Source organism: Clupea harengus, chromosome 23 (assembly GCF_900700415.2).
Source record: "Clupea harengus chromosome 23, Ch_v2.0.2, whole genome shotgun sequence".
Classification (NCBI taxonomy): Eukaryota; Metazoa; Chordata; class Actinopteri; order Clupeiformes; family Clupeidae; genus Clupea; species Clupea harengus.
Window position 1 is genome coordinate 12194056 of NC_045174.1, and position 70942 is coordinate 12264997.

Here is a 70942-nt window from a genome sequence, read left to right on the forward strand (position 1 = left end):
TATGGTAAATAAAATCGCCAGTGGCCAGCGTAGGGTCCTCTTTTTACAGCTGTAGGCAGACACCAGCTTGTCTATGTTGTCCACCCCTCCTTTTGTGGCATTATAATCCATGATGATCTCTGGTTTTTGATGCTCCAGGCCAGATATTCTCCCATCCCAGTGCACTCATGAGTATCACATTCTTGAGTTTCTTTGGCACATAGGATACCAGGGACGTGTCAGCCGTGTACACAAACTTGGAAGAGTTGACAGGCCTGTTCTTTGTAGGCAGCAGTTGGGGTGGGAGCTCAGACCTGACCATGGTCAGCTCCTGTCCCAGCTTGTACGATGTAAAAGAAATTGTAGCATGTGATGTTGTGTCCACTGAGTCCCTGAGCCATGTCCAGGACAACTCTCATTCCTTGATTTTTCTCAGGGCGTCCTCATCAGGTTACCCTATGTAGCCTTGTAAGTTCCAAGCATATGAGGAAGTCACATCACAGGCAGCCCAGATCTTTATACCATATTTTGCAAGTTTAGATGGTATATAATGTCTAAAGGGGCAGCAGCCCCTAAATGGCATCAGCGGCAGGGGCAGAAACACAAAACTCTTACTCACACACTCACTCAAACACACACACACACTTAGCCTACATACACACAAGGCCCACATACACACAAACACACATAAGCGTGCGCGCACACACACAAACACACACACACACACACACACACACACACACACAGCAGGCCCACTCACATACACGGGCGCGCAAACACACACGGGCGCGCAAACACACACGCGCACACAACACACACACACACACACTTACAGCAGACCCAGACAGGAGGAGAACAGACTTTAGGTACACAGGACCTACAATTTCCACACTTTTATTTGCCCCGGGTCCAGTGGACCCGAACACCCTGTATGTAATATAAATGTGTAGGGGGGGGGGGTTACGGTGTGCGGTCAATGAAAATTTGGTCTGATATATGTTCTTTGCAGAAAATGAGCCAAAGCCAATGAGTCTGAGTTTGAAAAAATAATTAATCATTGTATTTTTGTTAGGATAAAAAATGAAAACGGGTCCCACAGACCCGAATACCATACAAGGGTTAAATTACACCTGCTAATAAAAATTTAGGATGAGCCATCTCGGTCTTCAAAGGCAAGACTTTACAAAGTTGGGGGTAATTCCATTTCGCCTGCAAATCCTGTCCATCTCCGTCTTGAAAGAAAAATGAGTACAGACGGGTTAGCTTACAGATTTCCTGTTGTTGGTCTGTTGCTCTTCTTATTCAGTAAAGCTGGTGTCATGCTAGGATATCACCTAGACATCAACAGTATATTTGTGTTATGTGCAAGATGAGTAAAACCCTATCACTGTCAGGTATTTTTTTTACCCATCTTGAAGTCACTATTCACAATACAACGCAGTGCAAGAGTGGCGGTTTCTTAACCGTTCTGATTAGCAAAGACAACCTCACACTGGAAAACAAGCTGTGTTATGCCTATAAAACCACACTAACCCTGTTACCTGTCAAAGAGACAAATATAAAAAGTGTCAAAGTCCCCTTCATCCCACAGGTTCACTCTCTCCAGTCTCAGATAGAGGACAACAGCACCAGCCTGTGAACTTCCTCTGTGTGCATCTCACAAAGATCAAGAGGTGGAGGCTGAAGGCATCATTCTTTCTGCTAGAATGACAGTCCTGCTCACTCCACTGACGGATAACGAACAGCGGCCATTATACCCGGACCCGGTCTCTGCCAATGCCCTCCGTTTGCGCCCCAAGGGCAGAAGATCCACAGGCTTCATGCTGCTGCTAACTTCTTTAGAAACAAATAAAATGAAAATAAAGACGACGACGACTAGACTTAAAAAGAATAATTACATTTCCTTATCGTAATTTTTCTTTTAATCCTTTATTTGTTTTCTGGATTTGGGTGCATTTCAAATCGTTACTGCACTTGAAACACCCGACATAATTAATAAGAGGCACCCGCGTTTAGGTTATTACTTGTGCCAGTGTATCAGAAGGCAGCAGCGAGGATTAATAGCATTTCATCAGCCTTGACTGAGTTCAACAGTAATAAAGCAACATGGGTCATTTGTGATTCTTAGGCTTTGAATTCATTTATTTTTCTTGTTTAGCTTTCCCCACACACATCGTTGTTGATGAACAAGACCTGGGGGGTATTCGTCGTACGTGGTTTAGTGACAAACCTGGATACGTTAACTCCGAGTAAGTGGTAAACCTCCTAATAAAAGAACCCCCATTGGTTCATTCTCCTAGCAAAACAACGTCAGCGTGTGAATGACAGAGCAAGCATCCTTATTATATCATGCTTATTATTGTAGTTTATCAACAAGCTTACCTGGCTTTTCACAAAGTCAAGGTTGGGTGGAACTTTGTATGAACTTGCAGAATTATGTGAAGAGCATCTAGTCTTTAAATTCATTAAATAAGAAACATTTTCTAAAGAGATTTGCTCATTCACGACGCACACATGGGCACGAGTGTACAGAGGGTACGAGTCCCCTTCTGACCTTACCAATATTGAAGTACATTAAAATTCTACTGAAACCACTACAAATATGTTCTGAAAAACTCAAGTGTCAAATACATAAACTGCCCCAATATTAAAGAAATTAATTACACTGAGCGAGCGCAGTAGTTGTGAAGCTGTACATTTGTGGCTTTCATCAAGTTAATATTCTTCCCAGGAAGTGGCAATAATCAAATGTTACTTTGATAATATTTGCATAAAACTATTGTATTCCTAATGCCTACAGTGGTAATCAATAATCTATGTCACAAAAGACTTCAAAATCATGGTTTGGAATAAACTCTAGAGGGAAACCAATCTCACACACAAAGTAATAAAATAATGAGAATGAGTTTTTGTTTTGTTTCTTGAAAACAATTGGTAAAAACGTTTAATTTGGGGTATTTTTTTACATAAACACAAAGGTCTGTACTGTACACCGCTAAAAGCCTGAAATCTGAAGCCTGAAATCCGTCTCAGACCTTCGCCGTTCTGCTCCTGAGTTTCCGCTTAATAATCAAGTGATCGCTCTCTTTGTCGTCTTGGTCAGGGACCTGTGCGAAGAGGGAAACAAACCAAGTCAAATTGACGATTGAAGCCCCTTCCCGTCTCATTAGACAACTTTGTAATCTTTCCCGAAAAAGATGGAGAGAAAAATAAATAAAAATAAAAAACACAGCAAATGAATGAAAGCTGTGCAACTGCAATAGTATACATACATGCATGACACACACACACACACACACACACACACACACACACACACGACAATACATTTGTCAAACACACTTCCAGCAGTCATGATTTGAAATGAATGTATGGATGCGGAACCTTTATGTATTATTCATGCAGCGTCTTGGAAGGCACAGTGGCTCAACTTCATGAATATCCAGCTCTCGCTCCTGGCTCGGCGCCAGGGAAGAGCCACTTACCGGGGGACTGGGACTGCCGATGTCCACGGGAGCGAAGAGGTCAGCCTTGTACAGCTTGCGCTTGGTCCTGCGGGGCCTAGCAATCTGGGAGCTCGGTGGCTCCGGTGACTTGCTGGGCAGGTTTTTTCCGATTGTGGTAGCTGCTGCCACGGCAACAAAGAGGAGTTGGTGTGTGTGCGCGTGTGTGCAGGGGGGGGGGGGGGGGGGGGAAGAATCACTATTAGGTTAGCGCAACAGAATAGCACAAAGATACATCATGAGATGTGTTTTTTTTTTTTTTTTTAAGCCTAAGTCTCTTAAGCTGAAGCCGAGACACTTTCTTCACTCTCTGACCAACACAAACACACCCCTAAATCCCCCAACCCCCACCCACACCTGCGGCCATTCGATCAAAGGACAAGAAAACAGCGGCTGCCAACCTTTGCTCCGTAAGATGACTGGAGAGGGCTGAGTGAAGTGGCCGCCGGTCTGAAAGCCTCCGCCCTGAGAGGTTTTGTTCTTCAGGCTGGCTGGAGATCCCTGTTGCGTTATTTGACTGGCCGCCTTGCCCAGCACAGTGGGAGACTATTGACAAGCGAGGGAACAAAACCACGCCACAGGTGTCAGGGCACAGAGAAGCGGTTTTACATCGACTGCCACAAATATGATGGTTTTATGTAATTGGTACGCCATCATGATTCCTTTTAAGAGCAGCAGCATAACGTGCAAAATAGTCCAGTGTACAGCACAGGCTAAAGTGTATACTGTGTTTATGTAATACAGATTGCTGAGTGCTTTCAACACAGAGAGTTCACAAAACGTCAAACGGAATCACTGACTACGTCTCGACAAAGGAGGAAAAACAGATCAGAAACAAGATTGATGATGATTTTTCATATTGGCAAGATAAGCAGTCCTTGTCTTTTTTTTCTTTTTTTTTGTAAAGCTACAGTCTGAAACTTTTCAGGTACCAAAGTACAAGTAGTAGAAGTAAGGCACTGCAGTGTGACACCGTCAGACAACATCATTATAAGTCGCTGCCCCCCCCTATATGGGAATGCCAGACTAAGTGGGCTGATGGGAGGTTTTTAAGGCGAGACACAAACATGAGTGTTGTGACGGCTTCATGAAGAGAGTTTAACTATGTAAAATGAAAAGTAGATCATTTCTTTTTCATTCCTGACAGTGGTAGTTCCACCTGAAGGAGTTTGTTGCTATGCGACAGTAGTCACCGAAAGAAATACATGCTGCTAGCAAGAAAGTCAAGCTGGTAGTGGACTGTGGACATTATCTACATGGTATGGTCTGCTTGGTAACAAAGGTCTGCTTGGTAACAGCGGGGTTGTCAAGTAAACTTTTCAAACACTCAAAAAGTCTTTCCAGAAGGTACGGGGGAGCACTTCATCCTTACCTCCTGATGATTCATCTGGGACAGTCTCTTCAGGGGAGTTGCCTTTTTGGTTTTGTCTTCACTTCTATTCTCAGACTGCACTTGCCCCTGCGCATCACACACACACACACACACACACACACACACACACACACACACACACACACACACACACACACACACACACACACACACACACACACACACACACACACACACACACACACACACACGTGTTATTTACATTAAATGACGGGGTAATCCATTACTCTCCAGTGAATATCACTCATATGCATCCCTTCAGCAGGCACCGGCACCATCACATCGCTGTGTTTTACAATTTAAAATTGTAACATGAACGTTCTAGAAGAATATGTGGATACATCGTATATAAGGTGGAATGTCATATTGTTGATGAATCCATTCTTTTATTATAATTTTGAAAACTCCCTGCTGAAGGGGTTAATGATTTAAAGTTTGTTAATGATTCTTAAATGAACTAACACAAATTTTCATAGTGCATTTTCTGAGCCATGCATTGGTTCTGCACTGAATCCACCAAAGGATGTCCAGGATACACCTCAACTGGTATTTTGTGTATTTTGCAAATGATGTTCAACAAAAGGCCTTTCAGTGTACGGGGATTGGGGCAGTATAGGTTTTAAATTAATAAACAAAACAAAAAAACGTGATGACATCCAGGCGCCTCTGGTGGTCAGTAGAAATTAAATAGAACAAGAACTTTCATGATATGAACCCACTACGGTTCTAATTCTTGTACACTTTGGCCACTAGCTTGGCAGTGGAAAACAGGGTAACATATTTTAAAACTGAAAATGTGCCTTTACTATTTGCACCCTGCTTTTTTTTCTCTTGCTGTCAAACTATAGTGTGCACCTGAAAAATAAATAAATAAATAAAATCCCAGAAGAAAACACACAAACACACACAAAAACACAGGGTTTGAGTGTGCGGCTCACTGCTGAGCTCCTCGCCTACCTCTGTTTTCTTCCTCTTGCGGGACGTGCGTCGCAGGCGGGTCTGTTTGGGTGAAGGCCGGGGCCGCTCCTCGCTGTCCCACTGGACCCATTTGTTGATGCGGTCCGACGGCGGGGTGAAACTGATGTCCAGGTCCGACTGGTTGGGGAATCGCAGGAGCAGGGCACTACACCAAGTCCCCTCGGGCGAGTCTAGAGTCGAGACCTGGAGATGGTTGAAATACTGGTCAGAGATGTCATGCAACGAGAATACCAGACTCTGCTACTACAGAGGGTATGCAGGGGCACCAAACTACTGTTACTACGGAGGGTATGCAGGCATACCAGACTACTACTACAGAGGGTATGCAGGGGCACCAAACTGAGAGTGAAATGGTATTCTCTCCAAGCTGAGCAGCAAGAGACTGACATCACAGAGAAAATGATAGTCCCCACTCATTTTTACCAACTAAATTATTTTAAATCGACTAAAACCTATCAATTACTTTTTTCCCTTTTACTCTTAAATTAAGCTTCTTGTAAAACAGCACAATGTAATTGGTCTGTTAGAAGACAAATAAAACGGATACTTTGTTATTCGTACTTAAGGAGATTCAATTTCCCTTAGCTTGTCCAGGTACCCAATTGGCAAACCTAACAAATTTAAACTAAATTAACTCTACTAACACAGCACCATCCCTGAATTAATCAAAGCTAACAAGATGCATAATGCATGACCAGCAATTCATTACAGAATCCCCACTCGACTGTGGTGCTGATGAAAGGGTGATTCTCCTACGGTTTCCACTGACCAAAATTCGATTATGGCTGCCCACCTATTGACACTGAATAGGCAAAACCATAAACACTGTCTGGTCTGCAATCAGGGTCTCTGTGAGCACAGACAGGGTTCAGTGCTGGTTCAGCTGTCCTCAACAATGAGGCAGTGTGGCTCTGCTTTGAAGGCAGAGTTAGAGAGAGTTAGAGGTAGAGGCTAGTCTTGCGGAGAGGGCAGAGATTCCCATGCCTTCTGCATCGTCACACACCTTAGGATTTCCCCATTATTTCTGGAACATTCTTTTTGTTCAAATACACGGCTTACTTTAACTGATAACCCACCAGACTCAGGTGTACTATGTAGCACTATTGGGAACATTCTTTTTGTTCAAACTGAATGGAACCATCATATAAGAGCATATAAGTTTTTTTTTTTTTTCATTTTGACAAAAATGCCCAAATTTATCTTTAAATTAATATCATGTTGGCTCCCTGGTTCCTCAGGCGGTCATATCCTGAGGGTAGAAGTGGGGATAAACGCTCCTAATGGCGTGCGTCTCAAATAGCCTCTCACAATCAAAGTCCAACGCCTGGCCTTCACGTGGCAGGACCTCTTTACACTGACAGGAGAAAGGGCAACGGCAGGCCACTGGGGACCTAAAACCAGCTGCTTCAGGCAGGGGAAAGCAGTTGCTAGGGGAAGGCAGCCCGCCTTGGAAAAGCTCTGAACTGTAAACCACCGCTGCCTTGCATGGAAAAGGCTTCAGGAGTAAACCCTGAGGAAACATCCGGAGTTGGAATCCCCAAGGCGGCCCGCTGCCGTCTCCAGCATCGCTCCGGCTCCTCCTGCGACCTGTTAAGTGGACTCGAGCTCGTCTTCCACACTTCCCTGCTCAGGCTTGTGCAGTGGAGGGGAAACTCCAGCTCCGCTTCACTGAATCCCCAGTCCACCACGCGGTACAACACAGACGTGCAGCAGGCTACCGGCGCTAAGCCATGCTCCATCGATGGAGAGCGAGGGGCCGGGGGCTGCTCCCGACAGTAGGGAGAGACCATTGTGTCTCAGTGGACCGTTCCCTAGCCAGACTGTTTCTTTAAGAGTGGTGGTGGAGGTTTGCTGGTGGCTAGATGCGTGAGAAGCAGGTAGGCAGTTTGATTGAGCAAGGATGCTGTAGAGACCTTCTGTCCCAAAGACATCCAACGTACTTCTATGCTGATACATTCTATGTTGAACATTTGATGAGCAGTTTCAATGAAATTACAGTTCCTATCAGGTCCCTAATCCTGCTAAGGTCTTAGTCATTCTAGTTTCCAGCAATGTTTAAGAAGAGTGCAAACACCGTAAATAAAGGGGAAAGTTTATGGACAATCTTTGCTCCACACTGACCTCTTGTGTCAGGGAAGTAGTATCTCCCTGAGGCCCGGCGAGTCTGCTGTGTAGCTCTGTGCTACCCTGCTCCGCGCCCTCTGGTTTGAAAGGGGTTTCTGCTGTGACCTCCTCCTCCTCCTCAGACCTCTGTTGCACGTCGTTGCTCAGGGAAACGGGGGTTGCAGGGGCGCACTGTGAAAACACACAGCGTCAAGTCAATTTCCACAGACACTTCAGAGGGAAGCTAGAGAGAGAGACACACACACACACAGAGACAAGTCAATTTCCACAGACACTTCAGAGGGAAGCTAGAGAGAGAGAGAGACACACACACCACACACACACAGAGACACATACACATACACAGACAGACAACACACACACACAGAAAAAGTAAAGCCATCTTTAGTGTGACTGGACATGTCTGAGGGGAATGCTTGTTTTCCATCTAGTGGAGACAGGATGCAAATTTCTCCAATCACTTTCCATACCCCCACACCCCTTCGGCTGATCCAAGCAAAGCAATAGGCAAACAAGCTGGAACATTGCATTTACATTTACATTTAGCAGACGCTTTTATCCAAAGCGACTTACATATGTGCGACTTACAATGTATACACATTTACATTTACACTGATGGCACACTGCACATCAGGAGCAATTAGAGGTTCAGTGTCTTGCTCAAGGACGCTTCGACAGGGAATCGAACTAGCAACGTTTTGATTGCTAAACGATTTCTCTACCTACTGTACCACTGTCGCCCCACTATTGCTGCCACATTGCTGCCGAAGTGGTTTGACGAGGCAATTTGTAGAGGCTGGATGTGTTTAGATTTGGTCGGCTCTGGTGGCCAAAACTCTGCGTGCCTGCTTTTTAATTTCTTCTTGTTCTTGCAAGAAGCACCCAAAACTAATGTGCCTTATGAGTGGGGAGCCCCCAGTTATCTACAAGTGAAACAACTAGGAATCAAAACAGAGAATAACAAACAGAACATACATGGTCACTCTCAAAAAGGACCTATTGTGCTTTTCCGGTTCCGGTTTTCTTGGCGTGGGCACAAATATACATCACTTCTTTTGGTGATAAATTGCTGGGACATTCGCCTCATTCCAATTAATAAAAGACAAATAGTCCCTGAATAGAAGTAGATTTCAGGATCTTGGAGAGAAGCTTGACGAGGACATTTGGGAGAAAACCTTGAGTACATTCCTACTCTTTCTGTGCCAAACACAGTTTCAAATTCTCCACCGTACTCACCGGAATAAGGAAAAGCCTTCTAACATTCACCTCCACACAAGCCCCCTCTGTGACCAATGCCAGAAAGCCCCAGCCTCTTTCATTCATATGTGCTTGTCTCGATCTCTCTCGCCACAACTTTTGGGCTGAACTTGTCAATATTGTATCTGCTTTATTATCCTATTCCCGTCACCATTTTCTTTGGCGTTCTGCCTCCCAACCTTCTGATGCCAAAACACAAGGCTGACTTCACAGCCGCTGCCACTCTACTAGCGGGGAGATGGAATATCTTATTGAGATGGAAATTATCCGACCCTACCAACAGCGTCTCATTGGTCTAGAGCAGTCGTTCTCAAAGTGTGGTCCGCGGACCACTGGTGGTCCGCCAGTGCCCCGTAATGGTCCGCGACGGCCAAAAGTAAATTATTGCGACATTTCTAACATACAACTCAGAACGAAGAGAACACAGTCAGTAGTAGCCAAATCTATTAAAGAGTTGCCTAATCTATTAACAAGGTCATGGATTGGTGGCTTAAGACAGGGACAATGAAAAGAAAATTAAATGAGAAAGCCCCTGACACAGACAGTAGGAGAAGGTGCAACGGCGAGATGGTTCAGCCGCAGTTGGCATCATCACGCCGCGGAGCTGCATTCAAACAGCGTTTTTTTCTCCCGCTGCGGAGACAGCAAGATGATAACTATATTCTGTGTTGTGTGACGTTAGATCATTTACAAATCTTAATTATGAAAAGTTGACTACTAGGATGGCTATATTAATGCCAGTCGGCTAGCCTTCTGTTGGTAGTGAATTAATGCGGTGGTGTGGTCGGTATGCGCATCGTTGTGTTTATTGGTTGTGTTGTGTGATACATTGGCGTGTCTGAGTGTGTGATGGGAGCATGAGGCTGTGAGCGAACTATAGTTTGTAACATAACCAAGTCACGCATGGAGCAGGGTTCCAGATGCTTTGCCTAGAGCTTGTCATATCTATATAACTAGCCTATCAGTATGTAAAAAAGGAGAGCCCACCCGCGAAAACCATGTGCCGCTAACAATTGTCTGGCGCTAGGTCTGGGTAGGAGGCCTGTTGTTCCGGAGATATACTATTTAGTTAGGTGGTCCGCAAGTTTTTTTTTATTAGCTAAGTGGTCCTTGGTCTGAAAAAGTTTGAGAAACACTGGTCTAGTGATAATGTAATGCCACACTGTATGGCTCTACGTTCCAAGATACGGAATGCCACTCTTAAATCCCTGAGCTCAATCAGGCTCCCCTATGCCACTTCATAACCTACTTTGTGCATCTTTACGTTAGTTAGTTTGCGTCACCTGCACAGCATGCAAGTATTGTCAATGAATTGAGATAGCAATGTATAGATCCACTCTTCATTATGAGCAAAGCATTTTGTAAGAAGTTCCCCTTTTTTCTTTTCAGTTTAGTTACTTTAATTTGTAAGTTGTGAACTAAGTCTGTGTGACTACTGACTAGCCAAGTTTACATAACTCTCTTACATAACGCTCATCCAATACTCTTTGAAACCGGCCCGAGTTTGCCAAAGTTCATGTTCATTTGTCAGCCAACTTGGGCCTGGCATCACCTATAGCCTTGTTTGCTCATATTTGCACAATTCTAGAGTCTATTTCTAAACCAATAAACACAGCTAGTTGGTAAAAATAAGTAAATAAATGAATATGCCTGGCCCCATAGGACTAGTTATGTCAGATTGATGTTCTTGCTAAGGGATTCCACAGGAAGGGAGAAAAACACAGGGGTGCAAACTCATCAGGGATGAAAAAGGTGACAACGATGCGAACCCCCTAGGAGGGTCCGGGGCATGCTCCCCGGGGGAATATATTATGAGGCTAGATCTATGAATAACTTTGTTGTAAACAATGCTGTGCTCTGGGAACAATTTCATCATAAACATTCCTGTGTTGAATGTTGCACGGGCACAGGCCAACCCAACCACCCACCCCAATACCCTCCCGACCACCCACTCCAGTCCACTTCATATCACCAAAGCACATTACGTCACAGATCTCCATCAGGTATTAAGCAAAAAAAAAAGGGCCAACTATAGGAACAGAAAATCAACAGAGGCTGCATCAGGCATGGCCTAGCTTCTCCGTGTTCTTGAAAAACTGTGACAGTGGGAAAACATATTCTTTTCCCTTTACATTACTCTTTGAGTCTAGCTTGTCAGGAGTCAGGTGCAAATGGGCCTTGTCCTAGTTGAGCCACAGTAATGCATTTACATTTACATTTAGTCATTTAGCAGACGCTTTTGTCCAAAGCAACGTACAAGGGAGAGAACAGTCAAGCTAAGAGCAATAAAAACATGGTGTAACAATAAATACTACTTTACATAAGAATTAGTAGTAATGGCATCCTCCTCCTAAAATTCTCTCATTCTGAAATAGGAGAGTGGTAAGTTTGTTCAGTTGCAGTGAAGCGCCCGGCAGTAGAAAACGGGTCATACACATACCTCATGAAAATTAAAAAACAAATAATGATAAAATAAATATTAATATGGATCTACTGATCTTTACTTAAATTACATTTTTTGTACGATTCCGATCATTTTTATAATCAAAATCGCTGAACATGTCCTGTTCAAACAGAGGCGACTCGCGAGGTGAGGCAGCGACGAGCTGCGCCTCATCTCAGATTGTGCAATCCCTCACACACTGGGTTGAGCGCATGACTTTTGCTTTCTCATTGTTTGTCATCACTGAAATATTTGTAGACACTTTTATTATATGTCGTTTGTATCCATATAATAGGTAATGTAATGCATTTCACGTATGTGAAGAAGCTATTTAGTCTTGCTGATCTGTCATAAAACCACAGTGAAAAAGCATATAGGGGAGGCAAACCTAACCTCTGCCTCAATGAAGGGGGCGTGCGATAGCCTGGAAAATGGACTTCCAATCCAGTGAAGTGATAGATAAATACATAATGGGAGACCAATGCCAGAGCTAAAAGGTTTGCTTCAAACGACAGGACAGAAGATAACTTTAGCAGCTAAACTCCGGACCAAACTCGGCTGACGGCTATGTCTTTTAAGTAAATGTAAATTTTTCGGCGTTTTCACGCTTAGATTTTTCAAAAGTTACCGAGAAAAAGACACTGTACTATCCGATAACACCGTTATTGTAACCAGCAAAAATAGTTGATGTTATTTGCAAGGCGTCTGTCAGCCAACTGTCTGAGCACGTTAGCCTACGTTAGATAGTATAACGTTCTTGCAGCGTACCAACGTCACACGTTACCGTAAATGCCATATTAAAAAGGCCGCTCGAAACCAGCGCTTTCACCCGAAAGACATGTCTTGTAATACACCTGTCTATTACGGCATTGAGGCAGAAGACCCGAAATAAAAAGCGTGCCTGTCATGGTGACATGGAGTTGGCCAAACGAACAAGCTTGAAAAAAATATTCATGACAGCTTGCATTCGCAGATTACTTGGAGGACCCCCCCCCCCCTAAAAATATTTTTATTGCAGATCTACACAAATCACACAAATTACCTATTTTGGATCAAAAACGGCGAATTTCGCCGAAAGGTGACGAGTTTGCACCCCTGAAAACAAACAAGAAACCAAATAATAACAACAACAACAACAAAAAGAAGCCAGCAAAAAATGTCTCCTTCCGACTGTTGACAAATCCTAAAACATTCCATTCTGAATCAGTTAAATAAGAATAGAACATAGACACAAAATAATCTGTCAACTAACAGCAATCCACACATAATGGACCCTGACACCGCCCTCAGACAGAAGTCTGTCGATTAACAGCAATCAACACAAAATAGATTTACCCTCATGCTGGCCTCCCTTTCAGCTCGGCTGGTCTCGTCTGGTCTCTTGTCTGAGAGCTCTCCAGTCTCGACACGAGGGCTCGGCGAGAGGCCTTCCTGCTGACACCTCTCCTTCAGGTTCATCAGCTCTATGAAAGAGAGAGAGAGAGTGTGTGAGAGAGATGTATAGAAAAAGAAAAGGGAGGGGAAAAGATGTAGGGAGAGAGAGAGAGAAGGCAAGAACAAGACAAAAACAGGGGCTTCAAATGATTTCCAATGCAAGGGGGGCATTGGGGGGGTGCAAGATGTGACTGTTACCTGCTGTTAAAGACTCAATCTCCTTCAGCTTGGCTTCCAGCACCTGCTCAGCTGGGATTCTCTGTTCACTCAACGTCAACCGCCAGTCCTGGATGAACTGCTGCTTAGTCAGGAGATCTATGGAAACATTCAATAAAAGACAAACAAAACAAAACAGATCATAAACACAAAAAACAACAGGGTTTACAAATGTCCTCCAGACTGAAATGTTGAAATCTGAGCTTGGTGTTTGACGTTGGCTAGACTCCTTACCTCGATCGACTTTCAGAGAGTGCTGGGGACTTTCTTCCAGTTGGACGCCGCTGGGCTGTTCCTGAAAAGTAAGACATCGGAGTAGAATTGGAACAGACACATTAATCAATGCACGATAAGGATCGTCAGTGTAGCATACTCGACGAGTGATGGGGAAAAGAGAACTCACAGTCTTAAGCTCGAGAATCGTCTGATCTTTCAACCGCAGGTCAATCAGGGTCTCATTCTTGACTCTCTCTGTGTCACTTAGTCGTCGTTGCAAGGTGCTGTTCTCGTCATTCATCCGACTTATCTGAGGGTGGGCGAGGGATTAAAAGAAATTACATGTCAAGTCACGGAATAACCTTTAATGCAGGTATTATAGGCTAGGAAAAACACAGGCGAGAGCTCTGTCAGTAACTCATACTGACTTTGTATAGCAGTTGCTCGATCTCTGATTCACGCTCTCGCAGTCGCTCTTTCAGCCACGAGATGTCTCGGTCCTTCAGCTTCAGATCTCGGCTTAGGTTTTTGATCATTTCCAAGTTCTCCTTTACCTGTTCCTTGCGGCTGTTAAAAGGAAGAACATCCCTGAATAAGAAACATTGCCTCATTTTTCAACACTGTGAAATAAAAAGTTCCCCTTAGGATAGGAACACTATTTCAAATGATTAAGGTCTGTGGTGCTGAACTCTCAGTAGTCTGGGGACCATGCAGGGTTGTTCTTTTCACTATTGATGTGTTTCAACCTCAAACCTTAGACATCACATTATATTATATTACACTATTATATGGAGTCCAACCTGTGAATTAAATCCCAGTTTGATGTCAGGACCAATTCTTGACAACTTATATCAAAAAATACTTTTTTCCCCCCAAGTGGTCACCTCTTGTAACACTCACTACAATTACAACTAATACAACTTATTTGGATTATTTCTACTAGTCCCCCTTATACCAATTACTCCAAATATCCCTCCTCCTCTTGCTGCTACTACTACTACTACTACTACTACTGTTGCTACTACTCTGCCTCTAATTATTATACTAATATATAACATTAAGCAAAAAGAATGGGACAACTTACTCTGAGAGTTCTCTAGTTACTGCCTCTATGTCGGCTCTCTGCTGGATGAGAGCGCCCTGCTGCTCCGCAGTGGCCTCTTGCTTCTGCTGGCTCTGCGCCTCATTCAGTTTCACCTCCAGGCCGTGCCTCTGGGCATCGGTCTCTTGCAGCTGCCTCTCCATCTCGGCCACTCTCTCCTCGGCCGCCCTGGCAGCTTGGAGCTGCTCCTCCCTGCAGGCCAGCTGCTCCCTTAGCCCCTGGGCATCCTTCTGGAGCTCGTTGTGCTGCCTCTTCGCGTCGTCGAGGGCCAGTCGCTCGGCGTCCAGCTGGGCCTGGTGGTTCCGGGCTTCGTTCTGCTGGTGGTCACAGAGCTTTTCCAACTCCCCGCAGACGTCATCCAGCTGTTGGACCTGGGAGTGTGCTTTGTCCAGCTCCCGTTCCAGCTCCTTGATTCGCTCGTTCTTTGCCAGCGACGTCCTGGCGAGGCTCTGACACTCCTGCTGCAGGCCCTGCAAGGCTTCGCTGAACGTCTGACCACCGCTCGGGGCTCGGCTGGTCTCCAGCTTGGCTTTCTCCTTGAGCATCTCGACCTCCTGCTCCAACGTGGCGGCCACCTTGGACTTGTCCAGCGCCTCCTCCTCGTGCTCCTTCGCCAGCGCCTGGGCTGCTTGCAGCTCCTCGCCGAGCCGCCCCACCTCTGCCGCCGTCCCCTCGGCGCGACCCCTCGCCTCTGTCTCAACTGCGATGACCTTCGAGGTCAGCTCGGCGGTCGCCCTCTGCAGCTGGTCGCGCTCCTCAGCCAGGGCGTTCCTCTCGGCCTCCAGCGTCGCCATCTCCTGCCTCTCCTTCTCCAGCGAGGCCAGGGTGGCCTCGTGGAGCTGCGACTCGTCGGCCAACGCGGCGTTCAGCTCCTGCACGCTTTGCTCAAGAGAGAACAGCTTCTGCCCAAACTCGTCCAGACGCTCATCTTTGGCTTTCGTCTCCGCCAGCAGTCGCTCCACTTCAGCGCACAGATTTTCTGTACCGACAAATACACAGAAAAAGCCAGTGATCGTCAGAACAAAGAGAAACACTAATGGCTCATACACAATCCCGTTTCCGACAATCATAATTATTCGCCTCATGACACATTTCTCTTTTGCCTTCCTCTGAAGCCCAGTGAGGGTCGCTGCCATTGAATATCTAATGCTGCAGCGTTAAATGGATGTGTCAACAGACCCATACTTAAGCGCTATTGACTGACCTGATAAAAAACCATGAGGGTAAAAAAGGCAGCAGCGCATGGGGCTAAGAGTACATAATTTCCATTTGACATTTGCAGGATTGTGCTCTCAAAAGGTGTCTGTGTCTGTGTCTGTGTCTGTGTCTGTGTCTGTGTCTGTGTCTGTGTCTGTGTCTGTGTCTGTGTCTGTGTCTGTGTCTGTGTCTGTGTCTGTGTCTGTGTCTGTGTCTGTGTCTGTGTCTGTGTCTGTGTCTGTGTCTGTGTCTGTGTCTGTGTCTGTGTCTGTGTCTGTGTCTGTGTCTGTGTCTGTGTCTGTGTCTGTGGTTTCTGGAGCACATACCGTTATCATCTGGAGCCTGACTGTCAGCCCCCTCTGCGATGTCTGCTGAACCCCGTCGGGTGTCTTTGTTCTGGCCAGAGGGATCATCACCACCACCATCAGTGGCACCACACTTACAATTCTGCTTTAGGTGTAAGATCTCCTCTCTGATCTGGTCAATCAAAGACCTCTGCAAGGAAGAGGGGAGAAGGGGAAGAGGAGAGACAGGGTGGAGGGGAATAAGACTTTGACCTTTTTCACTTACTCTCAGGGTTACCAGACTGTTTGGGGCTTTTTATAAAGGATGTGTGTGTGTGTGTCTTTGTGTCCGTGTCTATGTGTGCACCTGCAGTTATGTACATGCGTGTGAGTGTGTTTGAGATCGTGTTTATGTGTTCACCTACATCTTTGGTGGTGGCCCCTATGCTGTGGTCCAGAGCCTCCTGCAGTTTGGTGATCATGCCATCTTTCTCAAGACACATCCCCATGAGCTCCTGAACTTTCAACGTCTGACACTCATACCTCTAGAAAGGCGAGAGAGAGAGAGTTTCTAAAAGAGCAATAGAAGACTGAGGTGATAATGTGAAGCAGAAAATGGAAATGTAAGTACCTCCTGAACCTCCTGCAGCTTCTGATTGGAGTGCTCTGCCTGAGCCTGCATGCTCTCCAGCTCTGGGAGGAAATTGGACAGTGCACACTCAATGACTTGTCGTACACAGTCATCTATTCACACACACACACACCGGTAGGAGAGAAATTGGCTCTTCCGAGAAAAATGCATTTACCGTGCACTTTCAGCTAAGCAGCCAGGGGGCTTTAGTACTACAAGAGATTTGCATAGACTGGAGAGGTTGCAAGTTCTCTTTAGGAACTGACTCACTCAAAGTGATTTGGCTGGTGAGAACTGGGGTGTGATTGAGGTAAGTAAGGGTTCTTCAATTTATCAATATTCAGTCAATCATACATTGTAGTTAGCCCCTTGTGGTATACCGCTGAAGCTCCAGGAACACTCTGCCAACACCGTTGATTCAGGAGCGCGGAAAGGAAGGGGTGATATTCAAACTTAACAACTGACAACCTTCGGGCAGGACCTTTAAGTTCCGGTAACGTGATGACCTACCGCTGGTCTTGAGGCCCAGGAGCTGCTGGCTGTTGAGGAGCTCCTCGGCCAGCTCGTCCACCTGCCTGCGTAGCCCGGCGGCGGCCGCGGGCGACTCCGCGCTCCCCACCAAGCAGGATTGCGCCTCCTCCGCGTCGCGTTTGATCTTGACCAGGTCGCTACGCATGGCCTCGATCATACTGTCCATGAACTCCATCTTCTCCTCCTGTCACAGTCAAAACAAGACATAGCATAGAATATCATAAGGACACGTGCCATTACATAAACATGCAACACACACCTAAAAGATAAAATTACATTACATGACATGGACAAGAAAACCAAAGGCAGACACACAGACAGTACCTCCAGGATTCCGCAATGGCAATTTTCTCTTATTACTGCAATATCCCCCCCCCCCCCCAAAAAAAAAATCATTCCCAATTGCTTTCATTATCAAAATCACTGCCATTTTTGAAAATTCCTGCAGCAAATTAAATCACTTTTGGCCACAACTAACCCACGCAAGATCGTGGTGTGACTGCAGAGGAAAAAGATACTAACAGTATCCGCTAAAAGACCTGGACTGTATTCATATCGCATTTGAAATGTTTTTCCCTAGTAGTTATTCTGTAAAATTGTACCGTCCTACATTTTGCAGGTAACCCTGTTCACTGTATTAATCCCATCATCATTAATCTTCCCGTTGATTTGTGTCATACTCACTCATATTAATGATTTCCTCTGGGAGAATACAGAAGGAATAATAAATTATGGTCAAAAGGAGCGAGGTCGTCAGAAGATCTCTCTCTCCCCCCCCCCCCCCCCCCCTTCTTCTTTCCTCTTACCTCTGTTGCCTCCTCTCTGGATGCTGCTGTGAACTCACTGGCGTTCCTCTTGACCAAGTCCTTCAAGATCTCCAGCCGCCTCTCTGCTCGCTCCTCGATGATCTCCTTCTCCTTCTGAAGACGCTCGCTACGGGGAGAGATAAGGGGTCAAAATGTACAATGACTTAAGGGATATTCCAGCATAACAATTCCGATTTACACTTGACACCTTGAACTTGAGCTGTGCTGTTTAAGACTTAGCTGAGCACCAGGCCCATAGCCTGAACTTCTAAAGGTTTTCTCTTTGTTAAGGTGTGCTCAGGGATTTAAATCTATAGCAAGGTAATTGTTATTCTACCTCTCATATGTTGGAAAAGGCACATCTACTGTGTGTCTGTGACCACATTAAGCCACTGTGCCATTGATGATGAATGGTGAAATCTATACTATTTATGCAAGTGATTGTGTGATCAGGCGCTGTTATTCATGCTGTGGAGTTCTATAATGACCTGCTGTGCTTTTCTTGATGGCTTTTTGTTCTATGCTTATCGATATGCTGTGTACGATAACTTTTTGTGTTAGTTTGCTTATTGTAGGCAGGCTAAAGCGATTTCGGATGATTGGTAGTTGGAAGAATTAGGCAGTGTTGGTTTGAGTCCAGGGCAAGCTTTTAGATCTAGCTTTTAGATTAGCGTTGATACATTTGGAGCTGGTGACAGCTTGGACTGGGACCCAGCACGACTACATTATGCTACTAAGCTGACTCTATAGAACTAAAAATGCTTTAAAATAATCAACCACAATTCAGGCAAGTATGTTTCATGTTCTTTGTTAGAATGCCTTTTTAAACCTTGCCCTACAGTTTTAAATAATAATCAAAATCAACAAAACAATAAACCCATACTGTATAGACACATGTGTTTTCTTACTTGTAATCACTCTCCATTTTGGAGAAGAGCTCCATGAACTCTGAGGTCACTTCCTCACGGATGCGACACTCCTGGTCCAAGTTCTCCGACTGCTTCTGGGAAAGCTTCCCCTTCAGCTCCTGAATCTCCACACGCTGAGACTGAAATGAAACACGTCTCACATCAGTGCGAACACTCCTGGGTAATCATAACAGGATGATGCATGGTGGCATCTCAACAACTTGGGCACCAAACCAGGAACTGATTTAATTAGAGCTCATAACAGACTGGAGTGGAAAAAGTCATCTCATATTGGCAAAGTGCTGTAAAAGTGCCAGCCAAGAGTCTCCAGGAATACAAAATACCTACTGGCTTCATGCATTAGTCACAAGTTCCTTACAGATGAACAAATGCAAATGCAGAACAGATGTTCAGCCAGAGACCACCAAACAGAATGAGAGGTGTGAGAGCTGTCAATTTACATTAATGAATATGGCAATTTTGACTGATTGATTTGTGTACAAATATTAATTTACAAAACTGTATTATGTACGCAGTATGATGTTCAATACAGCGCTCATCTTAACGAGTCTGCAAAATGCAGATGTCTAGATTACTCTCCATCGAGCCTGTAGCCTACCTCACGCACATCCTCATCTTCAGCCTCGAGCACAGTGCCCTCGTCCACCGTCTCATCACAACTATCATCTTCTTCTTCTTCCTCCTCCTCTTCCTCTTCCTCCTCCATATCCTCCTCATCGCCCTCGTCCTCCTGCACGTCCTCCAGCGTGGTCTCCCAGGCCATGAGTGTGCTCCTCCGCTTGGCGAATAGGTGGCGCCGGTCGGCTTCGTTGATGATGAACGACACATCTCTGCCGGACTTCTCTGGTTTTGGCACTACAGGCCGTGCGGCGAGGACCACGACCTACAGCAAGAAATGACATTCAGCTATTTATGAAACGCCACAGCAAAAAAAAAAAAACTAGAGAGAAGGATCATTTAACAAATCACAATAACTGTTGATTTGAATTTTATTTCCCTCTTCAGTTAGTGGAAGAATTTACATTCATCTTGTGTTTTTGCTGGTTTTGTCATATGTTAAATTTCTATAATAGGTCAAAGATATGCGACAAAAAAAAAAGCAGAGATAATTATCATGTAGTGGAGCATTACAGAATAATGTGGAATATCTGAACTTCCTCCTAAGCAAAGTGCCATCTTAACATTGCTCCACAAAAGAGGTAGAGAGTACGAATTTGCCGGGAAACAAACCTTCTGTGCAACAGCAGAGAACTTGAGGACGTTGAGCGTCTCGTCGTACATGGAGGCGCACTGGTTGATGTTGACGATCATGCAGGCTTTGCCCCTCCCGCAGAAGAAGCCTTGCAGGTAGTGTGTGAGCTTACTCTCACGGAAGGGAATGTGTGTCTGGTATCTGTGGTAAATACATGAAGCTTAGGACATCTGCACTTTGAGTCCAACAGATGTCTGGTTCTGTGCTGAAGGATAAATACCTTAAAATACCTTACCCCCCCAGTGCTTTATTAATATATAAAAATCTATGTGAGCTCATGTATCACCTAATGGGTATAATATGGGTAAAAGTAACGGATATAGAAATAGATATTAATAGCCTAATAACATTTGGCACCAAAAGAGTATGAATAAATGATCACTCATCTAAATATAACATAAAATATGTGGAACTCATATACTCATAATACGTGGCTAGTTTACATCCCCAATAGGCCAAGGGCTAAGTTCATATGACAAAAGAACATGTGATGGATTTGCATTGTGTGTTTGCAAGTTCACCCACTTTGGCTGTGTCTGGTTGAGCCTGAGTGCGGTGATGCATTTCCCCAGGGTCAGCAGAGAGGTGTTGATGTTCCCCGCCTCTTTAAGCCGCTCGCCTTTGTTCTGAGTTTTTGCACACCTCTCTGACCCAGCCAGGTCACACAAGGACAATCTGCAATTTAGACAAGACCGTTAGACAACTAAAAATGTAGTGTTAGAGGCATAACACTAGACAAATAAGAGACTTGTGCACTTAGCATCATTCATCCTGTCCATTTATCACTCACACACACACAAGGCCAGAAGCTAAAATCTGACTCCATTAGGGCCATATTAATCCTTTCAAGTTGCTTTCTAATATAATATTCACTTACTCGCTTATGGTCAGGACTCGGGGAACACCAATATCTTCAACTCTCAGTATGCGGATGGAGAATATGCTATGGCTTTACGGGAAAAAGAAAGAAATAGGAAAATTTAGATCCACTTTATTATATATGTTGTGCACCTAGTTAATCACTGTTGTGTTTTACAAAAACAAAAGAAAAACCATGCATTGCTTCATAATTCTTTCTTCATAAGTAAGCCAGCTATTTCAAACATAAGAAAATTGGTATCGCTATTACACTACGAGCTGTACCACCGTTAATATTTGAAACAAGCTGCACCTTCGGCTGGAGACGTTGTTGAGCTTTGTGGAAGAGAAGCTCTGGTTCTTCCGTCCAATTTTTAATACTCTGTAGGCCTCCTCCGCACTGGTGACTTGAATCCATTTAAGATCTGTCAAAAAATATCCCACCAGTGTTGACACGAACAAAACGCCACCAGTGAACAAGTCATAACAATCCCTCGTAATGGTTTCAGAGAGTGCTTTTTTTTCTCCCCCAAATGCTATTTTCTAACATAAGGCATGTGTATGTGGGTGATTAAACTCACCTTTGACAAAAGTGTTGCCCTTTATATCTTGCGAGAGGCGGAGAGCTGTTCTCCTCAGCGGACCATTTGGCAGCACCTCCAACAAGTCATGAATGGTCTCATTGTAGATCTCGCAGAAGGACACCCACACTGAGAACGTTATGTTCGAGTCGCCCCCTAAACTGACACTTTCGTCCTCTCCCTGCAGGTCAATATCACTTGAGGTTGAGCCTGTTTGGAATGAATGAGTGAACAAATATTGGAGTGAGTTAGTGAACAAATAAATTAATAACTGCTAAATAAAATAATTTCACGTAGTTCTAAACTAGTTTGCTACTGATGTTTTTCTCATTTTGTACTGGAGAGTACACTTGCCTTCCAATAAGGTTTTGCATGTGAGGTTTTTCTGAGCATCAGTCTAGACATAAAAAAAGAAAAACATCAAAATTAACATTGTGAGAAAATTGCCTTGGTAAGGGGGAGGAGGTGGAGAAGGAGAGAGAATGAAGGATAGGGGTAGAGAGAAAACGAGAGAGAGAGAGAGAGAACAAACGAGAGAAAGGTAAAAGGATAATGTGCTTCACCTCTTTCAAGCGTCTCAGTAGGTTTTTCTTGTTGGTGGCCTCCTCCTCCTGCTGGTCTTTGGTGAGTCTGGTGAAGTCCATAAACCGGTGGGGCTTTATGTTGTTCTGTGTGTAGATGCGGCCCTCGATGCTGTTGAAGATCACCCTCAGGGACCGCGGCACTATTCCACAATTCGATTCAGGTCCTATAATTAGATGACAGGAAGAAACCTTGGATGTCATTTCTGTGGGTGTCACTGAAAAAGGTTCCCGACTTAAGATGGATGTGACTGCACAAGTGAAGATGCTGTGCTGAGAAAAGGGCTCAGCTTGGCACCATGAATATAAAAGGACTCTTAGCATGAGACAAAGCTCAGCTGCCACACTTGGAAACCCAAACGTAAATGACAAAAGCAGCCAGGAAAGAAAGGCTCTGATTGTGTCAGGAAAACATTCAACTACCATAATTCATTACTTCTCCAAGAACATCTGCCCATCATGCATATTGACTGATTCTCACCCAGAAACGTAAACGTCTTCCCAGCATTGGTCACTCCATATGTGAAGATGAGGGAATTTTCTCCGTCTAGGACATCCTTGACCAGCCCTTTAGCTGTCCCATCAAACATCTGTCGCTGGGTGGTTTCTGGCCCGTACACCTGCACATCAGTTAGAGATGGATGATGTGGGAATGAATCAGAATCACAAAAATAGGAGCCATCGCCATTAGCAACACTACAAAAGACTAAGAATATGTTTAACATGATACAAATGTGACACAAATCTATACCACCGTAAAGATATAGTAAGAGCGATGAGTTCGCACATACCTATGCTATATATAGGGCAGTTCCAACTCACCTGAGAGAAACGGAACCTCTGAGCGTTCTGCGCCGGCTTCTCGCTGAGTCGGGCCGACAGAGATGTTCTGGGTGCCTTTAGCACTACTTTATCTGGATCCTCAACTTCTACACATTGCTGGAATTTCCAAAAGAATATTAGCAGGCTACGTGGAATATATTTTTGAACAAGAAAGCAAACACAATATCATCCCTTTGATCTTACTGTCAAACATGCAGTACATAAAGATAAAAAAGTAAGCAGACTATACTGTCATTTAACCTCAACGTTACCTGAGATTCACCAGCTTCTTGCTCAGCTTTGCTGAAAGGTCTTACGCGGAGGTACACCTGCAAATGTTCTTTGTCTGATAATGACTCCTAAGTAAAACATTACGAAAGTCGGTTAGTGAGCGGATAGGAGCTGACGCTCCAGCATTGCAGTTATTCAATTTACACTGCAGTGCATCATCAACCACTTTCATCTTCCAACATGAACAGGAAAATCATACTGTCTTCTTACCTGAGATAATGTTGAAATATTGGAGAAGTCGGCCGACAAGTCTTTCTTCAGATCTTCAACAGTTATAGCAGTCGCCCTTTCGGGTTTACCATTTAAACAAGATTCCATCATTTTTCTCGCTACCGAAGAAAGAAAATCATACCAAAAGTCCCTTTTGTGAAGTCTTCAGGTTAATATTTGCAAACGCAAGAAAGTACAGCTGAGCTCTGCAGTAGCATATTTCAATTATATGTCGTACTGTACCAAGAAAAGCAAGTTAACTTAACTTAGCTAGTACGAATAGCGTGGCTAGCATGTAGCAAGGCTACAAAAATAAAACAAGCTGGTATGTGTGACGTCAAATTGTTAACATGTTTCGGTTTATCTAGCGGTATCTCTATTTCGACCGTACGACTGTTTTTAATGCAGTACAAGGTATAAAACACACCTTTTACATTCGTTTTCTTGGCACATGAAGAGTGTGTACAATAACATCCATCGAAACAGATTATGTCGACAGCAATACGCGTCGTTTCTCACGTTTGATTTTCTCCGCGGTTTTGTATTTAAACTTAACCAATCAGAAAGACCATGACCGTTGCAAAGGCTCTTGGGAGCGGAAGTTCTAATCTCAGTTGCTATTCTAAACTACATCTCCCATAACTCCTGTCGTTATATCAACTTGAACACACATGGTTTGCAAAATGGCTATGTTCATGGATTTGAACGTCAACTTTACGAAAGATAAGAAAACGCTGCAAAACATAATCGAAACCGCTGCTCATCGTAAGTGTGACCTGCCTGATTTCAGTCGAAAAGAACATAGTTGTACCTGCTATACGTCCTACGTGCCTGTTATTAACGCTATATCTATCTTAAAGTATTTAGCCAGCTGTGATGTTCGGAGGAAGAGAATATTCTTTCTACTTGCCAACTAATGTTGTTATTGTATGTTAACCTCATATATGTAACACTGTGTAATTTTGATTGGGATCTTGCATATTCCATGATAGTCGTTTACCCTAACACATTCCATGATCAGGTGCATGCAGTAGTGAAATTCAAGTCTTACTTAGCTTGCCATCCAAAAAATACGACACATGGTATTAAAATGCATTTTTTTTTCAGTTGGATATTCCACAGTAGCTATAAATTACACATTAGAGAGTCAGCAGAAGAAACCGGTAAGATCATACGAAACTTAACATAACGTTACTGCATGCAATGTCAGTGTTGGTATCATACCCAAATGCATTCTGTTTTTTAGGAGATACCAAAACCAACGAGCATCTCAGATCTTTTCACCAAGTTGCCTGTGGTGCAGGTGATTATTTGCATTCTTCATACATTCATGTATTGTTTAGTAGTAGTGTGATTTCACTCAATTCATTTGTATTGATTCATTTGTATTAATTTCAAGGGGAGATCCAGACCCATCAGAGTATTAAGCCGTCTAACAGTGGTGGCAACAGATCCCAGCCATTTTGTAAGTCAATCTTACAGTGGTGTTTATTTAGTTATTGTTTTCCTACAGTCAACAAATCACAGCTTCATTGATGCAATAAGCACTGGAATCTCGACTTATTTAGTTGTCTTGTTTTCTTTGTAGAGGCCAAACGCAGAATACAAGGCATTTGACTTGGTGGCCGTGTTCCCCAAGACTGAGAAGTTATTCCATGTGAGTTCTTTTTGAGGTTACCTTTCATCCGTCCTGTTATAGGCACCACATCGATGCTACATCGATGCTACAAGAATAGTAGGCATCGAGAGTTTAGTTGGAGAGGCTCTTGCTTGTACTTGCTCTGTTGTTTGCACATCTCTCATGACCTTCCTTTACTTTTTGACCCAGGCTGCCTGTATGACATTCGAGGTTGACATCATTTGTGTGACCGTGACGGAAAAGCAGCCCTTCCATTTCAAAAGGGCTCCTGTCAATGGTGTAAGTGTACATTATAGTGAATATGTGTATGTATGTGTGTGTGTATGTAAATGTATATATACCGGTGGGGCTTTATGTTGTTCTGTGTGTAGATGCGGCCCTAGATAGGTAGATGCTGTTGAAGATCACTCTCAGGGACCGCGGCACTATTATATATTTATATAAATCTCTGGAACATCTGGTGTGATCTACGAGCAATCATTCATCTCATTTACTTGCAATGGCTTTGTCTAGATGCTTTGTTTAGTTCCAGGAGTGCAGTGTGCCTTGGCCACAGTGTTATATGGGTCTCAGTAGGTTATGCTTGTTTGGCCATAAAATTGTGTTTTTAAATGAGTGTTGCCTTGTTGCCAGGCGATTGATCGGGGAGTGTTCTTTGAGATCGTCTACACACCAGCAATCAGAGATTCTACCATGAGGAGGTACACCATCGGAAACTCTCTGGGCCTCATGGAGACGTGCAAAGGAAAAGTATGTTTATACACACACACACACACACACTCACTCACACAGGGGTAAACCAGATTAAACTAGATGACTAGTTTAACCTTTGGTGTGTATTTTCTTTCAACAGGGTGTCATTTTGTCAAGTGGCGCAGAAAAGGTATGAGCTCCGTTTTCTATTTCCCAGAGGATGCATATGGTTGCAGTTTGCCCTGTGGTGTCAAGAGACAGAAGATTAGTTTTCGATTATGTACATTGTTTGTGTATATTGTGCTACTCAAAGAATGACTGATATAAATGGAACACAGTAAATGACAGGGGCGAAATTGGGTCACTTTCAAGCCCAACTGTACAGTAGACAGACACCAAATTACAATTTGCAGATGAAGTCTCAAGTGTGAACGTGTATTTGCATGTGTATTGATCTTGAATTTCTTTCCCAACTACCCAGCCTCTGGAATTGCGAGGACCATATGATATTGCCAATTTGTATCCTTATTCTGAGTGTGCCACCCCATCTCAAAAGAAATACTAATAATTTGTGCCGTGCTAATGCAGATTTCTTTTGAAAAAAAAAACCATCTGTAGGCCTATTGAATTTGTTGAGAATAAGTTATAATGTGAGATGTGTTTGGCTTTTGAGCTCTTATTTTGTTGCTGCCTAAAACACGTTGTAAATGAATGACATTTTAATTTTCTTAAAGGCATCATCAGAATGCCGTGTGTGTGTGTGTGTGTGTGTGTGTGTGTGTGTGTATTTGACACAGATAGAGAGAGAAAGTATTCAGACATGCATTTGTTATGACCTGAGCTAAGATTTACAGAGGGCTTGTATTCGGGTTGTCTGAAGGAGATGCCAAAGCAGCTGTCTCTACAAACTGCCGTTCTGTGGTGTTAAATGGAGGTGGGTGGAGTGGTTTTCCTTGCATTGACATGACTCCTGTTCAAGTAAACACATTACAAAAGGAAATGGGGGGGGGCATGAAGTAGCACAAGGAGGCTATCTGTATGGTTTACAAGGTTCATTAAGTTAAAATGTGCAAAGTACTCATGTGTTTAAAATAATTACACTGCTGATGGTACCTTCATGGTACAACATGGCTTCTGATTCAAAGGTATTTAAATAGCAATGCTAACTGAGTGTGGTTATATGAACAGAGACGAGAACAACTGCTTTCGGGATCATTCGCACCATGAAGAAACCGCCACCTGCCCCCACGGCTTCAGAGGAGGACAAGAGCGAAGAGAGAGAGAACTCTGCTGCGAAGAGAGCCAAGATGGAGCATTAGTTACAAACCTCCCTCCTTCCAGTAAACACATTTTTTTGTTTTTTCTTCCACAGTATCATTGTGATAATGAGCATAATGTCAAATATGTACAATACGTTTAGCTGAGCATAGAACACATGTTCACTTATGAAATGATCATCTGGTTAGTTGTTTAAGTTAGAGTATAGCCTTAAAGATGGCCAGAGTGGACTTGGCATTGATGACTTTTTTGTTTTTTATGGACTTGTATTAATTCTCTCATTACACATCATCACATAATGACGAAGTGGTTTGTATTTGTAATATTTATTGAGGTTGTTTTGTAAAATGGAAACGGATCAGGTAGAACAGACCATGATTTTATATTTTTGTTCAGGTTACATGAAACACAAGTCAAAATTTACCATTTAAATCAAATGTTGTACAAAGAAATATGCCACACATTATATTTTAAGAGCATCTCATTTAAAAAACGTTTTTACGTGCACGACCTCTGTAAATCCTGCTACACAATCAAAATGCCTCTCCAAATGCTACTTAGGGATATGCTAATAAATTAATTAAAAACTAAACGATCTGTCTAAAACTATGAGACATGCTGAAGTATCCACACAAACATAACCTTCAGAACCAACCTTATGAACTTCCACCATCATCAGTAACCACCCGCCAGTTTTCAGAATCTTTTTGCCATCTGTTCCATGTATGACATTATGAAACTTAAACATCCTCAATCCAGCAATCCTGTTTGCAAACTCAACTTTAACTCAAGCTAAATCTAAGCCCACCTGAATCGAGATGCTAACTGTCCGTGCCAACTGCCAACACAAGAATGACCTTTCCCTTGCAGATTTCGTTCAAGCAAACATTTACATCACGCTTCTGTCTTCGAATCGCCGCTGCAGGTGTTGCAATCAGCCTCTAGAATTTTCCAGCAGTCACTTTGGAGAGCTGCTTTTCTCATCGCTGAACTTTCCCAGGATATCTCTCGCCTCGCTCTGCCACTCCAGCAAACCGTCCATCGGTGACTTCCCCTCCTGGAGATGCAGGAACAAAGCCTTTAAACTCTCAACTTTTTGAAAGAAATAAAGATCGACAGATGAACTTGTCAGACCAATGGATTGTTTTTGTGCTTTCTGTAATGGGGAAAAGTATATCAGCGTCTGTCTCTGGACAGATTAATCCACTAGGTGTCACTGCTGTCAAAACCACTGATGGAGTGATGGAGCTCCTTAGCACACTTTTCATTGTATTTTTAGAAATCATTCATAATTCATGGAAATTCTGCTGACTGTCAGGGAGTGAATTCCATTCTTAGTGTTTCTGTGATTTCAAGAAAAGATTCTGATTCAATTAGTTCACATTTAAGGAGTAGTAGTGAAATGGATTAAAACAAGTCATATAGTGTATTTCTGCACACTTACGCAGTTCTTCATTTTCATGTTGGCTCCATGCATCATTAGCAGCTGGATGAATTTAAACCTGTTGAGCCTGACCGCGTCATGCATCGGCGTATCTCCCTCCTGTGTCAAAAGCAAAACACGACCACATGGTTGACCACAATTATTCACTTCTTCAATGACTTCACCATTACCCTGAGTCTATTTTGATCACATCTCCTAAAGGTTGCAACCCATGCCCAGTAACCCCCCACCCCCCCAGTTACCAACCCATGCTCAGGTGACCCCCCTCAGTTACCCAGTCTTTGGTGTTGATGTCGGCACCACAGTGGATGAGATGTTCCGCACACTCGTAGTGTCCGGTTCTCACAGCAACATGCAGGGGGGTACTGCTCAGCTGAGAGACAGAGGTAGAATTGAAAAAAATAAAAATCTAGAACAGTTACAGCCGCATGGGGTCAGACATCATGCCTGTACAGTCACATTGTAGAACATAAACTACTTTTATCATACAGGCATAGCGAGCTGTGGTGGATAGGGCTAGAGTGGAGAACTAGTTTAGGTGTTTTTTCAAAACCTTTTCCCTTATCTAGTAACAAAAGCCATATAACGAAATTGTTGAAGAACATCACCAAAAGAAACTTTGAGAAAGCAACAACTCTCGCTTCAGACTGTCCAAGCAGCCAGTGTTGGGCATGTCTGTCATACCTTATCTCGGGCAGTGACTTTAGCGTTGTGCTTCAGCAGGAGCTCCACCACAGGCAGACTTCCTCCTCGACAGGCACAGTGAAGAGCAGTTGACTCCAGCTGTCCAGAGAAAAAAGATGGAACAAAGCGATATGAAGGAGTGATGCAAAATGGCTAACTCTCAGATAGATTTCTGAAGTCAGATGTACCAAATAAGAAGCCAAACGCGAGGCCTTTAGTCTGGATGCTTAACATTTTTGAGACTAATGTAATTTTCAATCTAAAGTCAGTGACTTGTTAAATTATGGTCATATGTATTAATTTTAGATTATGAAACTAGCACAGTATTGTCACATATATAACATACATGCTTGTGTTTTTGACGCTACCTTGTCTTTCTGGTCAACCTTAGCCCCGACCTCGAGAAGCCTTTTCACAACGGCCTCGTGGCCTTGATAGCTGGCTCTGTGAAGTGCAGTGCGATTTAACTGAAAAGTGGAAAGAAGAAAAGGTTGATGTTGAGGATGTATCATTACCCAGTCACTGAGATCATGGACAGGGCAACATATATCCCGTAGTCAACAGCTCCTAGCGTGGTGTGAATGACTCACATTATCGTATGTGTTTGGATCACCGTTCTTCTCGAGGTACTTTTCAATGATGCCCATTTTTTTGTCTTCAGCCGCTTTCAGGAAATCATCTTCATCCACGTAATATGGCTGTGAAGGGAATGGGGGAGGGAAAAATGTGTTACTGTCAACCCCTTTACTGTAAATGTGTTTTGAAAAATGGAGGTAATATTTCCAGCCTTGTAGGTGATTATGGGTGAGTTGTCGAGCCTCACAACAATCTCAGGAGCAGGCTTGTGCTTTCGGACTGGCACTCTCTTGGTTTTCCTTTTCTTCTTGAGTTCTAGAATCTTCTGCAGGTCATCTACAGTCTCAAGTTTCAGATAGTCATCTTTGCCAGCCTGCTCATACAAATGCAAAAAATAGATTTTTTTCAATAACAAATATTTGGTGAAAGTAATAATTTGTGAACTGTTGCCTGCTTAAGTTAGAACCACACACACTCAAACGAGGATGGTCTTTTTTTTTTTTCAAAAACGCAATACCTTATTTACTATTTCTCTACTAAATGCTGCTCACCTCATGGTCATCCAATAGGTCTCTGCTGGACCTCAGATCATCCTGCTTCTCTTGGCTGACAGTCGTTTCATACTCCCCTGTGGCAAACTGCTGGGTTTCAGCCTCCCCTGGCTCTTTGATCCCACATGTCTTGCCGGTAACCTAGTGATAGGGTAAAGGGATTCATTAGGTGACGGCTATTAGCTGGGATGTCCTGAAGGAGAGCAGTGTACATCAGAGGAAAGGAACACAGCACTTGTCTCCCTGAGGAAACCGCAAAAGTTTGAGATAAAACATCTTCTTGTTCTCAGGTTTTTTTTTTTTTTATAATTCTGCCCTTAAGCTTCAGCCAGATGTCTTTTTCTTCGTTTTAGCAATTTCTATTGAGTAGAGGGAAATATCACCAGTCCTACATTTTTATATTGTAGGTATACTGCTGTTAGAGTAGGAAAATCAGAGGATAATAACAAGGAAAAAGATAGCAAAAGAAGTATCCTTGGATGAACATCATTAAAAAATACAATATCAATAGACAATTTAAATATAGAAGAATTTAAAACATACAAATTATGCCTTACAAAACAATAAAGCCTATTACCAGTCCTTCAAAGCCAAGCATCCCCATGGTGAAGTGTGTTGTGTTCTCTAGTCCACCACCAAGTGTTAGCCCAGTGACCTTGCTCAGCTCCCCAAAAGAGTGTCAAATATGTCTCTAGAGTCTCCGCCTTGTTCAGTGTCTTATATACCTTAGTGTGGGCACCGAGGTTTAAAATCATGCGCTAACCCACCCCCCCCCACCATCACAGCCAAGGGACATAGTCACCAGTCACGCCGTCTACATGGCTGAGCGTGACCTAATGTCAACAGAGCGCTCGGGAAAGCTGGAGTATGCTGAGGATGCGTACTGCACTGGGAGATGGGAATGGGTGTGAAACATGAGTGTGCCTAACCCCCCCTGCCAGCAGCGCCTGGTGACCAAAGCGCCTGGCAATGCCGTTCGATTTCTTTCGTCTATCACTCTATCAGAAGATCTCCCTTCTCCTCTCTTATCTCTCCTCCCGACCCTAAACTCTTACACCACCGCAGTCACGCTTACCAGCAACAGCTGGCTCCCTGTGACACCGATACGCTACGCTGGTTTAGACCACCAGACGGATGAAACAGGAAGACATGGCTTAGGGATTTCTGAGTCAAAGAAGAACTTTTAAAAAAATAAAACCTAAATTAGATTGTGAACTCTAATCGACGTCTCCTATTTCTTGGTTTCCTCTTCGGTATGCTAATAGGGGGGTCTTTATTGGTTTGTTTTCTTCTAGGGTTTCTGCTAGAGCATCACTTCAAGTGGGCCTGATAAAAGCATTACTACCTGAGACTATTTTTAATCTCGTGGGTCGGTAAATCACTTACACTAATGAGTCAGGCCGTTTGACAGCTGCCATTTTTACAAGTACATGCTGTACCCGGCCTTGTAAAACACCAGATGAAGAAGTCAAAATACAAATAATGCGCCCGTTAATGTCAAGACCTCCCGAGGATTTACAGTTATGGACCCCGCGTTTAAATGTCATCAGTTTCATTCTTATGATCCCTGAGAAAATCTCAGCTTCCTCTATCTTTAGCTGATCGAGGTGGGTGGCATGACCAGATGAGTTTACTATGAGAGAAACATCTCAGTGGCACCGAGATATGAAGATGTAATCATAACCCGTGAAGGAGACACTAAATGAAGCTCAAACGAAGCTCTCCAACATCAAACAGAGCACTTCATTACAGGACTGGAACATCAAATCACTGGTCGATCAGTGGTCGATCTTTGAAAAGTGTAGTGTAAAATTGTCGCAAACACAGTTTTCAGCAGCTTCGTCTCTAGTGTTCCAACTCTAGCATTAAGTTATTTAATATAGATGGTTGTACTTCATTAAATTGTGACTAATATTGGTCGCATTAAAATGACAAAATGACAAATCTACATGAAGATCAAAATATATAATCAAAAATATACATGGAGGTGCACTGCCTTGCTGAAACCTTTGTGGCTGTGATGCTCGAAAAAGATTAGACAAAATGTGTTTCCCAAAGAAAGAAATTAAGTGGCACTAAAAACCTACTTTTCTCTTTCTCAAGCCACTTATCCCAGTCCCAGGGCTTTTGGACATTTACGATTGGGTCTCTCTTGTCAAAACTCTGTGCTGATGAGTGTTATATTTTAGATATTGTGAGGGGGAATTTTTTCTAGGTGCAGTCGCATGCGTTGTAAAGGGAATGTGGAAAAGCCCAGCTTGACCAGATCGTCTGGACATCATAAATGGATTGCAGTGATACGATCTTAATACAGAGCATAAACAGGGCAGTATATTCTAACAAAAACATTAAACTGTCATAGACATCTCAATTCAGTAAAAGCACAAACCACTGAGCCAAACCATGCTCAATTATACTCAACGGTCAGCAGTGAATTCATCAACAGTCTTTACCGGTTAGTCTTTACCGGTTAGTGCATGCCATAGATTTTGCTAAATAATCTGGATTGAATGTTAGTGTTTCACATTTAGTTTTTTCAATGGACAGAAAACAAAATTAGGCACAATACTACGTAGGGTGAAATCTGACAACTGAGAGACATGCATCATGCATTTGGCCCTTGTACCCCACAATGGAACAGGCCACTACATGAAACACCATTTAAAAGTATTTCCTTAATTATTAATATTTACAAGTAGCTCATATTTACAGTTTCTGCGGTTTTAAGATCCATGAAGTCAGAGGGATCCTGTTCCTCCGTTGGCTGTTGCATGCTATGTGGTGCCTATATCGGAGTGATGCTGAACTTAATAGTCGAGTCGCTAGATAAACATTCCAGTCTAGCCTTGCGCAAAGTTACACCCAATCATGTGTCTCCTTTTTTTAATTATCGCACATGTTGCTTGTCCGGCTAGGTATGTCACGTCAGCCAATCTTACTCCCATGTTAAAATATACTTGGTCAGCAGTGAGGATTGCGAATTTTCATTACGTTTCGTTAATAGGATGTTTCACCTTGTGGTACCCACTGAAGGTATGCAGGTTCGGAGAACTGTTAAATATTTTTTTCGGGCGTAAGAAATACCAAAAGTTCTCCACCCAAGGTGTCTGGTACCTGGCACAAGAACCTTTACCCTATAACAACACTGAAGGCGTTTAGGAGAGGGGCGAGTGAACTATCTGAGCCCGTTAAGCATCAGGTGTATCTATGTCTGGAATGGGAACTTCCTGGTGTAAGAGGACAACATATTTTCATGTTGACAAGCAGTAAAGTGTGTGAGACACGAGGACTTGCATTGGTTGAATAGCAGGCATCGTCTCTCCGATGTGAGAGTATGTTATAGACTAGGTGGATATCACCGAGGGAATGCAGGACGGAGTGTCTTATCCATGAGGTGTTTGTGCAGACATGGCAAGACTTAGGTTGGTAACAGATCCATAGATGCAGAACACACCTTTATTCCGTTGTTTACTTGACGCTATTGGTATTTTGCAATAGTAAGTTTGTTCACGTTGTATCACGTGTGCCCCTTGTTGTTATAAAAATGACATTTAGAAAAAGAGAGGGTAAAGGAAGAAAATGGTTCCATCCTTCAAATATTTTTTGCTGTTGAAAGAATATGAAATTTGTTTGCTCATTCATTTATGCAAAATGCTGTATCATTAAGGCAAGCATTTCTTTACTACTTTCATGTGTTTCAGCATGTTGGTTATCGTCATGTGACACAAATTTTGCCATGAAGATAAACTTTTACTTTTCACATTTAGTCTTGTCATGTCCAACATTAGTGGTGTCATGGATGATCATAATTTCTTATGACCGGTTTTCTCACAGTCTCAACTGAGCCAGTGACCACTCCATTGACCTGCGGTCTGGGTCGCACCCTTATGTAATTTATCAAAATTCCAAAACGCACACCAGTTCCAGCCCAAAGATGCATACATTAGAAGTCTATGCCATGCATATCTGCGGTCCCACCTCAACGTTCTGCTAATGTGAGGAATACCACTTGGTCTGTCCGAACCCTCTGCAAACCCTCTCAAGAGCAAAGGTCAGCCATCCAGCAGTCTTCTTCACGGGGCAGCATAAGGTGTCTTGTAAAACCGAATATGTAACGAAACCCGCTGGCTCCTGACTTTACTGCCAGAGACCTGTGATAGCTCCGAAGCCTCCAGGGCTGTTTTTCACCCACCTTGCCCCCTGTGAGGCGTTGGAAATAGTGTCACGATTTACATGCCCCCCTCGCTCACATTTCCCCAACCCTTGTTAATCTATATGTGTCTATTCCACAGGGTCAGAGGTCGCAGTCACAATGTTCATAATCGAGTGACCCTCCCGTCCCTGGACCAGTGCTTGAGAAGATACAGAAAGGTCAGGCTTGAGATGGAAAACTGCTATGACTTTAAATCATTACTTCAGTGCCCCCTCTTATGTGAAAACTGCATCGCAAAATACAAAACAAAACGAAGAGAAGAGAAGCACTGACGATACAAATATAGGAAGTGAGAACATTTTGCAGGGTGTCTGAGCCCATTTGTGTGTAGTCCGTGAATGACTGGTCTTTTTAAAAGGATGATGGACTGAAGGACAAACTCACTCACATTCAACTGTCTTATGTGCAGCAATGGCGTCAGATCTGGCCTGCATTTCCCATAAGCATTGTTTTGACATGGCCATTGGAGCTAAGAGAGAGAGTGAGTTTGAAATGATGGTCTCTATCATTTAATGCCAGCTGTAGCACAGCAGTGCATCTGGGAAACACAGGGCTTATTTTTTCGGAAGACCTCTTGACAGAGCGTATGCTTTCCCCCATTACCAGGCATCTTATATGGCAACCATTTGGAACTGGGTCATGGTCATGGTCACGTACAATGCCTCTGGATGTGACCGCAAGTCACGCATGTGTTTTGGTGTCACAGGGTCCACAGCCATTTTAGGATGATGCCGTGACTATGGAGGGAAAGAGGGTGTGGGTATGAGTGTGAGTGGCAGGGGATATGAAAGGAGACGAAATGCCTCCCTGTGTCGTGCAAAAGACCACACAACTTAAGGTGCTCATGAGCTGAGCAGCTGCGGTTTCCCTATAATGTTTGTGCTTAGCCCAAGCATGCGGCCCCTCCTGAAATACATTTATGGCCCCAAGCTGGGAGTTTTTAAAGACAAATGTCCGCAGACCAATATGGTTTGTTACCTATGTGACGGTTTGTTACATAAGCGCACCCGGATTGGGAGGGTATCATATAGTGTTGCAATGATTCATATCACAGTTCATTGTCTGATGATTTTTTAAAGCCTAACTTTTTGCTGGGGTTTTGTGTCTCAGTCTATACTCATGCAGCTATGTTAATTCCAACCGTTTTAATGATGCTCCATTAATAGGAAGCAGCTATATTTATAGGTGTACTCGCTTCTGCAGTTCAACTGAGAAGAGCCAACGACTGTGGTTAAATAACCAAAGACCACTGGCACTGACGTATGTCTTTTCAACCCAGAATACTGCTTAACAAACTTTTAGTATACTGCTTTAAACAAAAATGGTCTCCAAAGTACAAATGTTGCAAAATCCTGAGGAATCCTCTCTGTTTTGGAGATGTGCCTGTAGTGAAGTAGTTAAAGACTCTACTGTGAAAAGTGAGCTTCAACAAAACCCTCTCTGAAAAGGTACCCCGTTGATATCAGCACACAGTGTTACAGGTTGGTCGAAGATGGGGCTAGGTGGTTAAGAGAGGGTGTAATGCACCCATTTGTGCTGTGATCTTTGTCTCTCGGTGTATCTTTTCACCTGTGGCTGCCAGACCGCCCCCAAACACGTGAATGAGTTGTCATGCCAACAAGCTTGCGTTTAGAACTCTGCCTGAGGCTCGCTGAGGTAGAGGCATTCACGCTTTAACAATGCCACAGCTCGTGCACGGTTAACTTTGAGCGAGTGACACTGTCTCTTAAAAGGAAAGTTCACTTTTTTCTGAGGGGTGTTTGACACTGGAAAGTAGGTCAGTGGGTAATGTAAATGAAAAGACCATAATTAAATGGTTGCCTGCAGAGTTGAATAAAGAGACGTCAAGCTGGGACTAGTGTCACAGGGGCTAATGATATAGAACCAAAGACATGTTCAAAGTCAAGTGTAGTGTAAAGTGTAAACATATGTTAAAGTAAAACTGCACACATTTTAAACAGGAATAGGTTATTTTAAAATGCCACTATAAACTGTATGCCTGAGCATTTAACTATACATAATTGCATATTGTCATGCAAAAACTGGTTACCATGCAAGGATTCTATACTATCTACGGTGTTCTATATATGACTGTATGCAATATGTGTGCATAGCAGGAAGTGGGTGAGGTTAGTCCTGGGTGTGTTATACCTGCAGAAACTCATATTCTTCCTCCTCTTCCTCAGAGGTGTAGTCCCAGACATCAGGCTCTTCCATGAATGAAATCTTTGACCTGAATGCAAAAGGTGTGGATCACACAGAATGAGTCAACTTGTTGCACATAGTAACACATAGGACATGGTTCCCTCTCGACTACAAATTATATAGTACATGCATGCACTCAATTTCTCATGCTATATTATAAGCTTGACAAATATATACATTCACATTGCTGAAGTGGTTATAAAAAATATTCAACAATAAATCATTAGGAAACAAAGCCTCCAAGACGGATTATTTAAGAGACACAACAGCAATAAATCTATGCCTCTATGCATTGCACTCATTGCACATACTATGCATAATCCATAATAATAATTTACAATGACAAAACATTATATGGATGTCTTTTCAGATATTTTTTTTGCCTCATATCTGTAGCTTTTCATCAAAGCACAACAAGTTTAGACAGTAATCTTCGACTCCAATCAAAGGACATCCTGGTTGGTGTGTCTGGATGAATCATCGATTTGCTTTTAGTATAAATTAACATGAGTGCTCTCTGTCCATTAGGGTGATTCACCAAGAGCGGATTCTAACTGATAAGATACCTGCATCTGTCTTGTCACATGATCTAACAAGGTTCCCTTTACTTGCATGTCAGTTGAAAGAGGAAAAACAAGGCTCCTAATGGTATCTTTTTTTAAATGACACTGCTAAGCAACTGAGCGTTTGCATTCTAATAGTGCATTAAAAAAAAACTTTGCAGCTTTGCTGCCCGTGATTCAGCCGAAGGTCTTCTCTTTACATAAACGTGTAAGAGCTGACTAGGTCTCCTTCCTTGACTGCTGGGATGGTGCTTGGATGAAGTGGGTATGAGTTGTTGCCCTGCATTGGTATGCAGAATGTTTCTCTTCTATTGCCCAATGATAACCTCACATTCACATAGGAACCTGAGAGGCTGGTTACTGTCGCTGAAGTTACTGTTCATATTGAAAGACTACAATACCCAAATGTGCCATGTGGGTGCACAGTGTCTGCAGAGTCAGTTTTATATCATCATTCATCCATTCATTCATCTATCCATCCATTCTTTGTAGCTCATAAGAATTTTCCATCCAACTTCCTCTAAGTCATTGGGTATAATGCCACTAAAGTTGAAGGAAACAGGTTCATTCGCATTTGTTGCAATTTTATTTGGTGTTTCCCTTAAAGATGCCCTGACAACCTTAAGTTTTATCACGCAGCTGTTCACAATTACTCCCTTGATAAGAAGAGTGTCCATTTTTAAAGCGCATAACACACCAAATTGAAACGCGCACAAACTTACATTTTCTTTAGCCAAATTTTCATAAATGCAATAAATTCAAATTGGCGAATGAGTTGAAACCCAGCTTATGAATGACTACCTTGCAGTGCCGTGCAGCAAAGTGCTCACATACTGATCCACACAAAAGGAAAAGAACACCTCCAGATGCTTACAGTTGTATTTCCATGCTGGTATCTTTGATGAACGCTGATGTATGCTCTTCTGCTCCTAGAGAGTAAAGGTTGTTCATGTGCTCTTGAGTCCCTTGATGCTCTCTCTGTAATGACTTCAGTTGCCTTTGCAGCCTCTAAATGAGACCAGGCAACAGAGGAATTTCAGGCTGATGCCCAATGCCTTGAGTGTCAGATTCTTCCACCCACCCCTCCATTCTTCAGGTCAAAACCTCTTTTTGGCTGACACCAGTTTTACTAGCAGTGTGGGCTTGAACTTGCTGCTCTCATTTGTCTTTCAGTATAGAGTGACTCTGACGTTGGTTAGTCGTGGAGTGTAAAAATAAGCCCGGAGTGTGAGGTTGAATGGGTGTTAATGTGAATGAGGTGAGAATGTGATTTTTAATTTATTAGTAAAACTATTAAGTTTACAACCACAACTAACACTTTAAGACCTTTTTTAATGTTGTGTGTGTACACAGTCCATAACTCATCAACCCAAATACAATTACAATGTGAATTGTCATATTCAAAGATTGGTATAACTACATTTTTGAAGAACAGTACATGGTATCAGAATGTAAAACGGTTGTCCAGTCACATGCCAATACTGAGTGTTAAAGGGTTTGAGACTCACAGGTCCTAAAGGGGCCATCCGCAACAGAATCACTGTGAAGAGCTTTAGGGTAAGATAGATAGGAAGTGGTCTGGTTATTGAAGTAGACCCTATGATCCTATCATAGTTTAAAAAGGCCACTTTAATTCAAGGGCATGTTTACTTTTCAAAGGCATTTCAAGGAATGTTATGACCATGTTACAATTGCAGTGTCATGCACTGCTTAAGCTGAAAGACCCCATCATCCATTTAACATATTGCATTGTTTATGTACATTTATGTACAGTTTTGAAGGCTTATGTCAAGGCTTATAATACATTATAAATAACTTATGATCCTGTAGTAATTCAGGTACAATACACTAGTGATACATGCTATAAGTCACATGTTACCACTTTTAATCTAATTAATTTAGATTTTCATGTAAGCAATCGAAATGTGTGCAAATAATGGTCATCATACAATGAGACTGTGTCAAAATGTTGCATGTTTTGAGGGTTGTGAAGCTTATTTATGTGTTGCATACCAGTAGCACAGTCAGATCCTGGATGACCGCTTCAGTCTATATAGCTGCAGTAGTGTAGACTATGGGTCAGGATACTCTCAGCTGCTGCAGGGGAATATCCACAAAATATGCTGTCGTGGCTCCATATTTCAGAAACAAAGTATATCAAATGTTACTGGAGCGGAGACAAATGGATGTTAGGCTGCTTTTATCGCAGCTGCTGGAGAGTGTAATAATATCTCAGTTTCAGCTGTTTTTTGTGGTTCCCACTCCCCATGCCCAACCCAGTCAAGAGACAGATATCTGGGCTGAGGATGCGGACGGCCTTGATAGCGGGTGGGTGGAGGGGGACAGAGAAAAGACATATGGTGTTTCACTTCCACACATTTGATTGACATCATCAGTAATGTGTGTAATTAACGTTAAGCAAATGATAAAATCCTGAAGCTGTACATTTTCATGAACGCAAAGATTTTTATGAAACTGATCACATGATGCTCTTTGTGCCATTCTGTGCTACACTGACCCTAGGGTGCAAACTATACTCTAAAAGCTCAATATGCCTGTTCTCATTCCAAGAAAAAGTTAGCATAGAATTGCAAACATGTAAACTTTAAAATGTTAATGTCAATTATTAAATTACATAATGCATAACAAAGCAACATTTAACTTCTGCCTATGTGTAGGGCCTATGTGGTATTGGCATTTCAGGCTTACTCTTCTAGAAAGAGAGTTGATCTATGAATGTCATGTTTATACTTCTTATGCACCTTGAATGTCTGAATACAAACAGAATACATCACAAAATGGCTGCATTTTTTCCTCCTTAAGCTCATGTAACCCTCTCTTAATTTCCCTTCTGGCTGCAACATGCATTATGTCAACACAGACTGCTATGGTTACTAAGTTACCATTAACAGGCGACACAAAAACACAGCAGCTCAATAAATATGTCCTGACATACAGCTTTTCCCGGCATAGAAGTGGCTGGCAAAGCCTTTAATATTCAGTTTGTCATCAAAATCATTCATGTTATAAACAATGTGTAATTTTGGTTTGGATAAGCCATTCACGAAGAGACAGGGGCAGCCACAGGATTCTCGTTCATTGTAGGCTTACGCACACTCAAGACAGTTGTGCCATCATAGTGGCAGCATCTTATTTTCAGTGAATGCAGAGAAATTATCTATTGACATAAAGAGAAGTATATGCCATAGCACTAACCCAATGATTAGCATCCGAGGATTCTAAATGCATTTTGCAAGGTATGATGTATCATGGGTATGAATACTCATTAGAGCCAATCCTGTTATTAGAGCCAATGGCTCTGTCATAGTGTCTACCAGGTATATCTTGAATTGTCTCAAGCAGCTGAATGATCTTTTCACCGAAGCAGTCGTGACAGGCATCAGTCAGTAGAACTTTAATTATATTGTGAATGTTTGGGTGCATGTCCACTGCCTCTCTTAGGATGGTGCACTGATCAGAATCAGTTCCCTGCAGGATCTTCATGTTGCACAGGTCAAGTTCCAGCTCCATCTGCCAGGTCCATACTGACCACCACTATGCTAATACACTGACGGCTAAGTTAGGCTCCACCGATTTAATTTTTTTTGCTTTTTGCATCAAAAAGATTAATTAAACTAAATCGCTTTCTTTTTTGAATTTTAAACACTTTGACTTTATTTCAATTTACTTTCATGTTATTACATTTCACTTCATCCAATTCTTCACTAATGCTACTAATCAAAACTGCTTGCACGGCCTGTTCCAGTGCTAGGTAGAGGCCTGCACTCTTGCTGGAGTACTGCGGGACTGGTGGGTCCCAGCGCAAAAGAGAGACTAATTTCGATTGCGGAGTTCGGGTGTCACAGATGTGGGATACATACATGATTTACAGGATTCACGGCAAAAAATAATCTGTGTTTTACATAAACAGCCACAAGATTGATGGTTTTTACGAATGGCACATTATCATGGGACACAGGACTGAAAAATGCACCTGTGTCCACCTGCTGGACTATGGGGGGGTGGGGACTCTTGATGCGGGCAGAATATCATATAGTTTTGCGGGAGAGGGAGAGGATCTTGCGAGAATAGGACTGAAAATAGGACCTTCCTATTCCTGAAACATCCTGCACAGACCTCTACTGCGAGGGTATACGTAGTGTGGGTATATTGCATACAGGTGGGGGCGACTGCAAAGAGGGGATATGACTGGAATTTGTGTAAGATTATGGGTTATATAATGAAATAATTGACAAAGTGGGCTGCTCGGTCCTTTTAGGAGTATATGACCCCTCTCAGAGTGCACCCACACCTTCTTTTTTCTTTTTATGTTTTTTTTTCTCGACAATGATCACAATGTATTGAATAATAACATATTTAGTGCTTGCACAAGACCATTGTACAGTAAGAGAAGGTGAGGAATATAGCAATTACGCTAGGTGGCCTTGCAATTCTGACAGGAAACAAAATTCACTGTTTTTAGGTCTACTTCATGCTGCTCACACATTCTTCAGTCCACCATCAGGTGTTTATTAAATATGTGTGTAAATATATATGTGTGAATAAAGCCTGTTCAGTAGCCATGGGCCAAGTGGAATCACTTATCAATCACAATAGTTTACTGTTGCAATTATATTTCAATAAGTTGAGGGATGATTGAAAAGTATCCATTTTTATCTATCTATCTATCTATCTATCTAGATGACTAGATAGATAGATAGAAAGCTATAGGTACTGTAAAAATGTTGCACATGTGTCCTATAACACAGACGTACTGTACACCCATATTGCTCTCTCAACAGGTGTACATAAGGTCTATTACAGTTGGCCCCACTTCACAGATGACAAAATAGATGATCTGAACGTCCCAATGAAATGCTAGTTTTTTTTTTCTTTCATATATGGTATTACTGTGAGAGGGTTCTCTCAAAAATCATAAAAATAACAATTTATCTTATCCGCGCGTTAACATTGTTCTAATTCTCTATAGGAACAAGTAACACCTTCTAACTCACTCTGGACAGCGTGTTCAGAGGAAAAACAGTGTTGATAGTGCGTAAAAAGAGACTGTCTGCCCACACTTGTCTCTAGGTGTGCTTCCTGATCTTATTGATGAACAGTTTTGTTTCCTTTTCTGCTGTTTATCATATAGCCTACAGTTACGAACTGGTAATTGAAAGGCTGCGCCCTAGTTTGTATCCAATCAGAGCGTATCTGCCACGGAGTGGATCAAGCAGCAATGCGTAAACACGCGCTAGTGCCTCCTCCGCCCCTTTCGCCTATCATCTCAACGCCGAGCAGTTCCGTATTCAGCTGCTGTACTTTTTCATGTACTGTTACCTCGCATCACGTACACTGTATTTGTTCAGAACGTACCGTCACCAATATGGACTCGTGATATTTGGGAAGGTAAGAGATGGGATTTGAGCAACGAGACTGAGGGTTGAGCCGGCGGGTGGTATTGCGTATCGGTTTTCACAAGGTGCTCATCTATCGTAAAGTTTCGGATGGGGTAAGAATGCGATCATGTGTCACATCTCAAGTTCCTGCATGTGTGGTAGCGAAGGGGCGACTAGTTGATGGTGTGCACCAGCGCTAGTTATTTTGTCAGACAGGCCAGGAGTGATCGGAAAATGTGAGGGCTGGCCCTTCGGAGAGGAAAGTGACACTCGAACCAATGGCTGCAACTTCGGTTGCAAGTCAGTTAGACTGCGGTTTGGCTACAGTGTTTGTGATTACTCGCCATATGCAGCCCAGACTGTTCAGGGTTACATTAGATGGTAAAAAGTGTCATGCCTCTGATTTCTTGTTCACGACGAGGCATGTAGCTTCGATGTTGTCAATGTGTAGCTTGCTGACAGTTCTGAAGAGAATATTAGCACAGTTGACAACACGGAAGATTGCCACAGCAACTGATTATGTAGTTTGTCTATCATATGAGAGGCTACATCTGCAATTGTATGGACAGGTCATGGCTGTCGTAGCTTACGCTACATGGCCTTTTACAACTTTTGTAGGATTTTGATCAATGTGAGAACGTATGCTGTTCTAAAATATACTATGTTATTACAACTGTTCCTAGAATACTTTTAAAGTCGGACGATGTTGCCGAAATGTCAGTTAACCTTTGATTGTTCCGACAGTGGCTTTCGCAGCAGAACAGTAGCCTATGTTTAGCCACATTGCTAACACGCTCCACTAATGGACGAACTAATATTTTTAGATCCAGAGGCAGAATGAGAGTTATGTAATTTGACTGAGACGTCTTCAACTCTGAGTCTTAAAGTGGCCATCACTTTCGATTTTAAAGCGCAGTAGGCGGGACTTACTGGAACAGTACCGCGCACCTGTACGCTTGGCAGGGGCGCATATTAACTTTTCTGTTGAACACTTGCAGCGTCTAATTCATTGGAACTGAACTTCCCCTTTCCACCATTTTTAGAATTAGCTCCCAACCCCGCAGATTTCGAATGAATTTTGAGTTTACAAAAAAAAAATATATATATACACACACACACACATACACACATATTATATATACATATATTCTGAATGTAGCCTATATTTTAGAGGTGAACTCCATCAAATATTTCAAGGCATCTGCCTGAGCCGTATATAGTGCATTAGTCAATAAGTTATGAACAGCCATTACCATTATAGCTAATCATGCAACTTTTATTTTCTCTGGCTGACAACATTTCTGTGCAGCTCACAAGACAAGAAGGGGAAGATGCTCTCTACTTGGTACTGTGTCTCAGACCGTGCTTAACAGAACATGAGGGCCCTCCAAGAAGCGCCCTGGCGGAGTGGCACATTAAGCTATCTCTCATGAGAAATTCACCATCACCCGCTACCTCCACACGGCACTGAGCTCACCATTCCGTCCTGCTGGTCAAGAGGTCCCCCACCTCTTCACCCCCTGCGGCCACTCAAGATGGCTGCCACCCATAGGAAGCACTTGGTCAAGGACTTCAACCACTTCATCACCTGCTACGTGTGTAAAGGTTACCTGATCAAGCCCACGACAGTCACAGAGTGTCTGCACACATGTAAGTGGCTGTCATATAAAACACACACAGACCCCCCCCCCCCCCACTCACACACTTTGTCTATGCTATATTGACTATATTAAGTGTCTATTATGATTAAAATGTTGTGCTAATACGGTCACATGGTGATGAGATATTTAGTTTTTAAATAATCATAGATGAGTTATTAACCCAATACCTTCCAATAGGTAGATACTAGATATCCATAAAAGTGGATCTGAATTATTTTTAAACATTAACAGGACAAGGTCTGGGTTTGTGTATGTTTATTGTCAGGTTAAATGGTGTATAAAATCAGAACAAATACAAATAAACTACATTATAGACCATATATTTACTCTATGAACATTTTACTCTGCAATTTGTATTGAAGCCAATGGCTGTTTTTCTTTCAAGAAGTTGCCATTTGATTTGCTTTGCATGTTGCCACCTCTCTCCTGTTGCCTGTTAATTGGCAGATGTGAGGGAGAGTAATCTTAGAATTGACACCTCATAAGAGAGGAGGGCGAATATAGTCATCTCCAGGTTCAGTCACCATGACAACAAATATCCTCTTCCTACTGTGTCGATGGTCTGAGTGATCGGATCCAAACCCCCTGTTTGTTTTAGGAGTCCGTGCTTATCTTGACAGGGCGCCATCCCAGAGAATTGTCTCGCTAATCCAAAAAAATGGTTCTGTTACTCAAGTCTGTGTCTAAATGGCTCCGAGGTGCATCAAGGGAAATTTAAAGAAGTCATCCATCCTTTGGGCCATCAGGGTCTGTAAAGAGCCCAAGAGTCATTTTCATCTAATGGAATCTGGCTACAACATCAGCATTGGAACGGCTAACATTTGGATGGATGAATAGATGGATAGATAGATGGATAGATAGATAGATAGATAGATGGATGGATGGATGGAAGGATGGATGGAAGGAGAGTATTTATCTGTTATTATCTGCATTCCGCTGTGTGTCTGTGGGAGCATTACCTCCATTATTTACATCAGCTCAGCCAGCAGACATTTACCCCTGATTTAAATTACATGTGGCAGCAGTGGCACTCTGCATATATGCTAATGCATAGGTCAGCCTGTGGCGTTCCACTGCCTGGCGACTGGCGAGTGAATGTATACCAGGTCCTGTAGGGCTCAGCTTGCCCTATATTTTCCCCTAATGCAGATCAAGCTGACCTGATTGTTGCTGACACAGTTTTGACATAGTGATGGCGCGTAAACACCAAGTGTGTGGTTACGTCATGAAAACGATGCTTGGGTTACATAGAGTAGCAAAGGGGGAGAGCTGTCAGGCTAATTGAAAGGTGGTGTGATTGTCAGTCACTTCACACAAGCTGAAAGGAAATAAAGACAGAGAGAGAGAGAGAGAGAGAATGTGTTTGTGTTTGTGTGAGTGCATGTGTGTGTGTGTATGCGTGTGTGTATGTGTGTGAGTGCGCATGTATGTGTGTATATGTGTGTATGAGTTTCTGTGTGTGTGTGATTGCGAGTGTGTGTTTGTTGCGTGTGTGCACATGCTCACAAGTATGTCTGTTTGTGCAAGAAGTGAATGTTTATTTGGGATACCGTACCTGTCTGTTGTTGTTAGTATCTTTGTGCAAATGTCTAGATATGTCATTCTCATGTGCTTGCAGTTTTCTGTCTGTGTATGTGTGTGTCAAGGCATACTGTATATACTTGTTTGTATGTATGTATGTGTGTGTGTGTGTGTGCATTTGTATGCTTTTGAGAGTGTTGTTGCTGTTGATTATATGCACATGGACTGTGAATGTGAATTTATTTCTATCTACTGTACGTGTGACTGTACCTCTGTATATATGTGCGTGTGTATGTATGTATGTGCACATGTGACTCTCTGTGCGTCTGTACTTGTGACTATGCGTGTGTGTGTGTGTGTGTGTGTGTGTGTGGCAGTGATAGATAGAGAGAGATGTTGAGCATTTGCTGCTGCGGTTGGCTGCAGGAATGTGATAGTTGTTGTGCTGGCCAGCTTGGCCCCAGCCTGTGCCCACTCAGTGTTTATCAGGCTGCCAGCTCACAGTTTTCAATTTCACTCCTCAATCAGACGCCTCCATTCTCCCACAACTCCTCATTCCCCACAGCCCAACAGATAACTCACATCCAACACATTCAGAAATGTACTTCAATACTAAACTGAATGTGTGCATCTCAATCTTCGAGATTAAAAAAAAAAAAAAAAAAAATTGTCTGTCCTACACATCAAAGTCATGAGCAGTTGAGGGATTTTTCACATACATGTCAAGTGGCAGTTCTGGAAAGACCATTCCAATACACAATAGTGTTATAAACTATTTTGTGATAAGAATGCCTTTGTTTAGCTGCAGCTTCTGGGAAAGGTGTATTTGGTCTCTCCCACATCTCAAAGTCAGAAGCAGTTCAGGGATTTTGTCAAAATACAGTCCAAGTGACAGTACTGACAAGGCCATCCCAATACACAAAAGTGTTACAAACAGTGGCTATTGTGTTCAAATGAATGTGCTTGGTTCAGCGACAGCTTCTGGGAATAGTGTTAACACATGTGGCACTTTGGACAGCTTGCCACATTGGAAGGACAGTGTGAGTGTGGCTGCCATGTTGGCCCGCGCACACAGATGGCTTTTAGCGACTGTTTTTAACGTTAGGATGTGACGGCGGAGGGGAAAAGTTGAATATTGAAGGACGCTGCACGCCTCGCGGACACAGTCAATGACCAAGAGCATCCAGCATCTTGCCAAACGGTCTTGGATGTTAATGAAAGGACCTAGTATGCCTGTGATGTGTCCTTCTGAAGCTGATGTCTGTCTCTCTCTCTTTCTCTGCCACTGCTGCTGAACCCCCCCCCCCGCCTCCGGTTTCCCCCCACAGTCTGTAAGAGCTGCATTGTCCAGCACTTTGAAGAGAGCAACGACTGTCCCAAATGTGGCATCCAGGTGCACGAAACAAACCCTCTGGAAATGCTGAGGTAAGTGACAGCCATAAACTGTTTCTCGCTGCAGATGCTATTGTCCAAAACAATTGCAGTAGCCAGCACAGGTTTTGAACCTATGTATTGACCTTAACATTGCCTACTCTCCTGTTGCCTTTGCTTGACCTATGTCCATCTGTACTGTCTGAACTACAGGAAGTAATCCGCATGTTATAACTGAACATTCATGCGATAAGTTAAAGACAAATTAAGATGTGGATTTGGTTTTATTTATTTTTTTGCATATGAAATCATGTTAATTGGAGTGGGGAAGGGTGAACAACGTTTCAATACGATTTCACCCATCTGTCCATTTCTAAGCCAGTTTGAAATTACACAATTTTGACATTTAGCAATGATTTTCAAATGTAGCCCAAAAAAGACACAGAGCCCAAAGCTGCTGGTCCCCACACACACAGACACACACACACACACACACACACACACACACACACACACACACACACACACACACACACACACACACACACACACACACACACACTCTTACTGTAGCCTGGACATGCCAGTATGCCTGACTGCTCCTCTCAGTCGTCTCATTACAGGAGCACAGGGACCAGGGGCTGCGGCTAGGGCTGGGGAAGGGTTGGGGGGTGGGGGGGCAGTTTGGTGAGGGGGGGGGGGGGGGGGGGCAGTTTTGAATGTGATCCTGGCTAGGCCGAGATCCAGACAACAGCTGGAGGGCAGGGTAGGAGCCAAAGCCTCAGCCGAGAGAGAGAGACTGTGTTACTCGGTGCACAGGTGCTGAGAGAGACAGAAAAGGAGAGAGAGAGGGAGGGGGTGTAGGGCAAAGGAGGGAAGAGTGGGAGAAAAGAAGAGGAAGAGGAGAATAGAGATGGAATAGATTGTACGGGAAGAAGATAAATAGAGACTCATGTAGCAGCTGGACTTGGTACTGATCTGGCCGGATCCAATTTAGAGCCAGCTGCTAAGTGAAGGGAGAGTAGTTGAGAGAAGGAGAGGGAGAGAGAGAGGGAGAGGGAGAGAAAAGGACAGGGGGAGAGACGGAGAAGGACAAGGACAGAGAGGAAGTCAGAAAGATGGAGGACAAAAGGCATTACTCCTTGTTATGGTCATGTCTGTGTTTGACTTTTGATTAAAGGGGTTTGTGTGTGTGTGTGTGTGTGAGGAGTACAGATATATGTATGCATGTACATTTATTGATATTCTGTCTATGTGTCTATGATGCTTGGTATAAACTGTTGTGTTATACGTTTTTAATCTGAAAAGTGCCAATGGCCTTGTCTTGATATGAAACACAATGTATCTTGGGGCCTCTGGCAGATGTCCATCTTGTCCTGCTAGCATTCCTTCGTTATCATCTGTTTTTCTCTCTCTCTGCTTCATCACAGGCTCGACAACACTCTGGAGGAAATCATATTTAAACTTGTGCCCGGACTCAGAGAAAGTAAGCCTGCATACGCTGCATATTATTTTGGTAGTGCATGCATTATGTATTGTGTTTATTGCTCCGTAAATCAACAGTGCAATTTTGTGTGTGCCAAAGGAAGTGGTACTTTTGAGCAGGGGATGTGGCTGTGTTTTGTGTGTGTGTTTCTTTTGTTTGTGTGTGCTTCTTTTGTGTGTGTGTGTTTCTTTTGTGTGTGTGTGTGGGGGGGGGGGTCTTTTGTGTGTGTGTGTGAGTGGGAAAGAGTGTGTGTGTGTGTGTGTGTGTGTGTGTGTGTCTGTGTCTGTGTCTGTGTTTTGTGTGGGTGTGTGTGTGTGTGAGTAGGAGAGAGTGGGTGTGTGTGTGAGTGGGAGAGAGTGTATGTGGTGTGGTAGTGTGTGTGTGTGTGTGTGTGTGTGTGTGTGTGTGTGTGTGTGTGTGTGAGTGGGAGAGAGTGGGTGTAAGTGTGTGTGTGAGTGTGTGTGTGTGTGTGTGTGTGTGTGTGAGTTGGAGAGAGAGTGTGTGTGTGTGTGTGTCTGTGTGTCTGTGTGTGTCTGTGTGTGTGATTGGGAGAGAGTGTCTGTGGTGTTGGTGTGAGTGTGTGTGTGAGAGGGAGAGAGTGTATGTGGTGTTGGTGTGTGTGTGTGTGTGTGATAGGGAGAGAGTGTATGTGGTGTTGGTGTGTGTGTGTGTGTGTGTGAGAGGGAGAGAGTGTATGTGGTGTGTGTGATTGTGTGCGTTTGTTTGTTTGTGCCCCAGCACTCTTGATGTATTTGTCCAACCCTTTTGATGACTGACCAGGTGAACAGCAACAGGAGATGGAGTTCTGGAAGAGGAACAAGTCAAAAGAAAATGGAGAAGGTAACCCCTGGTCATGTGATGTTCATTTTAGAAGCATCCTGAATGAAACTCCTGTGAGGACAGAACCCCCTGATAAATCCACCAGACCCATCTGTCTCTCGCTTTCTCTTTCTCATTCTCTCTCTCTCTCGCTGTTTCTATCTCTCACTTGGTCCCTGTTTCTCTCTCTCACTCTCTCTCTCTCTTACACACACACACACACACACACACCATATCCATATCGCAGACACATTCTTTGGGGAAGAAAGTGTTTGGTGGAAATGTTGTCCCTACGGTATAGGTTATATTTCCTGTATTCCAAGTAGAACAACTCTGCAGATTACGCAGCTATGCCAAGTTATAAATGGTAATCCTGCAGAACGCCGCTACCTTTAAAACCTCTTAGTTTCTGTAATGGTATGAATCTGGGTCTGTGTCTAGTCTACATATATAAATCTATCTATGTTTTGTCTCAGTCTAAATAGGAGCAGTGCAGTGCTGCGCTGCTCTGCTCTGTCACTCCCATGGTCTCGGGGCTAATGACGGCCACTGAGTGTGAGTCTCTGGTGTGGGCAGAGGCAGAGAGGGCGCAGGGGAGGCACTGCTAACTGGCTACCTGCCATCATAGGTCACAGAAGTGAGAAAAGTGTTAGAGGACATCCCTGTGTGTGTGTGTGTGTGTGTGTGTGACGTGGACTTGTATGTGTGTGTATTCTTATGTGTGTGCATTCTTATGTGTGTGTGTATTCTTATGTGTGTGTGTATTCTTGTGTGTGTGTCTGCGTGTGTGTGTGTGTGTGTGTGTGTGTGTGTGTTTACTGACCCATCTGATTGAGGTTAAGTGTCTGTAGCCCCCCTCAGCTCAGTGCTGTTGTCCAGAAGTAGAAGACTACATGTCCTGAAGTGGCCCGCTGAATGAACCTCAGGCACACAGACACACACACACACACACACACACACACACACACACACACACACACACACACACACACACACACACACACACACACACACACACACACACACACACACACACACAGGATGATTCCTGAAGAGCATCATTCCTAAAGAGCTTTTGATTAAGTCTCCAACAATCAATCAGTAGGAAACTAACCCAGCAATAGCTCCCAAACCTCAGTGATGTTGAACACCCCCACCCCATTTAGCTAAGGACCAGAAGCAGAAGCTCTCTCATAAGGCATTGTGAAGTAGTCATGCATGTAATTACGATCCATTAGTGGTGTTTACATGACCTGACTGACATTGTTGAGTCTCATCTTACTGTCAGTAACTCATGCAGCATAGAGTTATAATCTATTATAATCTTAGAATCTGCTCAGGTTTAAAACTGTTGTGCTTTTCCATTGAGAATGTTGTTTTACTGTAAAAGGGCTGAATGGATTTATTTCTAGTTGAATTGTTGAACTTTTTTTTGTTTCTGTCTGTTGGGCATCTGTTTTGATGTTGGTGTGGTTTATCGGTGTTCTGTGAGGATGCCACCCACAGTACGGTACGCAGTTACTGGCAGCTGTTCCTGGGAGAGTCAAACATTTCTGCAGAGACAGCACACATGTGTGTGTGTGTGTGTGTGTGTGTGTGTGTGTGTGTGTGTGTGTGTGTGTGTGTGTGTGTGTGAGTGAGTGTCTGTGTGTGTGTGTGTGTGTGTGTGTGTGTGTGTGTGTGTGTGTGTGTGTGTGTGTGTGTGTGTGTGTGTCATCACATTTGTGGTGTGTCACTTTTTTATGTACTTTGTACCCTGACAAAACACACAGTACTGTCTTCACAGAACAATACCAACAGCGTTGAAAATGCATTCAGTCACACAGCTTCACATATCAGTTTACAGTACCTTTCATTTACCATGAAATTCTGCTACCCTTGAAATTAGCAGGTAAACTTACAAGCTAAGATTTCCTTTGTCTCCGGTTTGTTTTGTCCTGTAGGCATTTATCCTGTCCAATTCATTGTTGTGTTCAAGTAGACATTTGATCAGTGTTGACTGAAAATGTACTAAAACAAGGAGACTAACTAGCTTCCCTCCATATATTTTGAAATACATTGGCAGCACAGACTCCTTTGTCCTGTGATGCATTAAAAATGTCTAAGGGCAGTTTTTTGGCTGTTTTATGTTTTCATTCCAAGTGCAGAAACCTCTTCAGTGAAGGTGGAATTGCCTGTTGCACCTGAGAATATGCCTTGAAATTAGTGACATTATAGTAATAATTTAACAGATTCACTGCCTGAGCTCTATGAGATTGAGTCCCTAGTACTTTTTTACATAGTCCCACTTATGTGATAAATGATAGTAATCTTACAAAAGATTTGAACAAGATGTGATCTTAAAGGCTTTACAATCATTATCTTGTGCTCAGATGCCACCGACACAACGATTTGAAGATGTAGAATGTAAACCCTTAATGATTCTTTGGTTTATCTATATTTATTAATTGGAGTCATTGCACGTTCTCCTTGAAAGTCTCTTTACAAGTAAACTTAACCCAAAGCATCTCCACATAAAAAAAAAATGTACTTTTAAAAGTAACATTGTTGAACCTTTAGAATATATAGAACCTGCAAGAATTCTGTAGAACCTCTAAATAGCACCTTTTTCTTTGACGGACACGCCCCAATACAAGGGCATTCTCTCCTCGGAGTGCTTGAGCCTGGTCTGCAGAGCGTTCCAGAATGCGACCACCAGCTGCAGAATGCCACTGCCAGCCAAAATTAGGCGAACAAATGTGCCCCCGTTGAAAGATCTGGGGAGAATTTATCTGCGGTCTGCTATTAAACGCATTGCATCCGTCTTTTTTTTTGTTTTTTCTTTTGGTTAAATTATTTTCCCCCCAGCAGTGCCATCCAAACACACAGGATTGTGTGCTGGGACACAGCAGAGAGAGGGAGAGATGACTTAAGTGTGTGCAGCTGGGACTCATTTTTAGTGATTGGATAATTACCTTCAGTATTAATTTTCCCCAATAGCACTTTTTCTTTTTTCTTTTGCAGTAATTTGTCTCCAGGGAGAAAAGTGTGTCTGGTGGTAGAGGCGAGGGGGGGTCAGGGGTACTGTTGGAGATGAGAGAAAGATGGAAACAGAAAGACATGGTAGAAAAGAAAGAGGAAGAGAGCAAAAATGAGAGAGGGAGAAGAGAGAGACCGCTGGTTGTGTGTGTGTGTGTGTGTGTGTGTGTGTGGGGGGGGGGGGGTGATTGGGGGATATAGAGCGGGAAGAGAGAGAAAGCTGAGAGTGGGGGGCAAGATGAGGGGGGAGGCAGAAATAGGGAGATGTAGGAGGAAAGAGAGTGAGAGTGTTTCTGGATGAACACTTAATCCAATTCTAATGCAGCCTCTCCAAAGAGCAGGCAGGGTCTTTAATTTGCAGTGTGTCTTGCAGCCACTGTGTGGAATTATGTTTGGGGAAGGTCTTTGCACAGGCTGGGGCATTTCACTCCCTCACTAAGCATCCTGGTATACTCAGTTACAGCTTGCGCTCCAGGGTAGCACACGTACTGATTAAGGCCGTCCGTATATTTGCTGAATGTAAATATCAATGTAGTTTTAGATTTCTTTTGTTTCTCTTGAGCCATGGGTTTCATCATACCTACAGTTTACTTTAAACACTTCAATGTACCTTGAAATACCATAGTTACTGAAGAGGTATACAGGGAACCTTTCTTCTTCTAAAATGCAGAAAAATTAATTTCAAATTTACCAAACCAACACAGTCCTTACACTCGTTGTCTTAACTTCTAGCTTGCATTAGTTTGACATTTCCCTCAATTTCAGGATTTTGTTTATGAAAGGGTGTTAATGGCTGTAACGAGCTGTTGATTCTCATTTGTGTCCACAAATATGCTTCCTCATCTGTCAGACGGCAGCCCCAGGGCCAAGAGAGCCCGTCTGGATGACGAGGAAGATGATGATGGCGATAAGGACTACCACCGCAGCGACCCTCAGATCGCCATCTGTCTGGACTGCTTGCGTAACAACGGCCAGGTCGGAGAGAACACCGTCAAGGTCAGCCCACCTGCAGATCATCCCTCACCCCTACTGTATTGGAACTTTATTAAATAGACAGACATGTACATACATACATACATACATACATACATATATACGTACATACGTATATACATACACACACACACGCACACAGAGACACACACACACACACAGAGACACACACACACACACACACACACACACACACACACACACAGAGACATACATACATACATACATACATACATACATACACGTACATACATACATACATGCATACATGCATACATACATACAGTTGTTAACTGACATATTCACCTGCCATTATTTCTCTAGTAGCCTCCAATCAGTCTCTAATTTTGCTTTCATTTTCATTTTCAATGCTTAGTTTCAGACCGTCATTTTATAAAGTACACATTTGAATCAAGCTCCTTCATCTCCTTTTTCTTTCTGTTCTCTTTCCTTCCTACTCACGCCATTGCCATTCACTGCTCAACTGGTTGCTAGGATATCTTGCCTAGTGGTAGACCTTGACACCCTTTCCTCTTAACATGCCCTTACCAGGCATATGGGGGGATATTTTTGAATAAATAATCTTGCTAGCTTTCGAGCCTGTGAGAGGAGAAAAAAACCTTGTTATTTATTTTTGTTCTTTAAAAAAAAAAAAAAAAAATGTATTCTCTGACCTTGAAAAGAGGTCAGACTGGCTGACGAGAGCAGCAATCTACAGGTATTCATTTGCCTAGGTGGTCGTCATGAAGTTATTTTTGCCATTACAATACCTCTTCACAATGACACAGTGGCTAAATTACTTACAAGGCCGGGGGATAAGGGGGCATAGAGGTTTCCAATGAAGACATTATGCTAAACAGTGACATTGAACAGCATGTTCTTATCCAACCACGTTTGATCACTCTGGCACTGGTCTGACGAAGATAGAGAGGGAAAACGTACCGCAAGAAAATGAATGTCTTTGAAAGAGTTATTGCAAAAAAGTGTGCTCATTAATGCTGTTGTTTATTATTGTTGTCATTGATGTTGTTGTTTACCCTCAGGGCTTAATGAAAAAGTTCATCCGTTGCTCCACGCGAGTCACTGTCGGAACAATCAAGAAGTTTCTCAGTCTGAAGCTGAAGCTTCCGAGTTCATACGAGGTAAGATGGCAGATGCTCGCCACACTCTTGTGCCCTTTCTGTACTACTTCAGACACATTTGACTGAAGCAACGCATATGCCATCTTTGCAATGGTAGACAGTGTAGTCATAATGATGGAGTTGCAGTTATGGATGCTTTCAGTGAACATGAACATGCTCGAATGAATATGCTCTGCACATCCTATTGCTTGGAATGAGTTGCACATGCTATAGACTCCATTTTGGATGATTAGTTTTAGACTAGTTTTAGATTTGATATTCTCTCAGTTTTATGAGAGCATATCTCAGAGCAGATTTTCCTACCCCCAAAGTAGAAAATTGGACCTTTGACCCAGGAAGCGATAGCACAACCATGTGTCAGTTTAGCTACAAGAACCCCTATGCCAATCTTGAGTGATTGCTGTTGTGGGTAGGGGGGTGGGGTGTGGATGAAGGGGGCATGTCTGCCTAACCAGGTGCCCTGCTGGGGTGCTGATTCCTAGCATAGTTGTGTGTCTCTCCCCAAGCTTCTGTTGCGGTCTCCTGTCTTGCCTGGCGAGACACATACAGCCATAGCTGTTGAGGCTGTCCACTCTCATCAGGCCGACCCAGGGGTCATGCTGTGTGGCCCTGCCAGGGGTCATGCTGTGTGGCCCTGCTGTGTGGCCCTGCTGTGTGGCCCTGCCTTTTCTACTTTACAGAGAGTGTTATTAGCAAAGCAAAGGCCCTGGGCCCTGCACTGGCAGTGATGGGCAAAATCTGTGGTGTTGTGTATCATGTGGAGGTGATAGTATCCCAAATCAAAAACACTGTTTTGTGGATTTATTAGATGGGTTCACTGTACTTAATTATGTTTATTTGTACATGGATAACGCACATTGATGGACATTTCTGTGAAGGTGCTATAGTGTAGCATAATTGTTAGCACTAATTAACAATTGTACCACAATTACATGACAATGTAATGTATATTATGCATGAATGTATCAAATAATGTATCTATATGTCTGTCTGTCTGTTATTCATAGTTACAACTATTTTATGAGATATCTATCCATCTATATATATTTATCTTTATCTATCTATATATATATGTGTATGTCTGTATCTATGTCCATATCCATATCTATCTCTTTCTCTCTCTCTCTCTCTCTCTCTCTCTCTCTCTCTCTATATATATATATATATATATATATATATATATATATATGTGTGTGTATGTCTGTATCTATGTCTATATCTGTACTGTACAAAGTTACATCTATGATCTCTTCTCCACAGCTAGACGTTCTATGCAATGGTGAGATCATGGGTAAGGACCACACCATGGAGTTCATCTATATGACACGGTGGCGACTCCACGGGGAGAATGTAAGCTGTGCGCCGATATGAAGTGAACTCTCCCTGCACTTGTCCCTGCTCCTCCACACTCTCTGATGACTGTGTAATTCCCATACCCATCATCTAGGGGGGGGGGGCGGGGGGGGGGCTTAGTAGAGATGGTGGGCTCCTGACTGCTCTGATGTGGCATCATCTTAAGATGACTTTGCTACGCCACCCAGAATAATGTGCAATGATGGTACAAGGAGTATGGAAGCTGTTAGGAATAATCTACAGTGCCGTTGGCTTAACTTACTTTTTACATTTAGTGTTTAGTGTCTTGCCCCCTGCATTAAAACTGTTCACTGGACTTAGATATTAGAGTTGGTCAATTAAGTGTATCAATGTCTAGTCAAGCCGACTAACAAAAGCTCTCAGTTAAATCACATCAATCTCAATTGCAACATTAGAATGTTTAATTACCCAAGGCAGGTTTCCATTTAATGGTAATTGTAAGGTGTACACAAGAAATTAGTTGCCACCATGGATCGTTATGCAAAATTATAGGTAGTACAAACTTAAGAGCAGATTCTGTGTTTCTGTCCCTGAAAGAAAAAAATTACCACAAAAGGAATGACACTGTACTCTGTGTGGGCTGAGCAGCCTACCATTACCTCCGAAGTGAGTATTTCCTGTCGGGCCCGTGTCCACAGTGCCAAAGGACATATTTGATGTTTGCGGATATTGATATTTCCATATCTGCGCCGAGCCAGGCTTTGGCAAGCCTCCAAACCAGCAATGATCTGAAGCTGCTCACTGCACTGAAGGTGAAGAGGGGGGGGGGGTTCCTTATCCACACAGAATCACAGAGCGTCCCTCTAGTGTTAAGTATTGTGCATATAGAAGTTGCTAGTACAGCCTGACACATAAGAGCAGTGCAGAGCACCCATATAATGGGTTGTGTGCGTAAGCTATGTTCTGTTGATTTAGCAGAAATGCATTCACACAACTGAAAGGGAAATGCATTTGCAACATTAAAACGCTTGTGTGCCATGCTGGGTTGGTCTGTCTTAGTCTCAAAATAATATCCCAGATTTTGCACACAGACAATACTGCTGGCTAGTCCCAGACATGTCATAAAATATATTAGATATTAAATATATTTATTAGATATAGTTTCCCTTAAAGGTGGATTCTGTGATTATATTCCTATATAATTAATTCAGTGAATTTCTCCTCACAGTCCTTTAGCGCTTGTACTCAAGAAAACTTGGTCCTGGCTCTGTGAATGTAAAACAAACATGGTGGCTCGGACCGGGCCATAAACAATTCCAGCCAATCAACACATTCCGTCAGGAGCATGGAAGGGAGGGGTGTAATGAGCTCAAATATCAACAACCTTTCACCAGAACCTCAGGCAAAGACAAATACAGCATCGAGATCAACCCGCTGCGGTAGGGTTTACTTCGACCCAGGCACCTCGGGAACTAATTCCAGCGCTGGTGACGGTCCCTTGTAGACAAGCCTTTGGGGAGGTGTTGGCAGCTTCAGGGGTCAAATGTCACAAACGGGGAACGACTGTATTGGTGAGTTAGAGAGACAGGCCAGGAGAATTGGATTTGAGGAGGCTGAACAACCATTTAAGGCCGTGTAAAGTATCTCACCTGCTTATCGTGGTGGTAAGAGATATAGTTTGTTAGCGCCCAGGCTGGTGTCCTAGTTTGACTGGAGGAACACTGACCTGTTTTTTGTGTTTTTTCCATGTTGTGTCTGCGCTATTGAGGGAGTCATGTTTGTTTTGCAAAGACAGTGAGGGTAATATCTTCTCTGTAGAGTTGATAAAGTATTAAGATGTGATTTATCCTCTGTATCCTTATAATCCTTTAGTACTGAAGTTATACTGGTACTAAACCACTGATTTGAACTTTGAACTTTAAGCACATTGCTCAGTACTCCAGTAGCTATTCATCATTTACGATGTCCACAGTGCATTTCTGTCTTAACCTCTTTATACTACCATAAAGGAGCATGGATTCTGCTATAAATTCTCAGTGAGGAACTACCTTACCAAATTTTCACATCAGTGTTTGACCTTTAACACACACCCACTGTGCAGTATGTGAAGTAGGTGAAGGCAGGAATCTCTGTGTTAGTTCACACTAATTAGGTAACACATAGCAGTGTACAGTTCGGTGCTGGACACATCCCCATGGCTGGAGTGTCCAGGGTCCAGATTGGACAGAGAGGGAAAGAGTTCTCTCTTCTCTCTTTCTTTTCTTGGTATAAATCAAACTGAAAAAGGATGAAGGCTACACCAGGTTGGAAATGAATTCCCTTTCGGGGGAAACGGCCCAGAAAAGTGGGCCAGTATCGGCCGCCGCCGTCTAATTTCCTCTCTCTTCAGGTGCAGTGCTGAAATGTCTTTCCCCTAGCACTCCAAAAATAGGGCCCAGTCTGGGTTTGGTGTGACTCACCTGCACACATTTGCAGGCACGCACACACACACACACACACACACACACACACACACACACACACACACACACACACACACACACACACACACACACACACACACATACACCCTCACTGACACATATCTCAACCCCACACACATATCGTCCCCATTCTCACATTTCTGAGCACACACGCATACATGTTCCCCCCCACAATCACACACACACACACACACACACACACACACACACACACAAGCACACTTACAAACACACACATCTCCACACATACAGACATATGCATAACGAGACGTATACACAGACTCACAAACATGACCTCTTTTGCACACTTGTAGACATTGCTTTGCCTATCTCTCTCTGTCTCTCCTTCTGTCTCTTTCTCTCTCTCCTTCTGTCTCTCTCTCTCTCTGTTTCTCGTCTTCTCATTCTCTCTATGCATCTCACACACACACACACACATGCTCACACACTTAATTACATGCACACAAACACATTCATAAATACACATAGAAGCACCACTTACACACACTCACACCCTTACAAACACCTGTGAGACCAGACCTGCATACATACTTACAGACATATACTCACACACACACTCACACCATCTCTCTCTCTCTCTCTCTCTCTCTCACACACACTCAAACATGAACACAGAACAGTGGGTAGCTCCTCTTAGCGTGACCAGATCATCTACACGTCATCTTTCAAGAGAAACCAGAGTTTTTTCCCTCGTCTCCAGACGAGTGTGAGGATTAGCCTGTTGCATATTTCTGATGTTCCGACGCTGCAGTTCCTTCCTCTCCGATTACTCTTCGGTGCTGCTGGGTCTCCTGCGCTTTAATTTACAGGCCAACACATGTCCTCTGCGTGGCTAAAAATAGAGGAAATGGGAGAGGCTGTGGAGGACGGCCTCAAATGTACCACCCAGGTCTTTATTAGTAGTGATTTATAGACCAGTATAAGGTCTAAATGTCTTTTTTTTAAGTTTGATTACATGATGTATGGCCTGCATATTACTTTATGTCATGGTTATATATAATTAATAGACTAGTAATATACATTTCATCATCAGTGACATTTATATCGGGCACTACTTAATTAGTGCTCAGGTTCTTTGGGACTTGATCCTATGTCAGTGTAAAAGTAGTACATCTGAAGCATACTCTCTTAAATCTACTCCAGAGTCATGAAATGTACTGAATGTGTTTATTTACTGGTTAGACTGGTTATACATTTTTAGACCAATAGAATGGAACACATATTATAGGTGAAATGGTTTCTTTAGAGTAGCCTAGGCTTGCACAGACATTTCATGACACTGAGGGGAAGCTGAGCTCGATTCATACCTATGTGGTAATTTAGTAGAGAAATTAGCCAATCATCATTGAGTGTTGTACTACTCTAACTGAACTGTCAAAGAGAATGGCCAAAAATGTTTGGCTTCCATGAAAACCTACAGTAAATTGCAAATGGGAGGGTGAAGGAATCTAACCTGAGATTGCCAATCCAACCTGAGGTTGCCTTCAGATCAGAAATAGTCACACCAAGATATGACGAACCACTAAACTGAATGCCATCCACTGAGTTTAGTCAGTGTACTGCCATTGTAAATTAGTGTCAAAAAATATATTCCATGATAAATTCCATAACCTAAACCTGCCTTCCACCCTCCCCCATCAAAATTCAGTTTCAAAAGTGATGTGCTGCGACCACCTTTTCCATGTTGTTTTTATAATACGTGATTGATGGTTTTAATTGGCATCTATCTGTCTTTCTCCTAGGTCTACCCAATGGTACTGGAATACAGGCCCCGGATCGACTTTGGTTAGCCAATGAGAACGAGCCTGAAGGCCACCTCTGCACTAACTTGAGCCCATTGGTCGACAGCACAATGAATGGACACGCCCACTAAGTGGGATCAGAACAGATTCTTACTTGTTTTACTTCCTGAGGCCTTGTCCTAATTCAGTCATAGAATTTCCTTCTAAGTGATCTTATTTTTTGAATTCTTTTTATTTATGTCTTTGGACTTCCAATTTTGTCCAATTCCATCTTTCTTATTTTCATCTGTGTTGGACTGCAGGAACAGAAGAACTGATATTTGTATCTGTCGAAAAACAGAATCTTGGTGAAGAAGCCCAGAATCTCACATCACAATGGAGTAATTTGATGTTTTTTCCTTTCTTTTTTTTCCTTTTCATCTGTATTGTTTTTTTCTTCACATGTTGTTTATTTATTCGATTCCACGCAGCACGACAGCCAGATTGAGATAATGTCATCATTACAGGGGCAGAGTTATTCATCACAAGAGGCAATGGCAGCGGGTTATTGTTTGGTTAGAGATTAGCATCGCAGCCGCTAGCACTGTGCTCAAGTGTCGTGTCGAGATGCATCTGTTCAGCTGCTCTGTCTGTGATCACAGTGCCTTTATCTTCTGGGAACTCTTCCAATGGATACCTTCAAAGCATTGAAATCCAAGCATCATAGTTTTGGTGAATGTGTTTCATGGTACATAGTGTAGGCAACATATCCACTTGTGTATTCACTCACATATGTATTATCCACAAGGCATGCACTTGTATAGTACAGTGACGCCACACATTTTAATCAGTAGAGCTATATTTGGCTTGGCCTCATGACTTTATCATTACTAGTGCCATATTCTATCAGTATAATACTGCATAGAAAGGTACACATATATGGATCCATTCAAATAGTATATTTAGCTATATATAGGTATATTTAGCTATATATAATAGCTATATACAGGTAGCATAATATTATGTTATGGAACACTATATATAGAGGGTGGAATGCATTAAAAAACATTGTGCTGATGCCTGATAGCAGTAGCTTCGGAAAAGTATGAATTAAGTAATTATCAATATAATTATTCTCTCACCGCATCTGTGAAATATTTCAGTCCATGTTTTTCTATGTTGTGTTCATTATGAAATACTGCATTGTGCATATTTTGTATCATTTGAGATGCTGGAAATGCTCCCGTAGGTATTCAGAGGAAGGGTTACCCCTGTTTAGTCCAACCCATGATTTTCAGTAGGTTGCCTTTTGCCGATCTTTTCCATGAAGCATTGTTGTCGGGGGCCCATTTCAGTTAGTTTCCGCCATCTTTGGCCTTACTTTAACCACAGCCTTCAAAAGTACTCATGATGTCCGACAAAGACATCAACTCATAACATGTCAATAAGCTCCTCTGTGGCGCTCAGTAAAAGAAACGCCCTGAATGCTGAGCAACTTATTTCCAGGGGTTAGGCAACGGACACCCAAAGAACTACACAGTTATTTCTGTACACCATTCCACTTCCTTCCATTATACAATCAGTAACACAGGGGCGCTGGTGGGGGTCTTTAGTCCTTGGCTAATGGAAACAGTTTGAGTTTGTTCTCTTGATGAAGTACCAATGTAAAATACTGGGTTGTCTGCCTATATGTCTGCACTACTACCTGGGATTTGTACTGTTTGTATATATATAGGCAAGCTATAAAGGGTCGCCATAGTTTTACGCACCTGCGAAGGATGGGGAAGAGTTTTTGATGAAGATGCTGTAGTGGTGGTTTGAAATGTTTGTCTTTACCGCTTAAGCGCCTATGTTTCTACTGTTCAGTTTATGAAGAGTTGTTTTTTTGTTTGTTTGTTTTTTTATTTCTGTCTTCACTGTAATGGGCATGTTTGGTCGATTTTACTTGAAATGTGCCTCATTAGTTTTCCTTGAGAGGTGTGAAGATTAACTTATCCTACCTTTCATTTAATGCCTGTAGGTCTCCAGATACTTAAGTCTTCACATTGCTGAAAGATGATTCGTCGACACTGTTGAGAAGTACTCAAAGTCTTCAAGTCATACAGGAGAGTGATTCGACATCAGTTTTCAGTAATACATTATTCAAGTCTGTCATGACCGTCTGACATTTTCACCTTTTTAAACTTTGATAACCAATGTCATGGATGTCATGTCAAGTTCATGTCACGTTAGAAGTTTAAATCATGCCTGAAGGAATTTTCATGGAAAAATCCAAAGGATTCTTCTTAAATTCCCGATCTCTCTCCGAAGAGGAGTTCTATGTACATTATATGACATACCAGGGTTAAAATGCTGTTGGTTTGTTTTACTGTGCCAAATTACCACAAAAGACAGCATATTACATTGTTTTTAAAGACTATTTCGGCACCACAGTGTAGCTGCCCCCCAAAAAACACCAAAGATGCGTAATTGAACTTCTGGTACTGTTTATTGTTTATTTTCTGCACTGATTTGAATGGACAAAGGGTGAAACTGAATTGGCAGAAAAAGCCCAATTTGAAAAGTCCTAATAATACTTGAAGTCACTTGAAGTTCATTCCCTTCCCACGCATACGTCAAATCAACAGAGCACTTCTATTTCGACATTCAGATGTACACTTTATACGTGTGCACAAAGTTGAATGTTTTAAGTTTAGTTAGTCTCTGAAAACAACCAGTAAACGAAAAGAAATGGAAAGAATTGTTGAAACAGCCTGAATACCCTCACCATTTGCAGATAAATGCATTTCCTCTGTGTCTGCGGTGTATTTGCAGAACAGAAAAAAAAATGTATTTTGAACAAGATCATCGTCGTTTGACATGGTACAACACCTGAACATGTGTGTAGACCCCTTAATCCTTGAACAGTCCTGGTGTTCCAATGACCTGTTTGTATTTTTGTAACAAGAAACACTTGTAGATATTTTATCTAAAACATATGTGGTATGTTTAACACATATAAATGCTGCTTAGAGATCATGTATTCTATTTTTCAATGTAACTGTGCCTGAGATGATTGGTGTAGAGGTTAGACCTGTATGTACACTCATGGGGTGTTCTTTATGTTACAAAATATTAAGAAATAAACACAGTTGTGTTTGAAGTCACATATGTCTCCAACTGTATCTTGCAGACTCAAGAAATTGACATTCTTGTGTAAGGTGCAACACATGTCCTTGTCCTTCTTGTAATTGGTCCTTGTTAACAATGCTTTGTGAAAGAACCTATGACAAAAAATTATGTTTTTTCTGTAAAGTCCATAGTGTGTTTTGATTACAAGAAATGTCAAGAGGTTCCTCAAACCTCCTGTTTGCAGAAACCTGTTACCTAAGCTTTGTCGAGATTCTAGCACCACAACTATCACAGTTTACTTATAGCAGATGGTGTATGAATTTAGAGTATATTGTTTAATGCTAAGGTGCATTCAGTTTCCTTGATCATGAGCAATTATTAGAGATTCGTCAGATATGTCTGAGAATATAGAAACAGTATATTTGAATAGAATGTGATCTGTGTGAATGGCACTCCAGGGTACCATCTCCTAGAAACGAGATCTCTTGGATGACAGTCACACCTAGATCATCCGCTTTTGCGGGAGGGAAGAAAATCTTGCTGAATTGCAGGACTGCTGTGGAGAGGGAGAGAGAGAGAGACAGAGAGAGAGTGAACAGTTTGGACCCGGCAGCACAGTCATATTTTCTCTGTGATTTCACTGGAAGACCCATCTGCCAAGGATTGGGTTTCCTCTGCGGTAAGCATTCATCTACATTTCAAATGCTTCCACCACACTTTGGACAGGAGTCGAAAGCAACTAGAAAGAAAGAGAGAGAGAGAGAGAGAGAGTGTGTGTGTGTGTATTCAAACTTGTGTCTTTGTTTACAGGCTAAAAGCGTTTTAAGTGCGTTTCTCTGTTTGTTAATGTTTTTGTTAAGTTTTTTGTCATGTTTCTCCGTAGTGCAAAATTGACTTCCGACTTCAAACATGAAATAGCTTATTTATTGTCATAATCCCCTCCTCTACCTGCGTTCACTACCACAGGGAGAGCTTTTAAGCCTTTCATCCTGTACGCCACTGAAGCCCATAACTCAGGCACTCTGAGTTGGGGGAAAAAGTGATTTGCGTTCAAAAAAGAAAAAAGGAAGGAGAATGCATCTGGCTTCTCTTTTCTGAGCTTTAGGCCGATAGTCATTTTTTCCAAAGGCCGTCTTTTGCTTTTTCCTTTTCCTTCTGTCTGGGCAGAAGAGAGGAGAGAGAAAAGAGAGAGAGAGAGAGAGAGTCTGCTGATTCGGTCTGCCAAATCCATTCCCCACTGCGAAGTGTCCGCATCCCAACTTTCCCTCTGCACGTTTCTCCGTTCCACCTCTCCAGGATAAGTAGTTGGGATTTACAGTTCTAAGGAGCATGCGGTGTCCAGACAAAACAAAATATAAATCACTCAAAGCCTTAACGCAAGACACTCCTACCCATGACATGTTTTTTTTATTCATTTACTTTAATTAGAGTTGTTATGCAACCATGTGCTTAGTGTACATAACCATGTCAACTAGGTGCAGTGAGCAAAAAGAATCCACATGGAGCTGCAGCCCTGTTGTGTACTGTCTTGCCTCTGGAACATAACCGCTATGTAGTCGGTCACTATAGGGCCGGTTCACGCCTCCGAGGGCCTCATTAGTGTCTGCGGTCGAGCGTTGCGCGTAGTTAAGCTGATATGGCATGACGTTAGTCTCCTGAATGTTTCAGGTGTCTCTTGTCCAGATAAAACATGGTGGCAAGGCAAAAATGCAATTGAGATCATATCAGCAAGGACGGACGGGGTGCACTGCGCTCCGGAAGAGGTTTTGCTCGAGCGTGACTCTGTCAGAGCTGCTTTGAAATGGATGGAAAGAATGCGACTACCGCTGGGAACACATGAATCTATCTTCCTCAGTGTCTCAGCCAGTCATGGGGGGCTGTCGTGGACTGTCATCATAGCTGTATTTCTTCAGTCCTGACATGGCTCGGCACAAATGCGTGTTGCTGAAGTCAAGCACCCTTTAACCTGCTGACCTTTCGAACCCATTGCCTCCGTTTTGACCAGACTGAACGGAAGCGATGGCAGTTTTGTGCGTCAAAGTGAAATAAATTGTGTGACAAATGTTGTAATGAAGGGACAGCTTGTGTTTTTCAAGGTCTATTTTGGGAGCAAAACATTGATCATGTTTCGTAGGTAATAAAGAATATTCAGGAGTGTTGTGTCTTTCAGTGCATTCAGTTCCTGCATGTTAGGGATGCATATATGTGTGTTACTTATGTCCAAACAGACTTATTCATCTCCTAGTTATTGGATCTTACATTACACTCAATGTGTTTTTTCCTTGTTGGTTCTGTGAAATGCATGCATTTTCATTAAGAGATGTCATGTAGTCTTCATGTTAGTCACTTTGTCATGTATTCTGTGTTTATTTGTTGTACACAAATTGCTGCTGGATTACACCATCAGATACTGTGTCTAAGGCCTTTTGTTATATTGTTCCATGGTTTGCCCAAGATAAATGTCACCACCTAAACTCTCTGATCTTGAAAGTTTAAAACCCAAGGGAGAAACAGCCAGAGAGAGGGAGCATGACAGAGAACGAGAGAGAGAGAGAGAGGGAACAAGTCGATCGGAAGCCAACTCCTGATATTTCGGGGGCTGTGCTCAGTTATCCCTTCCTGTCCGCTGTACGATTTACTGTGAGGCCACGTTTCCCTTGCAACTCAAGTACCACACAGATCCCAGGGGAGAGGCCTCTCTCAAGTTAGAGTTTGTTGTTTGTTTGTTTGTTTGTTTGTTTGTTTGTTTTTTAGTGTTGTGCCACTGCTCAGATCAATCCCCTGCTCTGAGGCTGTGGGAGGCTTCAAACAGACTCAGATGTGTCATTCCACCACCTGTCATGGCGGTTCACCTATTTGCCGCATAACCTGAGTGCCATCTGTACTTCATGCCTGTAAGGTATGAAGTCTAATGGGTCTCACTGTCTATGTTTTCACCATGGAAAACAGTCATATTTGTTGGAGACAAAAAGAAGGACTATAGTTCTTTTTGTCCCAATTGGTGAGTTTGTTCCCTGTTTTTAAAATTCTTTACACATGTGATAAGCTTTCAAACAAAGCCATTGGGTGGAATGACACACAGCCCAAGAAGGCACCCTCAAGTAAAAAAAAACCTCAAGTAAGTTATACATATTAATTAGACAGACTCAAGAGAAATGTTTCAGATGCTGGGATCAGACTACACAATATTTTTATCTTTCACAATGATCACCATGTCAGATTAGTGCCATACATTCTTGCTGTGTGTTGTTCAGGAGACTGACAACACTACAAGTTTGGCCCCGAACAACCATCATTCACTTGCTTGTGTGAGTTTTTAAGGCCGTCGGGGAAGAGGGTAAAACAATAGTCAATCATGGTTACAGAAGCTGTATGTGTCTTGTGTTCATGAAAAAGGAAGAAAAGACTATTACTTACCCATTCCTGGGTGTCATTAAGAGGACAGTATGGGCTGTCTGGCCTTCAATGAGAACTTGAGGTGACGAATGTGTCTCTGGCAATGTCAGGCAAAATCAATTGTTTATGAATGCTTTATTATGTCGTTAAATGTAGGTGTTGCAAATTCAACATGAGGCTAGACCATGTCTATGATTTGTCTTTTTATGGAACTGTTATGCTGTGTTTGATGACGTGATGACTCCTTTGCTTCTGAGCGCTCCCATGGCACATACCGATAATGGCATGGTATGGCATCTGCTATGACATGTTTATGACACGGTTATGTCAGTCTTATGACGGGGTTCAAGGGAAAGCATAATTGACTACATGTGTGCTTCATCATGTCATGGAGGTGGTGGGGTCTGGTGGTTTTGGGATCTGGGCTTCTGGAAAGTTGTTAGATTTCAGGGGCGGCCAACATTGTTTCCCTCAGCAAGGCACTTAACCCCCAGGGGGAATGTCCTTGTAGGTTGCCCCCTGTAAGTCACTCTGGATAACCGCGTCTGATAAATGACAATGGGATGGGATGGAATGGAAGTGATCCAGTTGGTAGGTGACTCTAGATCACATCTGGCACAGGTCAGAAGTCATGCCAAGCACGGCTAGATTCCATTCCCATCCCGGACTCCTCCTCCTCCACTGAATGCTCTTGGAAGAAAGTTTCCGAAATAACATCACTGAGTGAGAGTGGAAATGTTTTTGAGAACAGAACTAATTAATTTCCCCCATACCATAGTGTTATGAAGAGCAACTTTATTTCTTTTTCACCGCCTCAGTCTAGTGATGTTTTTGTTTATTTCCTCAGCTTCATTATGTGGACCTGCTGAGTTGGCCCGGGCTGAATTTCATCAGGAAAAATAAAGAACAAATGCACTCAATGAGTAATAATGTTTTCAGCTCATTGTGGCCAACAGAAATATATAAGAATGTGGCAGAGCAATGCAAGATTATTGTGACTGTTCTGGATTCTGGTAAGATAAGATAAGAAGGAGTTTTGCTTGGCCTCAATGTAGCAGCGATAAACGCATATACAAAAGATAGCACTCGTGCCATCATAACACAGCCACTTGCCATACATACATACTGGATCTACACACATACCATAACACACATGGGCAAACTAAAGGAAGTAGATATGTGTGTGTGTGTGTGTGTGTGTGAGAGAGAGAGAGAGAGAGAGAAGACAACACACAGAGGATAAATGGGTAAACTAAAGGAAGTACATATATGTGTGTGTGTGTGTGTGAGAGAGAGTGAGAGAGATGACGACACAGAGGTGACACACATGGGTAAACTAAAGGAAGTAGATATATGTGTTTGTGTGTGTGTGTGTGTGTGTGTGTGTGAGTGTGTGTGTGTGTGTGTGAGAGAGAGAGTGAGAGAGATGACGACACAGAGGTCAAACATTGGGTAAACTAAAGGAAGTAGGTGTATGTGTTTGTGTGTGTGTGTGTGTGTGTGAGAGAGAGAGAGTGAGATGATGACACACAGAGGTGTCACACATGGGTAAACTAAAGGAAGTAGTTATATGTGTGTGCCCAAGCAAAACTCTGGAAATTTGCCCTTTTCTTCCTCTTGTACTTCACTGTCACTCGCCACTTGTCTTTCATTGTTTTTAGTTCTCTCCTTTGTTTTCTCTCATTAATTATCACTTTCTTTCTTTCTCCCTGTTTTCTTTCTCTCCTTTCTTTCCTTCATTCTGTCTTTCCTCTCCTCCTCTTCCTTGAATCATGGCACCGAGTCAGAGTTTATCTCTGCAGTGTTCTCAGCTGCTGTTCATGCCCAGAATGACGGCCAAGGAAAAGAAAGATTTGTGCCCTAACTGCAGGCAAACACACACACGCACGGACGCCCGCACGCACGGACGCCCGCACGGACGCCCGCACGGACGCCCGCACGGACGCACACACGCCAAACGCACGCACGCACACACACGCACTCAGAAGCACATGCACACAAGTACACACAGAAACACTTGCACACAAATACACATGCGTGCACTTGTAAACACAAACTCACACACACAAATATCTTGCACATTCTGACACGTGTTTCCACACATTATCGCAAGCCCTCAAGTTCACACACAAACATTCTCTCTCTCTTACACGCACGGACACACACACACACACACACACACACAAACACCGTTTGCTGAACTGTGTGGGGAACTGAGTCAAAGGGCCCTTTATGCTGCCAAAGGCACACACACACACACACACACACACACACACACACACACACATAAACACACACACACACACAGACAGACTTTCAGTAATGATGCAGAGGTCAGAACTGTGTGTTCTCAAGATTAGATGAAGATCCCTAAGCAAACAGTGCTAACAGGGAGAGTAGAATATGTAGTCCACTTGCACTAATGTATTACAGATGCATCACAGAAACTTTACAGATTATTCAAGCATTACAGATTATTACATCTTGTAAACAATATTTTCAAGTAAAATTCTTGTCTGTCATTTTCATGTATGTATGTATTGGAAAGGTAAACACTTAGAAAAATACAGTATTTACAAGGATGCAATCGAGTCTTTTTCTGACTTCATAATTAGCTTGTGAAATGTTCTTCATCTTTTTACTATTAATAAACACCTCTCATATTTAGAATGTTAGGATGTAAGAATGTTGGTCATCTTTGCATGTGTTCTAATGGGATGATTACTAATACAGTGCATTTTCTTCCTCTGTCTCACACTCAGACACATTGCAGTGTCACAGTGCCCTTCTAGGGGGAAATTAATACAATGTAATTTAATTCTATTCAATGTATTCTCCCTGTATTTCCATTCAAATCTATTCCCATTACTATCAAACAAATACAGTAAAATACCCTTATTTGAATCAATACACTTCATTTCACACTGTGCCCATGCCTTTTTATCTGCACTGGCACTGATCTCCCATGTTACAGGAAAGGCAACTGTGTCCACCACAAATCACAGTGCCATCACTAGCCCGATCAACAACTGCCATCACTCATCACTGTCTTACACAGCAGATGAAAACACACTCTGTACTCAGGCTCCGTCATGAGATGGAGTATTTGGTGACACGCGTGACATCTCACCTTTCTAACCAAATGTAAATCTGACTGTTCGGCCAGCACCGTTTGGCCGAATAGATCCCGTTACGGGGCTCTGACAGGATACAGTAAATTCAAAGTGAAGTGCAGTCATGTGTTTTAGTGAGTCCCTTCTGCTGGGAAGGGATTGGGAAAGACTTGGAGAGCAGTTTGTGCTGGGAGATTCCACAGTTGGCTTGCTCTACTACACTGGTGGGAAGCAGTGTAAAAATGGGAAATTGGTGTGTGTGTGTGAGTGTGAGTGTTTGTGTGTGTGTGTGTGTGTGTGTGTGTGTGTGTGTGTGTGTGTGTGTGTGTGTGTGTTCTTTGTGCCCTCGCCCTCTTCAGATTGGCAGGGTCACGATGACACCAAATGTGCTGTGAGAGGCCCTATGCCTGGCAACGACATCACTCTGAAGAACACTGCACAGTTAATCATTTTCTCTAAAAACTACTGTCAGTTACTGGTTTCTATTGGCCACTAACATGCTCTAGTTCTTGTCTAGTATTGCATAGTATTAACAGTACCAAGAAGCCTGCAAAGTTCTACATTATCTCCAGTAAATTATCAGAAGATAGTAAACAATAAGTCATGGTAATACTTTTCTCAGTTACTCAATGTTTTTGAATCTACATTAGGAATCAGCCTACTACATAGAACAAACAGAATGATGTTGTGCAGCTATTGGCCGGCACATTACTGTTATGTTGTTTAGAGTGATCTACTGTTAAACATATTAAAGTACCAAACAAGACTACTGTAATATACTGTATAGAGAGGCTGAAATGTTTGGACTTCCAACCATTAGAGCTCCCAGTGGTTCTTTCTCAGTGCACTCAGCTCAGAAACACAGGAGTTGTACTGCAGAGGTTATCAATACCAGTATTTTGGGTTTAC

The 70942-nt window shown here is 42.8% G+C and overlaps 4 protein-coding genes across 9 annotated transcripts; 2 read left to right on the forward strand and 2 right to left on the reverse strand.

Annotated features, from left to right (window-relative positions):
• Positions 1-2892: 2892 nt before the first annotated feature.
• kif20bb (kinesin family member 20Bb) lies at positions 2893-24145 on the reverse strand. 3 transcript variants are annotated; one of them, XM_031561294.2, is made up of 31 exons: positions 24046-24145; positions 23619-23737; positions 23390-23476; positions 23118-23234; positions 22777-22915; positions 22278-22462; positions 22069-22111; positions 21715-21924; positions 21447-21558; positions 21153-21224; positions 20801-20950; positions 20254-20416; positions 19622-19906; positions 19003-19142; positions 18095-18221; positions 17268-17472; positions 16758-16819; positions 16552-16671; positions 16169-16337; positions 14628-15624; positions 13972-14110; positions 13731-13853; positions 13562-13622; positions 13310-13426; positions 13013-13140; positions 7975-8148; positions 5833-6036; positions 4855-4941; positions 3884-4028; positions 3465-3607; positions 2893-3086 (listed from the first exon to the last, which is right to left on the reverse strand). In XM_031561294.2, the coding sequence occupies exons 2-31, from the start codon at positions 23727-23729 to the stop codon at positions 3009-3011; spliced, it is 4893 nt and encodes a 1630-aa protein (XP_031417154.1). In that variant the 5' UTR covers positions 23730-23737; positions 24046-24145; the 3' UTR covers positions 2893-3008. The 3 variants fall into 3 exon arrangements, with proteins under 3 accessions (XP_031417154.1, XP_031417155.1, XP_031417153.1); XM_031561295.2 differs by having other exon boundaries at positions 3465-3604; positions 23619-24125; XM_031561293.2 differs by having other exon boundaries at positions 23619-24125.
• Positions 24146-24245: 100 nt separating this feature from the next.
• rpp30 (ribonuclease P/MRP 30 subunit) lies at positions 24246-28366 on the forward strand. 2 transcript variants are annotated; one of them, XM_031561417.2, is made up of 12 exons: positions 24246-24383; positions 24726-24781; positions 24865-24921; positions 25018-25083; positions 25207-25275; positions 25447-25536; positions 25891-26007; positions 26111-26140; positions 26432-26469; positions 26805-26884; positions 27139-27290; positions 28099-28366. In XM_031561417.2, the coding sequence occupies exons 1-11, from the start codon at positions 24290-24292 to the stop codon at positions 27267-27269; spliced, it is 828 nt and encodes a 275-aa protein (XP_031417277.1). In that variant the 5' UTR covers positions 24246-24289; the 3' UTR covers positions 27270-27290; positions 28099-28366. The 2 variants fall into 2 exon arrangements, with proteins under 2 accessions (XP_031417277.1, XP_012688854.1); XM_012833400.3 differs by lacking the exon at positions 28099-28366 and having other exon boundaries at positions 27139-27820.
• ankrd1b (ankyrin repeat domain 1b (cardiac muscle)) lies at positions 28109-31237 on the reverse strand. The gene is made up of 9 exons (XM_012833399.3): positions 31061-31237; positions 30484-30624; positions 30180-30305; positions 29947-30054; positions 29725-29823; positions 29357-29455; positions 28947-29045; positions 28673-28771; positions 28109-28285 (listed from the first exon to the last, which is right to left on the reverse strand). The coding sequence occupies exons 1-9, from the start codon at positions 31085-31087 to the stop codon at positions 28187-28189; spliced, it is 897 nt and encodes a 298-aa protein (XP_012688853.1). The 5' UTR covers positions 31088-31237; the 3' UTR covers positions 28109-28186.
• Positions 31238-42717: 11480 nt separating this feature from the next.
• On the forward strand, positions 42718-63559 carry pcgf5b (polycomb group ring finger 5b). Of its 3 annotated transcripts, none has more exons than XM_012833415.3 (9): positions 42718-42873; positions 44173-44513; positions 47374-47470; positions 48847-48902; positions 49683-49742; positions 53590-53735; positions 54776-54874; positions 56135-56224; positions 60435-63559. In XM_012833415.3, the coding sequence occupies exons 2-9, from the start codon at positions 44399-44401 to the stop codon at positions 60480-60482; spliced, it is 711 nt and encodes a 236-aa protein (XP_012688869.1). In that variant the 5' UTR covers positions 42718-42873; positions 44173-44398; the 3' UTR covers positions 60483-63559. The 3 variants fall into 3 exon arrangements, with proteins under 3 accessions (XP_012688869.1, XP_031416885.1, XP_031416884.1); XM_031561025.2 differs by having other exon boundaries at positions 56139-56224; XM_031561024.1 differs by lacking the exon at positions 42718-42873 and adding an exon at positions 42880-42976.
• Positions 63560-70942: the final 7383 nt, after the last annotated feature.

Coding starts and splice junctions, on each gene's coding strand:
- ankrd1b (XM_012833399.3), bottom strand. CDS start 31,087: ATGGGGATGCTTGGCTTTGAAGGACTG. Junction 29,824..29,946: donor ATCCAAACACATACGATAAT/GTGAGTCATTCA, acceptor TCCACTTTTCAG/TTAAATCGCACTGCACTTCA. Junction 28,286..28,672: donor ACATGAAAATGAAGAACTGC/GTAAGTGTGCAG, acceptor CTGCATCTCCAG/GAGGGGAAGTCACCGATGGA.
- pcgf5b (XM_012833415.3), top strand. CDS start 44,399: ATGGCTGCCACCCATAGGAAGCACTTGGTCAAGGACTTCAACCACTTC. Junction 47,471..48,846: donor AACCCTCTGGAAATGCTGAG/GTAAGTGACAGC, acceptor GCTTCATCACAG/GCTCGACAACACTCTGGAGG. Junction 49,743..53,589: donor GTCAAAAGAAAATGGAGAAG/GTAACCCCTGGT, acceptor CTCATCTGTCAG/ACGGCAGCCCCAGGGCCAAG.
- kif20bb (XM_031561294.2), bottom strand. CDS start 23,729: ATGATGGAATCTTGTTTAAATGGTAAACCCGAAAGGGCGACTGCTATA. Junction 20,417..20,800: donor CTCAACCAGACACAGCCAAA/GTGGGTGAACTT, acceptor TATTTACCACAG/ATACCAGACACACATTCCCT. Junction 16,820..17,267: donor CCTGGGCCTCAAGACCAGCG/GTAGGTCATCAC, acceptor ATTTCCTCCCAG/AGCTGGAGAGCATGCAGGCT.
- rpp30 (XM_031561417.2), top strand. CDS start 24,290: ATGGTTTGCAAAATGGCTATGTTCATGGATTTGAACGTCAACTTTACG. Junction 24,384..24,725: donor AATCGAAACCGCTGCTCATC/GTAAGTGTGACC, acceptor TTTTTTTTTCAG/TTGGATATTCCACAGTAGCT. Junction 24,922..25,017: donor CCAAGTTGCCTGTGGTGCAG/GTGATTATTTGC, acceptor ATTAATTTCAAG/GGGAGATCCAGACCCATCAG.